The 60,948-nt window shown below is 41.1% G+C and overlaps 1 protein-coding gene and 1 long non-coding RNA gene across 2 annotated transcripts; both read right to left on the bottom strand.

The window, feature by feature from the left end:
* Positions 1 to 45,784: 45,784 nt before the first annotated feature.
* Positions 45,785 to 47,552, bottom strand: cxcl18b (chemokine (C-X-C motif) ligand 18b). Its single transcript, XM_076728960.1, has 4 exons — positions 47,402 to 47,552; positions 47,072 to 47,186; positions 46,876 to 46,968; positions 45,785 to 46,247 (listed from the first exon to the last, which is right to left on the bottom strand). Exons 1-4 carry the CDS (start codon positions 47,472 to 47,474, stop codon positions 46,187 to 46,189), a joined length of 342 nt encoding a protein of 113 aa, XP_076585075.1. The 5' UTR covers positions 47,475 to 47,552; the 3' UTR covers positions 45,785 to 46,186.
* A 6,127-nt stretch (positions 47,553 to 53,679) lies between these two features.
* Positions 53,680 to 57,410, bottom strand: LOC143318966 (uncharacterized). The gene is made up of 2 exons (XR_013077050.1): positions 57,163 to 57,410; positions 53,680 to 55,458 (listed from the first exon to the last, which is right to left on the bottom strand). It is a non-coding gene; the product is annotated as an uncharacterized LOC143318966 (long non-coding RNA).
* Positions 57,411 to 60,948: the final 3,538 nt, after the last annotated feature.

Here is a 60,948-nt window from a genome sequence, read left to right on the forward strand (position 1 = left end):
GTGATTGAGGAGTGCACAAACCGTGGCTGTCATTTGAGGCTGTGTGCCTCGCTGATTTGAAATGTGAAATATTGTACAAATGACCACAGTCATTTGCTGGTGGAGGGTGATAAAACTTTCCCAGCTAAATATACCAAGGGAGAGAGGATGAGATAAAATATATGCAGGGAAAATTGTCTTGGAAGCCAAGTGCTACAGAGTGCGAAAAAAAACCTGATCGTGATGCATGCTTTGTACACATGCACACATTGAGTATTAATTCAAGAGGCATAAATATGCAAATGAAGTCATACAACTCACTAGTGTTGACAAAATATGAGTCAAAGTCAAATAGATTTTGGAGATGAAGGGCCACATCAGTTGAGTATTCCTCAAATATCCAAACTGATATTGAATCCTGGCCTGCATGCATAAAAAGTGTTCTCAATGTCAACACAAATGTCACTGAACCCTTTTGCTTACAATGATAAAGGCACAGTTCATCCATAAGGGTTCGGTCAAACCAGCATTTACAGCATGAAAGTGAAATTTCTGCCGAGATAACTTCAGCTCTGTGGGATCGTGATCTGTGGATTTGTTTGCGGAGTCAAAATTTGCTCAAAGCTTTCACATAGAATTCAACTTTGGTAAACTTTGACACACGTTTGCGCTGCACCTTATACGACAGTGCTGACATTTAAGGTCGCGGAGGGTCGGAGTCTTAAATGAAAGAAGCTGTCAGGGTTGCCCCATCCATTTTTATACAAACCCTTTCTTCAATAAAAGCAATGTGAAAAGAATTTTCCTCTTTGTTTGCAGTTTTCAATGAACACAACTAGCCACTGTGTTCCCAGGCTTTCAGGACCACCTACCGCATGAGGACAAAAACACTGCCACCTTCTGGAGAGACCAGAAGAGGCTTATTAACCTTATTAACCAGTTAACCTTCAGGTCTGATTTGATACAGAGTTTATGAAGTGTACCTGTCAGCTCCTGAAATCGCTGTGGTGCCATCAGCTAGAATGTAGCTGCTACGTTGTGTCTTAGGAAAGACTCACCAGTCTGCTGGTCCTGCTAAACTGCAAGACCACACAATCCAGTCGCAGTAGAGAGATCACACCCGGTGTCACTGTTTGGCCAGCCACTGTTCCATTAGCATCTGTAAATCGATGCAATCAAAGTTTACTAACCATATCATAAGATTAGGGAGTATTTACTACAGAACATGTCATTACAAGATGAAACCCTCATTATAATAATGAAGTTGAACAATTATTGATTTGTTAGCGTGCAAGAAAACTACAGGTGCCATGAAAATGTACTTATACAGCAGCGCAGGTGCCGGATGTCATCAGAACTTGGTTTCATGTTCATCCATGCTATCCATCTACATTCTTCTCTCAAGTTATTGCCTGTGCTGTCGAAAAACAGCTACACCATTGTGGCCCTTCTGGAGTGCTATTGCTACAGCCATGTCTGAACCAGCCACGGTTGCTCGGCTCACCTATGGGCTCGCTTTGTCTGTCGAGCAGGTGACATTTAGCAAGTGATGGTGAAGGTCTTATGGGAAATGGTATTCAATAAAATCCACTAAAAATAGAAATAATGAATATATAAAAACCTGCTGTTGAGTAAGGGCTGGAGATTTCGCCCCTGTGTCATTACAAATATCAATGTGATTTTGAATTAGGTATTTTATGTCTGGAAGTTTCACTTGGCTGACTTTTGACTTCATGGTGGCATCAGAAATTACAGATCCAGATCCATGCAGTTTTTTTTTCTATGTGCAGTTATACAATTCGCAATCATAGTTCTCTTCACCTGGGTACTTTAAAGGTCTATCCTCTTTTAACAAAACAAAATCCCCTCTTTCTTCTACCACATTTGGTTTAGCTTAAATGATATTTTCTTCATAACAGGCCTCCTGGTGCTGCTGAGGATGGTAAAACTCTCCAATCTATATGGCGGCAAAATGTAAGGACAGACAGATCTTGGTACTGCAGGTTTTGTGTGCAGTGTGTATGCTAAACATTTCCTATATTAGGCCATGGACCAGCCACATGACTGTAACTATTTAACTTAATTTAACTATATTAAGTATTTAAACCAGCATCCAGACGAGGTGCTGCTGATAACGTGAATACACGCACTCAGACGCTGCCTTGCATAACTGATCACCTGCCTCCAGCATCCAGGCCACATCATCTGTGACATTACTGCGTCATGTGCATGTTTACAGGCAGCTGATAGGCAGACTGTGCATGCACAGTGATCATTTTGCTATGTGCTCTGGTGAAGGGGAGCACTTGATCAGTTTATCAAACAGCTAAAGTTTTCAGGTTGTGGTAGTCGACTCATGGGACCTACATTGGTTGTTTGATAAATTGATGAAGTGCACCCCGTCGTCTGAGGACAATGGGAATTGATCAAACTACATCCAAGAATCCTTAATTCAGACTAAATTATGTAACATCACATTCTTAGTCATTAAAAATAAGAACCTTGTGGGTTTTCCTTTTGCATCAAGCAGCAAAAAAAAAGCTGTAGCTTGACGTGTTTGTAGCATGACAGTAATTTGCCTAAAGTGACTTTGGGCACCCTGCAATGGGACTGTTGGTCATTCACAGATCACAATGTTGACGCTGAAACAATACAATGTACAACCTGATCAGAAAGTATTTTTCTCCAAGAACCAGTTGTTGGCCAAGTTCAGCAGCTATAAGCACACCAGCTATAGTTAACATGTCAAGAACACATTGGCTTATTTTCAAATATTTAAGGAAAAAATAATGAATTAGCTTCAGCCTATATATTCTGCTGCCAGAATGTATTGTCTGTTTAGTTTGTTTAGTTTATTTCGACCAACTGACAGTGCCTGCTGGAAGCCTGCAAACTGTATGATGCTGCTTGCAAAAAGGACAAATAAGTAGGTGAAAGATTCAATATTTCTTAACCTCTGAGTTTAGCGAATGTGGGTTTTTGCCGAGCTGGTCCCAAGTCCTGTCATTTTAACAAGCTAAAACAATGGTCAGCATCACTTAAGACTGAGAAGCCTGTCATTTCAATATTTTACACATTGGTCTTTGCTAATAAGATCAAGGAAATAAAAGATTTGTTAACCTTAAAATACAGCTAATCCAGTTATTATGCCAACCTGAAACCCAACCTTACACCTGACATTAACACATTAAAAGACCAGAGGAGGCAGTTCTGTGCCATTTTGCCTCTGAAAACCAAACACAGAAACTAAAAATGAAGACAATGAACAGTTTAAGTGGCTCCAGATGTCTCTGCATTGCGGCATAAGAGTACAATCCATTCAACAGCTGTATGCTGAAGTACTTGCCTTACATTCCCCTAACTCAGTGGACTTAGATTTATCCTTTTCCATCGTGGCTCTTATGCTCGTTGGTCAGAGTGTAGCCCTTTGCCGATCCCTTCCACATCACTTGTGGTAATGACATTTAAGCACAATGAAGACAATAACTTGTGACATTACATGGAAACACTTCCAAGGCTAATGCCTGGAAACACTCTCCATCTTTGATTCTCCATTCTGTCTTTCTCTGTCAGAGTGAATAACAAACCAGCTGTTTCTCTTCTGTTACCCATCCCTAAACATCGGCTCCTTGTTCTCCAAGCACAGTGCAAGCTGAGACATACAGTACTCCTTGCTTCACCATCAAAGCTAATACAGTGACAATAGCCCACAATGCACCTATTAACAATTCAAACAACAGCGTAAACAAGCCTCACTGCTGCACTTGACATTGTTTTCAGGATTCGTATCTTGCTGTATTTTGCTGTTTGAGCGTGTCTGACCTAAAAATGAGCTGCCAGGACTTGTTGGATTCCAGTCTCTTCAAAGAAGAAATGTCTTGGGAACCAATTTGCCAGCTCTACAGGACGGCATTGTTTAAACTTTTTTTCTGTAATGAAACAAAATATTTTTAGACAGATTTTTATAGCTCGTCCTACCTTGTATTTTCAGAGTGTTACATATACAGTGCAAGCTGCACCGAACGACCCGAGAACATTAACTCTAGTTGGAGTCAGAGGTGGCACATGTTATCATTTTTTTTCTGGAGAGCATTTCGACACAACAAGAGTGACAACTTTGTGAGCTGAGAATGTGCAACTGAGGGTTGAGTGAGTTTAATACAGAGATAAACTCATGGTGATCAAAGGAAAGTCAGAGGCAGGAAAATAGCTGCCATGGAAAATAACTAAAACTGTTAGAAAAGTGTAGCTGGTGGAAAAAGTTGCAGAGAGTTCAGAGCCTAAAGACATGCCAAGGGCTTGTGCAGATAAATTTAAGACCTGTACCAGGAAAACTCCCATTAATGGCCCTTGTCATTACTTATCTGTCTGGATGGAGAGATATTGATGAGACATATTGACAGACAGAGCCATAACAAGATGCTGTGGGCATGATTGATTTAGAAAACGAGACAAGAGGACAGACAACAGGGAACATTTCATGTGTCACCCTTTAACTTTACAGACACTTCAACATCAGCAATCTCTTCTTCTGTACTTCAACACAAATGCACACCAGCAACAGCTTAGCTACATCACTGGATGGGCACTGAGATGCATTACTTACTGTAGCAGCCAGCTTATAGTTTGTGAAATTTGAAAGAGGTTGCAGCCAGGGCTCTTGGTTCAGTGTTGAACTCTGTCGAGATCCCAGACACAGTTAAGATCACTGTGTAGATTTTTAACTGTAACTTCGCTAAACAGCAGCCCCTGTGGAGACGTGTGGTGACTGTAGGTTTAGATTTGCTAAAGGTTAAATAGTAGAACAAGTAGAGAAGAGTCATAACGCCAGCAAACTAATTATTACACAACAATGTCTATCTGATGTTTCCAAACATTAGCTAATATTAGCCACAGTAAGTAAGCCACTGGTAATGCCTGTAGCTATAGAGATTAAAGACTCACAACAAAAGGCAGACAAGAACCCAGCAAGATACAGAAAGCAATCAGTAGCCTCGTTCACACTGCCTGTTCAAGATGGGAATGTTGGGCTGTTACTGTCATGGTCTGGTCTGTTCAGTTTTGTCACTTCCTCTTCTATTTTGAAGTCTTCCCTCATATGTCAGATGTCAGATTTTACTTTACTTCTTGTGTTTTCCCACCCTTCTGACTGTCTGATTCATTTTACCTGTGTCTAATTAGTTCTCCTCCCCTGTCTGTAAATTATTTGAACTGCTACGCCCTGTCTTTTGTCTGGCCTGCATTTTGGGTTCACTTCTTGTTTTTCCCTCAACCCCATGAAAGCAGTTACTCAGCCTCCTCATCCTGTATAAAATGTATGTTGGGGGCATTGTTGTTCCACCAATAAGCCATGGAGGTAGTAACATAACTGAATCAACATCTGTGTAAAACAGGGGAGCCAGAGCGACTGGACACAGGTGCTGTTGTGTTGTTGTCACGCCAACTTCTGCTTCTGGAACATCGGCACTCTGGAGCATTATGCCAGTGCTGTTTGGTTCTGTATAAAAAAAAGCAAAGCCAGCACATGTCTTCTGTAGAGCAGTACTGCATCTCTGTTAAAAACAAAAAAAAAGGGCTACTGTAACATAAAATTAGTTTACTACAGTCCATAGGCAGGAAAGGGTCAAAAAATGGAGATCAAGCATAACAGGCAGACAAATCTGACGAGGGGCAGGTGGGGGAATCCAAAGTCCAAAAGTCAGGAGAAAGGTCCAAACAGGCAGGCAGTTAATCAGATGATTGGAAAGCTAGTTGGAACTACACTAGATGACCTGGCAGAGAGTGAGTGCAACTGGACAGGTATATGTACCAGGAGGTGGATGTTGGAATGAGAAGCAGGTGAGGGGAGCAGCAGAAAAGGGGTGCTGCAGGGCAGGAGACCAGCAGGATCTGCAATGACAGCAGAGTTAGTAATATGGTATGACAAGCAGAACAGGCAAGTGAGAAAACAACGGTGCTTTCTATTGATTATGAATTTTAACTTTTCATTTGAAAGTGGAAAATTGTATGATTTTTTGCTTAAAGTCTGTCACAGATCAGTTGTGATGTGCACACTGCTTTCTTTTCATTTTCTCTTTCCACTCACTGACCCCAGTTTTTAAACTGATGTAAATGGATTTATTTACCATATTACTGTAGAGAAGAGTAATACATTAATTCATGCATATGTAATAAGTACATGCAAATAAAGTACATATACTATTACCTGGCTCACCATGGCTGAATTAACCTGTTAGAAGGCCTCATGTAAAAGGCCTGTCCCATATTGATCCCCCAACCTTTTTATATACTGTCATACTTTACTTTGTTGTCCAGTGGATGTTTTATGTTCTTAGCCTGTCATTGACCAGTTATCAAGAGCAATGCACACAGCAGACCCTCATGTTATTAAATACAAATCTGTACACTTTGCTTGATGCTGTCATAATTAACCGTGGTAAAGCTCCAAATACCTGAAAAGATCTGAGACACCCTCAACACCTATCACTCCCTCTACTTTGGCTGTTTTCAGAGCTTCATTTTCAAGTTGATTCACACACCAGCTTCTTTTTGTTTCTCTTCTAGTTTGCCATTTATTTCCATCATTTCTTCTGTCTACTACCATTATGTGATTAAGGTTTAGTACACGGACAAACAGTAGGTGGCATCAGTTTTCGAGCCAGAAAACCATTGTACCATTGCAGAAGAGGGTGCAACAAGATGATGTAATTGAAAGGGCCCCAGTTGAACCACAAGCAGTGAAAAAAATAACACAGAAAACATATTGGAAACGAGGAATCTGCAGCTTCTTCTTCCTCCTCCTCCTCTGTCTTGGAAACAACTGATAAATTGTGTGAATTAAATGTTCACTGTCAGAACTTATTCGGACAAGATCTTTCCATCTCCCATCAAACAAGAGTCTTTTGCAAAAAGAGACAAAAACCAGCTCAAGCAAGCTGGCAAAAGTACGGTCCAATTCCATCCAGCTTCCATCAAGAATTTCTATCGTGATACTTCAAAATGTGCTGATGGAAACACGGCTACTGGAAACCTCAGGAAACGAGACAGCAATGACAGAAAATGAAAGGCAACAGTGGCAGATGAGGAAAAATGAGGATTCAGACTGCGCCTGATCAGTGTTGAAAGCTGTAACTATCATCTAACAAGCTCAACAAGGCTACAAATGATTCAGTGATCAGATTGATGAGTAGATGTGAGCACCAAGAAGTAAATAAAAATGAACTGGAGAGCGAAATGAAGCTGCTTTTTCGCAGAGAAACTCAACCAACCACATGATGTTTTAGACCGATAGCAGATGGTTGAGCACTGAAGGGGAAGTGTGTGAAGGACCTGACTTCTGACCAGCTGGGACCAATGCCAGTGCAACACTTTGTGTGGCAGTTTTTTGCAATGCATGGACTTAACAACATTTGGAGTACAAAATGTTACAGAAACCATGAAATACTAGTGATGTGCAGAATTTTGTGCTGCTCTACTTCCTGTCTTTTATCGCTGCTCTCTTTTCTTATCATGATCCTGACCTAATAAAACCCAACAGTGCTAAATCAGATTGCATTCATTTGGCAAAAATCTCTGATTATTATTATTTAATTATTTAAGTGGCCTGAGAGCATTTTGTGCTGCTGTGAATGCTGCTTACTGCACTCTGTCGCCATGAACCTGACCAGATGAGAGGCTAAACAGGATTCAAACATGAAGGAAAAATTAAAAAATTAACAAAATCTGAGCAAGTCAACAAATTCAGGCAGGCAAAACACTCTGCTTCTGAAAGGTGGGGTCTGAAGCGGCGTGACCGGTGGACAAACCTTTGCTGCTTTACTGCAAAAGATACTTGAATGGATAGTTTAATTACTTTCTACTGAATCAATAGTCCCTTTAAAAACTGTTTACTCTGTGTAACCAAGGCAATGTTTGTGGAAAGAATGAAAGAAATTTTAAAGTTGAATTATTTTTTTATTTCCACTTGGGGGTTGCAGAAAAAGCTGCAACACATACTGATATATTATCGCCTTATAAAGTTAATGCAATGAATACAGTGAATGTGTTAGCTTTGTGTCACTCAACACCAACTCGACATAATACAATACAAACAACTTTATTAAACCCAGTAGGGGCCGTTTGTCTGGAGTAGTGTATTGTACACAAAACACAGTAACCTACAAACAAAAAAATAATAAATGATATAAGGGAGCTAAATGTGGAATGGAATCTATGAATATTGTTGGTAAATAAATTAGATAAACACAATAAAAAGATCAGACAAAACGTTCACCAACAATGACAATGGTAAAGACGCATGTAGCCGATCGAATTGCACAGGAGGAATGAGGGATTTAGCATAGCAGCAGGTAAAACACAGCATGCCCTGATGGCAACAAAAAAAAAAAATCCCTTGTAAGTCAAAATACTCGCTTTCTGAAAAGAAAAAAGAAAAGAAGATAGATCCCTTTGTTTCAATCCGGTGATCTAAAAACAGATTTGAAGCATGCTGTTCAGGCTGTTTCTGTCTTTTACGATGAGTCTGTGAAACCAGTGGATCAAAGAAAAACTCAGGGGACTCTCAATAAAAGATTGAATAATGACTGACAAAGAAGAAATTTAGTTTGCAGAAAAGGTGAACTCTCTGTTGGCCCCGCTTCACGATAGCCTCAGTGTTCACATCAAACTGAAGGTGATCATCAAAAATAGCACCCCAGTGTTTGTATGATGTAACCATTCTTCACTTTGATTATGTATGACACACTCCTAGACTGCATCTCTCTAATGTCATTAGATCAATAATCAGTTCCTTGTTTTTAGATACATTTGAATCCAAGACGCTGTTATCACAACAGGAAATAACACCAGTGAGAGCATTCCTGTGGTTTGATTCTGAACCTTGGAGAAGGAACAGCAATGCAGCGTTGGTGAAAAGAAGCACCCTTGTGGCCAACGGAGCCTGAAAATTGACCATTTACAGAAACCCTCTGCTCTCTGTCAGTCAAGAAGTCTAAGATCCATATTACAAGCAAATAAAAATCACTTAGCAACCGTTCTATGAAAAGATGCGGCTGCATCGTATTGAATGCTGATGAAAAGTCCACAAACAAAAGCCTGGGAAGGGCTTGCAGCTTTTCAAAGTGTTTATATAGCTTATTGAGAATTAAAAGCTTTGCATCCTCCACACTTCTCAATACCGGGTCAGCAAATTACAGGATAAAGTTTTCCATCCACAGCTATCAGAGCGAGGTCTAAGGTCTAAAACCATTAAGTTGCCTAGGATTGGTGGTCTTTGCGATATATATCACAATAGAAGATTTCCAGATAGCAGAGATTTGTGACATCTGGCAGATATGGTGGAGGACAACACTTCAGCACAGTATCGCAATGCGTGATCTAAACCAACCACTTTCCTGATATTTACGTGTTTTAAAAGATACCTAATACATTTCTGACACATGACAATATCAGAAAAGAGAGACTCCCTGAGGAGAGAGATATTTTCAGTTTTTCAAAGTGGGATTAAAGTCGTTAAAAACATAATGGAGATCAACATCATTCATTCCCTCACTTGTAAGAAGTTTCCTGTCACTGTTTCTCTGAGGACGTATATTTGATTGCCCTCTCAACTACCTGCAGACTGTTTCACCTTGTCCTTACACATTCCTTTAGCGTTTCTTATCTCATTCCTTACTTCTTTAGTAATGTCTTTCTTTTTCTGGCTCTTCCCTTTATAAAAAAGTACTTTTCTTTTAATTGATGACATTCTATCATTCAACTACTACTTCTACTTTAATGACTCCACCACTTTTAGAGACCCATGGTTTGTTATCAGGGAAGACAGTAATGTTTTTACAGAGAATGCTGGTATCCAGGGAGAAGGATATGTACCAAGAAACAGTTTGGTCAGAACATTTAAGTTGGAGCATGAGCTGTAGAAGACATTCCAATCTGTGCAATCAAAGTACGCTTGTAAGCTGGCAATGCTGTTTTCTGTCCAGCATTTTGCTGGGCTGGCAGAATGGCAGAAGTACATTCTACACAGTCAATAGTGCGATTCTTCTTAGTAGTTGCACAGGTAACAAACTATTCATGTTTTCAACGACTTATGTAACTGGCAGTGATTAAAATTTCATAAAATGTTCTAAAGCATCAGCAGAAAGATCGTCTAGTCTACTGGTCACCTGATCAGCTGAGCAGTTGAAGAGATGGGGGAGCAAGGGTGAAGAAGAGCTGGAAAACTCCCAAGTAGAAGGTGCAAAAGGAGATTTACAGCAATTCAAGGTCAGGGGAACATACAGTATTTTCTTTAATTAGTGTAGAGGCATATTCTGCCTCCAATCAATTTGTTTGTTGAAGCTAGTGAGATACCAGCAAGAATAAGCTAGATTTTTGAAAGTTTACAGCAGAAGAGTCCCTCCAAACATACTCTGCAAAAACACACACTTGACTTCTGCTGGAGTCAACAAAAGTGTTGAGGAGAGGAATTGTGCTCCAAAGACTTTTTTTTTTCTTTTAATAAATACATAAATAAACAATCCTGTTAAATACAACAATCATAAGCACAAGCAAAATGATTAACCATGCCATGATTAACGTTCTTTTCAGCCTCAATCGGTGAAGACTTTACCTGTTTTAGCTTTAAGAGCAGTGACCCTTCCTGGTTGTGATCCATGTCCAACCCATGTCTTGGCAAAAGCCAGTGGGCATGTTTCTCTAAAAGTGTAAGCCTCCCAAGAGTAGTTGGGGATGGTGGGAGCTGGCATCTAACAGTGGTCGAAGGACAAGGAGTAAATGTCGGCTGTAGTTGATCCTGTTGAAAGCCATGCTGCTACTATCATGGTGTCCACAGGCAAATTGGCTTGAAGTGGTCTAAAGCACCGCAAACACCCCCAAGTAGACGGGACTTCATGATTAAAAACACGTCCACATAAACTCCAAGGTGATGACAGTTGCACATCAAGCATTCATCACTAACAGCGACCACTTTCACATTATGCATAGACATTTGATCCATTGCTAAAATGAAAATATTAATTGCATTGTTACAAAAACAGTGTCTTCTTCAGTGGTGCCTGTATTCAGAGACGTTGCTCGTTAAAGTCTGTCAGCAAAGTTTTTGGAGACCTTGGAATAGTTTTTTAAATGTTGCCGGCAATTATCCTGTAATGCATGCATAATTGTAATGCCGAACTAGTCTGTATAGCAGATAAATTGATCTGTTGAATAAATGATTTATCACGTCAGCAGTGTCATAGTCTAACAAGTGGATGGATTTTACTCTATCATTTCCTGTCTGCCCATGAAAACAGTGCAGAGATAAGATATAGTCTCTTTGTGACTAACAGATCTTGCCATGGTGGTCCTTAACTACGTGTGATGTGGATGATATTTCACTTACAGTATAAGCTTATCTTCCCTTTTTCAATTCCATCTTATGATTCTCTATTATCCATGGCTTTTCATGCTTGATTATTAAATAGGATTTCAAGGCTTCGCAAGAGTTTGCCAGCAGCAACAAATGAGGCAGAGAATTGAGAATTGATTTCTTATTGAGCAGAGCAAACACCCTCCCTCCTCAAGCCCACTGAGCTAAACTAGACTCTCGGATGTACATGACAACTTTATCCGAGGCTGTCATATTTCATTGAGGTTGTTTTCCCATAAGAAACAAAGAAATAGCGACTCAGACTTGCACTCTGTGGGTATGTGATGCAGCGGTGAGCGCTGGTCTCTGTGGGGAAAAAAGCTAACCGCAGTGGTGAAAGCAAAGAGCTTCACTGGTGAATTATGAGTCCCTTAGCCTCAGAGCTTTTATTGTAGCCTTTATGACACTCAGTATATGCTGACACCCACACAAACATATGTACATTTCTTAGCATACACACACACACACGCAATCAGACAGACATATACTCGACACTCTGACACAGATGCATATATATTTGTACATACTCATTCATGTACACACACACACTGACCTAAGACACATGCCTTACTGTGTGTATGTAATGTGGTGTAAGGATTCAGCTCACTGACCTGCAGTGTACTGTACACAGCCTTGAGTGTTGAAACATAAGCTCAGCAGAGGAAACAGCAGTTGTTTCTCTGCAGCTTCTGTTTATTAGAGCAGCCCATGCACCTGCTTTTCTCATCCCACACCTGCCTCTATACAACCCAAGCATCATCGATAAGTGAAGGACTTTCACACGTTCACATGCACTTTTTGGATTGTTATCATGTTGAGTTTGGCAGAAACAAGAAGGATTGTGTCAAGATTCAAACCATCCATTCAAACCAGAAAAATATGCTTAATAGCAACTTTTAACTGTACATATATATATATAGTTTGAAGGAGACATAATGCTGCCCTGATTTCCAACATAAGTGTGTTCGTCCATCCATCCATCCATCCATCTTCTCCCGCTTCATCCGGGGCCGGGTCGTGGGGGCAGCAGTCTGGGCAGGGACGCCCAAACTTCCCTCTCCCCAGACACTTCCTCTAGCTCTTCCGGGGGGATCCCGAGGCGTTCCCAGGCCAGCCGAGCGACATCGTCACTCCAGCGTGTCCTGGGTCTTTCTCCGTTCCTCCTCCCGGTGGGGCATGCCCGGAACACCTCCCTAGAGATGCCCAAGCCACCTCAGCTGAGTCCTCTCGATGTGGAGGAGCAGCGACTCTACTCTGAGCTCCTCCCAGGTGACAGAGCTCCTCACCCTATCTCTAAGGGAGCGCCCTGCCACCCTGCGGAGGAAACTCATTTCAGCCGCTTGTATCCGGGACCTCGTTCTTTCGGTCATGACCCACAGTTCATGACCGCAGGTGAGGGTAGGAACGTAGATTGGCCGGTAAATCAAGAGCTTCGCCTTTCGGCTCAGCTACTTCTTCACCACGACAGACCGATACAGCGACCGCATTACTGTTGCCGCTGCACCGATCCGCCTGTCAATCTCACGCTCCATCCTTCCCTCACTCGTGAACAAGATCCCAAGACACTTAAACTCCTCCAGTTGAGGCAGGAACTCTCCCCCAACCTGGAGGGAGCAAGCCACCTTTTTCCGGTCGAGAACCATGGCATCGAACTTGGAGGAGCTGACTCTCATCCCAGCTGCTTCACACTCGGCTGGTCCAGTGTTCCACAGCCAGGACGAAAACTGCATTGTTCCTCCTGAATCCGAGCTTCGACTATCAGCCAGATTCTCCTCTCCAGTACCCTGGAGTAGACTTTCCCAGGGAGGCTGAGGATTGTGATCCCCCTTTTTAAACAGAGGGACCAGCACTCCAGTCTGTCCAGTCCAGAGGCACCGTCCCCGACTGCCACGCGATGTTGCAGAGGCATGTCAACCAGGACAGCCCTACAACATCCAGAGACTTGAAGTACTCAGGGCAGATCTCATCCACCCCCGGTGCCTTGCCACCGAGGAGCTTGCAAACTACCTCAGTCTCTGCTTCCTCTACGGAAGACATGACAGTGGGATTGAGGAGATCCTCAAAGTATTCCTTCCACCGCCCGACAATATCCCTAGTCGAGGTCAACAGCTCTCCACCTCCACTGTAAACAATGTTGACGGAGAGCTGCTTCCCCTTCCTGAGGCGCCGAACAGTTTGCCAGAATTTCTTCGAGACTGACTGGTAGTCCTCCTCCATGGCCTCCCAGAACTCCTCCCTGACCTAAGTTTTTGCTTCTACAACCGCCCGAGCTGCCACACGCTTGGTCTGCCGGTACCCGTCAGCTGCCTCAGGAGTCCCATGAGCCAACTAGGCCCGATAGGACTCCTTCTTCAGCTTGACGGCATCCCTTACTTCTGGTGTCCACCACAGGGTTCAGGGGTTGCCGTCACAACAGGCACCGGCGACTTTACGGCCACAGCTACGGACGGCTGCATAAACAATGGAAGTGGAGAACATGGTCCATTTGCACTTGATGTCTCCAACCTCCCTCGGAATCTGGTCGAAGCTCTTCTGTAGGTGGGAGTTGAAGACCTCCCTGACAGCGGGTTCCGCCAGACGTTCCCAACAGACTCTCACAGTACGTTTGGGTCTGCCAAGTCTGTCCCACTTCCTCCCCTGCCAGCAGATCCAACTCACCACCAAGTGGTGATCAGTTGACAGCTCAGCCCCTCTCTTTACCCGAGTGTCCAAGACATACCGCCGAGGGTCAGATGATACGACTATGAAGTTGATCATTGACCTCCGGCCTAGGGTGTCCTGGTGCCACGTGCACTGATGGACATCCTTATGCTTGAACATGGTGTTCATTATGGACAAACTGTGACTAGCACAGAAATCCATGACAGAACACCGCTCGGGTTCAGATCGGGGAGGCCATTCCTCCCAATCACACCCCTCTAGGTATCACTGTCGCTACCCACGTAAGCATTGAAGTCCCCCAGCAGAACAATGGAGTCCCCAGTTGGAGCACTTTCCAGTACCCCTCCCAGGGACTCCAAGAAGGCCGGGTACTCTACACTGCTGCTCGCCCCGTAGGCCGAAACAACAGTGAGAGACCTAACCCCGAACCGAAGGCGCAGGGAAGGAGCCCTCTCGCTCAGTGGGGAGAACTCCAACACATGGCGGCTGAGCTGGGGGGTTATAAGCAAGCCCACACCAGCTCACCACCTCTCACCGCGGGCAACTCCGGAGTAGAAGAGAGTCCAGCCTTTCTCAAGGAGTTGGGTTCCAGAGCCCAGACGCGTGTGCGTGGAGGTGAGCCCGACTATCTCTAGCCGGTACCGCTCAACCTCCCGCACTAGCTCAGGCTCTGTCCCCCCCAGCGAGGTGACATTCCATGTCCCCATAGCCAGAGTCGTCATCCAGGGTTTGGGTCGTTGGGGCCCCCGCCCACGACTGCCACCCATATCACATAGCACTGGCCCCTTCTGATCCTTCCTGCGGGTGGTGTGCCTACAGGAAGGCGGGCCTACGTCGCTCATTTGGCCACCCGGCCACCAGGCGCTCGCCTGCGAGCCCCAACCCCAGTCCTGGCTCCAGGGTGGGGCCCTGGTGACATCAATCAGGGTGACGTACGCTTCCTCGATTGATTCTTTTTTTATAGGGGCTTTCGAACCGCTCTTAGTCTGACCCGTCACCTAGAACCTGTTTGCCTTGGGAAACCCTACCAGGGGTATTAAGCCCCAGACAACATAGCCTCTAGGATCACTCGGGTACTCAAACTCCTCCACCACGGTAAGGTGTCGGTTCAAGGAGGAGTAAGTGTGTTCATAATAATAATAATGATAATCAACACAACTAAAGCATGACTGGCACTTCTATGGTGATGTTTAGGCAGCATGAACATGAGCATGAGTGCACTTAGTTAAGGTTTGGCAAACATCATGGTTAAACATTCTTGACCAAAACTGCTAAACTTTTAGCAAATAATGATATTTTTACCAAACTTATTGCACATTTATTTTATTCATTTGATAGAAGATACTTTTGTACTTTTGTACTGTTCATACTTTTGTATCTGTCTTTGGGTAGAAACAGAATTCAATCATTTGCAAACAAACTGTGTTTCGTCACAGCAGTTTTACAAAGTGCTCCTGAGCCGATGTAATTATATCCTTTCTACAAGCATGTGTTCATAAAGTGGTGAACCTCTCTCCATCCTTGCTTGTGAACGACTGAGCCTATCCAGGATGCCACTTTCATAGTCAATCATGATACTATCACCTGTTATGAACCTGTTTACCTGTGGAATGTGGAAATAGGTTGTTTTAAAGCATTCCACAGCCTCCTAAGGCTTCTGGTGCATGTAACCTTTCAGTCAGATACTCAGGAGAGAAACATTACATGGTGTTCGGTACTCATCACATACATACATACGTTGTCCCCAGTGTCTCCCTTACTGTCTTCTGCTTCAGCTTCCTGCATGGTAGATGCTGAACCTGGTTCAGCCTCTAATCACAGCTTTAGAGCTGTCTCTATCGACAGGTCAACAGCTGGCTTTGGGTCATCTGTCTCTGTGGTCATCTGTAACAGGTGAATGTGCATCAGAGATGAGAGATGTGACAGATGAGATCTGGACTTGGTTTTTATTTTGCTGCACTGCTCTAATGCAGTGTAAAACACAGTGTAACTAGCTTGATGATGTCAGTAAACAGCTGGATTGCTTGTATTTGGAACAAGTCATACACAGAGAATGCTGCCAAGTGTTTTCCTGCTTGCTTTAAGTGCATCGATTCTTTCACGGTGGCGCCTCTGTCAAGTTACAAGATGGTTTTTGTGATGTCCTCCGATGCATCAAAGAATAGCTGCAAAATTTCAGCTGTAACTTTGCTCTTAACTCGTCACTGATATGTGCAGTGCATTATCTGCGTCCCCCCTTCGTGTGAATGATATGCACCTCCAACATTCACTGCGTGCCATATTGAAGCTCTGTTCAACTATGAGCAGCTGTTTCATTAAAATAAAAGTCAGTTTCCTCAGAATTTACATTCAAACCACGTCTGAGTAAGATGTATAACAACAGAGCTGACAGATAATGCAAGGCACCAGCTACTAAGGATTTGAATTCAATGCACATTCATATTCATAACCCACAGAGAAGGAAAAGTCAACTTGACAACTGGCCTTGAATGTGTAAAATAACTGGTGTAGGAGTCAATGTAATGGGTGGTTAATGTAATGGTAGGTTTAAAAGTCAGAAATGATTGATCCCCGATGGGAAACTGGCTCACATTACAGTTGCTCCATAACAAAATAGAAAATAGACATTAAGTAAAGTAACAGATGTAAAAATGCTATTACTGCCTTTTATGTATTTAAGCTTTATTGATATATTTATAACCTTTATAACCTTTTAACTGGCAGTGGGAAATATTTAAAAACAATATATTTTAGTTCAATTTCATACAATCATTATTTTGTTATACATATAATTTTCTTTCTTACATCTGGTGACCTTGGACTCTTGGGATTGGTGGGATCCATCTGTGACGCACAGTTTCCTGACCTGTCATTCCTGCTCGTCTTTGCCCTTCCTTTTTTAACCTACCTAAACCTCACCACACTCTTATCCCTGTGCCTGAACCTAAACCCACTCTAACCCCTATTTGCCAAACCCCTAGAACCAGCTGCTCTCAAACTAATAAACAAAACTTATTAAAAAGCTAAACAAGGTTTGTCCTGGTCACAGCGCGGAGGCGAGGCCACGTGATAGTATTCTGAGGCTAGGATCATTGTTTTATTTCCCTACCCCTTAGGCTTTACTGGCACCTTTTAAAAATTAGGGCACTGAAGATAAATCCACTTATTACTCGCAAAAGTTTAAAACATAAACTCTGAGTTCTCCCAGTGGTAAACAGCTCCAGATCAGAGCAGAATTCAGTGTGACTCTGGGTGTTTATTCCTGTAGAGCCTCCACCTCCACCTCTTCTCCAGAGCTCCTGCTGCACGAAACACAAAGCCCTGCTGTGCACGTCACTCGCATTCCAGTGTTGATTTAGAATTCAGGTGTCATCTTTATGAATGCCCTTTTAACGATTACATTTTTGTTTCTTTTAATAAGAATAATAAGACAATTTTAGACAACATGTTACGTTACTGTTTTTATGACGTGTTACTGTAACAGCAGCAGTGCAGTTCCTGCTCAAAACACGCCTGTTCCCACTCAACACTGACTTTAACTCATCATACATACTTTATAGACTTCTTTTTCAGTGTTTTCTTTTTCTTGACACTTGGCCATTGTTCTATTAGCTCCTTAGCTGTTTTAACTGCATGATCTTCCAATGCAGGATGAAAGCTCTGTGAGTATAGCTTGTGTTCAAGTCTTCACCATGTCCTTATCCTGTGAGTTTTTATACCTTAAATGATAATCTAAACTTTAAAGATAACAGTTTAACAAATGTTAAGGTATAGGCCAGCTGAGCATTTTTTTTTTTTTTTTAAATTGAAAGTTCGCTTTCAATATGGAAGGTCTCACGACCCCCTGTGAAGCTTTTGCGGTCTGGTTGAGAACCAGTGCTTTATATGATTGTCGATAAGGTTTTTCAGCTGCAGCTTGTTCTCCAGGGCATCCATGAATTGACTGGGCATGGACATAGGCAAAGACATGCTCAACTGCCCCTGCCACGACACAGAACGCTGTTGACTCGTTTATTCAACGTTTAATTTTTAATGTGTCGCAAGTCTAAACTGCACTAAATTTATCTCTGCATGTCATTGGTCCCACCAATAACCTATGAATTGTGAAGTAGATTGGAAGAACAGTCCAAGATATGTGAAGGACATACATAGAGAGATTCCTTGCTTTATAGTTAAATGTTTCAGAATTAGGGGTTTATATTGATTTTTACTTGTGCAAAGCACCATCTCTCTTCTAACATAACCAAACAACGTTGCCCTAAACTGAAGCATCCTGTGTAACCCCTTTCATCCAGCCCAAATACCCACACCAACAGCTTCTGTGCGCTAGCATTTCGACTGGAAAAAAATGTTGCCACTGAACAAAATCCATGCAGCAATTACATTTACTGCAAACTTTGTAATGGCTGAAACAAGCTTTTCAGAGAGTTTTTGCTCCTCTGTTTGGAACTTCCCAACAGAAGCGTAATCAACCAGTCAGCATGCTTGATGCACAGGTCCATATGACATGTTAAGATTTCACTGCAAGTGTGCATCAAATCCTACGTGAGAAACCAGTTACCCATAACACCCTTCTGTGTGTAGGTTTGCAGAGATGTTTACATGCATCTTTACAGAAAGATGATTCCAGCTTTAGGCAAAACCATTTAGTTTTTAAGAACTGAGTGACAAGCTGGAAATCCAAATGCAGGACACAGATTCAGGTGGATATGGTTAGAACAGGATTTATTGTAACAAAAAGTATGTTGTTCACTGGTGAGACAATCTAAGTAGATCCAGGAAGGAGCGGGCCGTCAGACGAGGTGAGCCAAAAGGATTTCAGGCGGAGAACTAGAGCTGAGCAGACTTGGCAGACAGACAGACAAAGGAGATGATCCTGAGACATGAGGAGAGCTCAGTTTAATCACTAAGAAAGGCAAAACTAGAGGAAAGAACAAGGCACTAAGACAACTAAATGGCCAAGACATACTACCAGGCTTGTGAATACAACAACCTGGTGACGAGTGGTGAGGAGAACCATATATTTATCCTGTGGCTGGTGAGTGGAGGAATTGCTGCAGCTGTGATGGCTGATTAGCACCGGGATCAGGTGTAGGTGAATTATGGTTGAGGAGGAACCACACACACACACAACAGAGAGACACAAGGAAGGAGAGGAGGCAGAGGCATCCTAATATGAGTTGCACATAAAAGTCATACATAGAAGAAAGTTTAAAAAATAGAGAGATTTTTCTTTCACACTGGAACACTGGAAAGCTTGTCGGACACCTTGTTGAAGGAGACAAAAAAATGTTCCTGAAAGCACCTCGGAGCGATGAACTGTAACCAAGTGGCTAATTGTTCAAAGAGGAGAGTATGCTTTTAATGAAGCAATGGGTTTATCATGCAGTAATGAGTCTCAATACGACTGAGATCATCAAGAAAGCCAGACTGGGAAAGAAACCTATCCAGAGCTTCCATCTGTCAGAAATGCTGACAGATTGTGTGATTTGCAGCCTACGGAATTTCTGTAATCAATATTCGGGTAAAATATTTAAGTTAGCAAATATTACATCATTTCTCTCCCACAGGCAGCCTCAGGCAGACTGGCATCAGCGCTGGGTAGCAAAAGGTTTGTCTGTAATCTGAACTGAGGTCTCAGAACTATAAATTGTCAATCACAGAAAATTCTTCCTTGTGATTGGCAGAGCTTTCCAAGGTATTCTGTCTATGTTGAGATTCTTTGTTTGCTGTATTGAACGATTTTAAATGGTCAAATCTAAATATTATCTGACAGATGCTTCTGGAGAGGCTGCCAGCACATCTCCTTCCAACATCACTGGCCTTGGTTTGCTACTGACATACTAAAGTGTTCTCCAATAAGAAGAAACTTCTCATTTCTACAATCTGGGAACTATGCAGGTGTGAATGACTGATCGTGGGTAATGTGTTGGCATTTTGTATTACGTATCATTTAATCCTCTATTAAAAATCTTCCATGTGACAGAAAAAGAGAAAGTCTCACTCAAGTTCCACAGAAACGAAATAACTCCAATTTTAACTGCAAGTTTTCACCAGCATTTAAAGTTGAATAACATTTTAGAAAATATGTGAAACTGACACCCATAAAACCCCTTTATTCTGAGACATTACACAGGCATCAAGGATCCCTTCCCAAAATGCCTGAAAGGAAACAATACCTTGTCAGAGGTATAAAACGTATTAGCCATGAAATCCCCTCGCAACAAACAGACATCATCAGCTGAGGCATGCAGCAAAATGATTCATTCTGCAGCTCTTCATGTTGATATCTTGATATCTATGCTGCTTTTTCTTTCCTTGCTCACCTGACAATGGTGCCAAACGTTTCTGCTTGAAGCGACAATGTTTTGTATCATTGTGTCTGGATGTGTGTGTGTGTGTGTGTGTGTGTGTGTGTGTGTGTGTGTGTGTGGGTGTGTGTGTGGGGGGGGGGGGGGTACAGGCAGGACAGCAGTGCAGATAATTGTCACGGAAGTATGTGTGTATATGTGTGCGCTCATGGCTAAACAGGGTCTATCAAGCAGGTGCCCCAGCAATTGTTGTGCAGCACTATTGTTGGTCCATTTCTCATTCCCCTTTCAACAATGGAATCCTCCTTCCGCATTTTGTCACAACGGCTGGAGGAGCCAACTTATCTCACATTCATCCACCTGACTGTTCCCAAATGCAAAAACCCTTTTAGCTTTATTCTGTTTGGCTCCTTCGGGGAAATTAATAACTGAAAGCATAACGTTCTCAGACCAAGCAAGACTGATTTAATGCCTCACCTCAGAACACCTTAGCATGCATATGTCTTCCTTACCCTCCTCCCTGTGCTCCCTCCCTCCTTCCTCATGGGGCCTGGACTTAGTGTTTGTACAACACTGAGGGCTTGAACTCAGAGCCCTGGTAAATGCTCCATGAGAAGAGATCAATTTTTCATGAATGAGTCCCTGGTGTTTTAAGAAGCAGGCAGGAGCAAGCGGGGTGGGCTGCTTTCACCAGCTGATTAACAAAAGAATCACTGATGTCCCACAAGAAAACACAATACAAATCCATGAGGATTTGGTTTCTGGTGGATCTGCAATGTTTTTGCTTTTAAAGCTACAGAAAGTAAGTTTGAGGAAAAACAGCTTGGTAAATAATTCGAGCACTCCATCTCTGCTACCTAACATCGTTTAATGCATCAGATAAAGCCACAATAAGAAATAGGGCTTTTTTTATTTGCGCGCGAGTCTGACACATTTTTTTTTTTTTTCACTGTATGTTCACCAAATATAGGGTTTACTTAATTCAAACAAAGCATGCAGTATGTATGCATGATTTGATGGTGAATTAAACACTGAATCGCATACAACAAATCATAGTTAAATGGTTTTGTTGTATTTGTCAAAGGAACAGAAAAGTATTTCTCTGTAAAAACAAAAAAAAAAAAAAAAGACAAAATGTCACAAACTCTTAGCTATGTGGGCTGCAGAATCACATCAGCAATGCACTATTCCTCTTTAGAGTTTGTTTGCTTGCCTCTGTGTAAGATAAGCCACATGTCATGCAACATAAACTATGATGTTTAAATCCTCATTAGAATAGACAGTTTGCATCATCCAAAAAGAACAGCAAAGATTTTTTGGTCACCCCAACCAAATGTAGGCTAAGTAGACACAGTCACCATGTGTTTTATGGACAGATTTGACTAGCAACATGACAGAAATGACAGCAAATGGCAGTAGATCATGAACTGACAAGTGTTCACCTACAGTGATACCACACAGTGCAACTGGTGGCAAAACAGAAGTTTCATCATCCCAGTTCTTTCAGTGAGTGAACTCTGTGAAGTATGGCTGTGGACACTTTAATAGACTTTTCAAGAGGGTCTTTTTAGTATTAATTTCACAGTTGCGTAGCTACAAGAGGATTTAATTTGTTCAGGCCAAACATGGTCTGTGTGACTCCTTGACTCGCACTGTGAGACTGGAGAAAGTCCAGTTTGGTGGCTACACAGCTAATTATCTGTGAAATACAGCATGCCTATTTCAAGCCAAATGATATTTCTCCCTTTTCATCAGCTGCAATTTCAAAGCAATGAGGTCGCTGAGTGGCACTGAAACCAATGAGGCATTAAAAACCAATATATTTTTGTATTGTTAAGCACATGCTCATATACTCTATGTTCAAAGTGTCCTCTAACAATACATATACTTAGTGTGTAATATGCCAGGCTAGTGGGGAGCACATCCTCAGCAAACATCCTGCATATCAAGACAACGGTAAGACCCCGTTGAGGACCCAGAGCTTGATTTATCCCTGGGTTGACCGCCGCAGTCCTTTTTTAAATATCAGTCACAGGAGCTGAACAGGGAGAAAGAGCAATCACCCAGCTGAGCTGATTAGATTAGCGGACATTGGGCAGATAAAGTGTCGGCCGGCTGATTGAGAGGAAACGGAATGCAGGCCAGGACCTGCTACTGCGGATCACATTAATTGTGCTTTAAGTCTACCGGCCTGCGGCTTAGCTAACAATTCTTCCCAGGAATGCAATTAATATGGAATGTCTACTTGTTGCTCACCAAAGGTGTGCTCGTGATTTCACACACACAAATGCTCTCACACACGTGCACACATGCTGCAGCTCTGGGGGTGATTAGTGACCGTGTTAGCTGCCTCCCAATGAGTTTTACCACAGCCCACATCTACTGCAGCATGTGAGTGCTAAGGGCACAGCATTAATCAAATGCTCATTGCTGATAGCCATCCTGTTAAAGTCTCTTATATCGTAATTGCACTGGACTGTGGTGAGGCTTGTTGTGGTGTTGCAGTTTAGTTCATGAAACTGTTTGTGTTGGAGTGATTTGAAGTTGGTTTGAATTTCACACAGAGTCCAGAACATCTGTCAGATGCAAATAGCTGCTGCTGGAAATAAGGGCTTCAAGAGGGCTGATTTTTTTCCCCCCTTGCAGGACAGTAGGAGGGCCTTACAAAGATAATATGCATCTGTATGTGTGTGTGTGTGTGTGTGTGTGTGTGATTGACTCTGAGTGCTGAAAAGGGGTCAGTATCTCCCCAGCTAGACTGCCACAGTGACGGTGGACAGTACAGAGACCAGGAGTTCGTCAAATTGGGCACCAGGGAGTTCTCAACCAATTAAGGGTGTGGTTGACCTATCAGTCAAGAAGTATACTATGAATAGCTCCTGTTGTCCAAGTAACTTTTAAAAATGATAAGATAATCAAACAGGTTTTGGTTTAGGCCAATAGGTTTTAGTTTAATGAGTTATTAAATGAAATGAAGCCTTTGTCTTGTCTCTCTTGCTCTGAATTTCCACTCATCACTTAACATCACATAACAAATAACTCCTCATAACTCCAGCCAGGGTGCAGAGTGGCCAGGTTAGCTTATGTGAAAGCTACAGTGTCAATGTGAGCTTCAACCTCCAATGTTTCCCTTAGCAACAACTGTGGCCCAGTTCGTTACTATGCATGTCACAATATGATCAACATGAGGAAATGCAAAACCACAAGATGTAAATGTAGAAACAGAAACACAAAACTCATTTTTCCAACACTGCAAACAGCGTTTCTGAATGTTTTCACCCTGGAAGGAGTTTGCCACAACCTCCTTTTTCAGTGACCTAAGACTTGATTGTGTGTCAATGAACGGCCAAAACATGTATGTGTGCACGAGGCATCAGTCTACATGTGTGCAGCAGTCAGAGTCCTGTGGCAACCAGCAGCACCGCTACTGCAGCTGTGTGTCAGCGGCATCCAAAACACCACACACACACAGAAATCTCTCCTTTTTTTAACTACAAATGTCTATGAACTCACACAGTCAGGCTCATCTTAGCTAGTGAGGACGACAGCTAACCAGCAACAACAGTCTGTGTCATGGTAACTGTGTTTGCAGCAATTAAATGAAATTGCCAAAGTGAAACAGCTTCAAATGAGGCTCTGTTTTTCAATTACAGGGTTACAAAACAACACAAGACATCTAACTGAATTAAAAAACAGTAACTTAACAGACAGACAGAAACTTACTGGGTTACAATACTCATCACTGATTAGCTAATATGGATGACTGACACTTGGCTAACCAATATGCAATAGGGACATAGACCAAAATAAATTAAATTAAATATAAATAAATTCCAGTCCAGATGTTAGCCAGGCCATATTTAGATATGTTCATTTGCAACTGAGATAAAAACAGTACAGCATCGCCAGGTGCGGCGTTAGGGGTGGGCCTGACGGGCCTGGGCCCACCCTTGTACAACTAGCCCACCCTAAATGACTTGGAGAACTTTCTTAACATCTTTTTTTAATGATTACAATCAGCATTTGAATAAAACCCTTAAAACAAAAACGTTTCCATTTGAAAAAAAAAACAAAAACAAACAACAACACTTATTCGGCTATTATCACGTGAGGTCCAGTCCAGTCACAGCGGGCCATCATTGGTCACCTCAGACATGTTACGCTCGTGCACACACTTCACAATCTGGCAGTTGTTCAGCAAAAAATGGTGACTGAGAAGGGCAGTGGATTCTATTTTGTAGGCACAGGCTGCTATAGTTAAATGAATGCATCGCTATGGCACAACAATTATCTATGTTTGAGTATGTTAAAAGAGTAAGAACTGAGTTACTTTGCCGTTACTGAGCCCGTTTTTCTCGTGTTGTCTATGGCATACTTTACTGTGAGTATCAAAAGAGAAAACAAGTAGTAAGTGTGTCTGTGAGAATTTTAAATACAAACTTCGCCTGTAGTTAAAGGATGTTTTGTGCGTTTTTAGTCAGGCTTTCGCCCTCTGTTTTATGTTCAATACAGTAACACGTCATTTTCCAACTATGTAGAAGCGGTGTATTTAGGAAATCATATCACTGCTTTTTTTATACACCTGCAAATGCATTTCCCATCGAAACGAGAGCTTGTAGAAAATGTAGACAATACGGGACGTAGAGCTAAATACTCCTGCCTGACTTGACTGTCTTCAGATTACCTTCACAGACAGTTAAGGTCATGAGTGAACAGCGCAGCGCACCGCGCTCTCTCTCCTGTTAAAAGTCGTTGTAGCTCACCCAGTACTCTGTTTCTCCCTCTCCTTGCAATCAATTTAAAGAGTAATCCAGTCAGATCAAACAAAAATGAATTACCAGGCATTCCAAAGGCCTGTTTTCGTAATGAATTGATGTATTGATCCACTTGATCCATAGGGAGAATATAGATAGTGAGATAAGCCGCGTGTGCCACTTGTAATAAATACAAACTGTGGCGGTGAAATAATAAGCTACGGCACTGAAAATGTTTTTTAGACAGATTTTGAACATGTCATAATCAGCTAGACGTACTGGTCGCCCTCCACAGCATGATACCAGTCATTTTTGTTTGTTTAAGAGAGACTAGCAGTTGGAAACAGTGTTAACTTTTGTAATTAAGATTGTAATTAATATCCTGGCACCGTGCCTGAGCATTGCTCTGCAGACTCTGGTCTCACGTAAAGGTGCTACAGTGAAATGAGCTAGCTGCCATTTGCAACACAGGATATATTTGTTGATTACAACCATCCTAGACATTTAAAACAACTTCATTCACGTCTTCCTGTGTTGGCTTGTGAGGACTTTCAGACATATTTTAAATATTTTGTGACTGTAAGTCTGGTTTACTCATGAAGTAGCTGGTTCCTAAGGCCCCGCCTCTGACCATGCAGGTAGCCAATCGAAGTTTAGGATAGTGGGCTGGCACCTGGGGTAGCCAATCAGATTGCAGGGGTGGACCAGGCCTCACCTGGTTTGTGACCTCACTACTAATACCACCAAATCATACATACTGGACCTTTAACCAAAATCTGACATGTTATATTGACTGACGCAAGTGGGCGTGGCCTATGACATAACTCAAGATGCCTTTGAGCAATCCCTCGCTATCTGCTGAACAGACACTTTTATGTTATTTTTTCAAATCTGATGATGGGGGGACGAATGGCGGAGCTTTGAGAGCAGAATTATTGAAATGCAGCAGTCTTTATGAGAATGAGAATTATATCGATCTTCTTTTCTTATTGTAGACAATAAATTGAATCAGCATCTTACCCAAAACTGTAACTGTTTCATTACAGAAAACTTGGAGGTAGCTCTGGTGATGAATCAAGGCTCTGTCTCTGTGATTCGTTGCTTTTCAGGTAGCTGCAAAAAACTATTAATCTAGCTAGCTGTTTTTTATATCCAAACAGGTCGCAGGAGTTACTTCCTCAAACACTATTCCTGGACTTTAAATATCTATATCATGCATAGACGCTGACCAGTTGCCCTTTCCATGCTCGACTTCACTGTCATCCCTCCGTCTTCTCCATCTTGCTCATTAAAACCTTCCCTATTGCACCAGTTCCTCCCCATTAGTTCTTGCACTGGCCTCTGGAACTTTCTCGACTCAAACTCTGAGCTCTTCCACCCCCTCCCCCTTTGTCATTTTTTTTTTTTTTTTTTTTTTTTTGATTCCCGTTTCTCCCTTACTGTCTGCTGTGTTACCCTCTTTTCATTGGAGACTTACACATCCTCCTGTACCAGTTTTAATTCTTCTTGATCTCGGGGCTGTCTCCCTCTAATTCTCTGGCAGACTTCAGCGCCTGCAGGACAGATTCACATGGACTTTTGTCAGCTTTTTGGACCTTTTAATGTAATATTTGTGCTGCAGTGCATCTTTCCTTTTCTTGAAAACTTCTGTTCTCTTCATCGGCCTTTGGGCATCTAATGACATAGTCTGCAACAAAATAAAAATAGGAATTCCAAAAGTAGTGTTTGTGATTTTGTTGTTGTAATGTGTTATTTACATGAAAGAACATTTTAAAAAATAAATGAAATATGCATATTATTACATTTTAAATCCATATTTGCTGAAATTTAGGATTTTTAAACTTTTTGAGTCATGCAAATTTAATTTGTGCTACTTCATGAAATCAGACTTCATGATGTCTCTTAGAAATTAAAGGCTCAAAGCAAAGGTTTCTAAAGGAAGAATAGACAATGAATAGATAGGACAGTTGTGCGTGGTGGTTTTCCACCATCTAAACCACACTGCATGCTTAAAGACTGAGTGTAGTGATACTGAGAGAAATGTTACATATTTATTTTCAGAGCTGTGTTCAATAGAAAAGTGAGGTCTGCAATATTTAACGTTCACATATACTCCAGTGCATATAGATAGATGTTAGAGTGCAGCGTGAGAAAATTATTCAGTGAGACAAATCAGAGATGAGGTTTTTCTTCTAGCAAACAGCTGTGTTTGACTTCAGCAGGAGGATAGTGAATGTGAGCCTCTCCGTCATTCTCCCTGTGGTTCAATCTTGCCTCTGATACTGTGCTACACTGGTCACACTGACACAAACAAATATTGAAAAGCTCCCTCACAAGCACAGAAAGCCCATCAGACGGTCTCAAGTCAGACAATTACAAGTCCTATCCCAAATTTACCGCCTGTCCGATAGCATACCGTGTCAACCTTCGGGTGGCCTATGATCGTGCATCACACCCATAAACACGCCTTGCGTCTCTGAATAACTAACCATCTGATGTGAGATGACATTTTTTTAGATAAGTACAAATGGGGTTCTGCCCCCTTTTCTTCTGTCCATTGCCCACTCACCAAACAGTTTAAAGTGCTAAGGGGTTATTTCCAATCGCCACCATGCGCTTTCAGTGGGAGTGGCGAAAAGGTTAATGAATTCAACACTGTAAGCTATGACTCCCTTTACAGTGAGCACAGCGAGAGGTGGCGGGTGCTGTGGGCTTCACCAGCATGCTGATGAGGGCGCAGCAGTAGAGGAGAATGTTGCTGCCCCCTGAAGGTGGAGCATGTGCAAGGCTTGTGTGAGGGGCAAGTCCAAGACAGACTGTGTCAGATTTAATTGAACTGAATTTCTGTATTTAGAGTATCTCTCTGGAATTCCTGATTCGTCATTGCATTGTTTGAATGAAAAATGAGCTCAAATGTTTGATTTTAGCTAGATTAGAATACACCAGATATCACACAATTAACTTTTTACAATTACAGAAATTGCTTCCAGCTTTTCAAACATGAGGATTTACTGCATTTCTTCATTTGTGTTCAGAGTAATTCGGTTCTTTAGTCTGTTAGCCAGAGAAAAGAAACCATTTGAAGACATTCATTTGGCTTCCAGAAACATGTAAAATGGCATTGGTCATTATTATTTGCATTATTTTGTCATAAAAAATAAACTAATTAGAAATGATTAGTCATTAATCATTAATTGCAGCTGTATTTGTTATATTGCAGTGTGGTAGCATTCGGGAAGGATCAGAAAAGAGGCAGAGTGAACACTACTGCATTGTAAGATCACACTCCACCCTCCGCCTAGTAATCTTGTCAGTAAGCAGCAGCACATGCAAATTCACCAACAAGCATGGAAAGATAAAGAGAAAATGAAAGGCTGGGGGAGGGGGGGGGGGGGGGGGGTAGATTTGCCACTGTCTTTCTGTATTCACAAATGTGTGTGTGCATGTATGTGTGTGTTTGCATGTGCCTGTGCGTGCGTGTGAAAGAGAGACACAGAGACAGAGGCAGGGAAGATTTGTGCGTGTCTGTGTATTCCTGTGTCTCCGTATCTGAGCTGCATCTCACACTGCATCTCAACAACTTGACAGAGGGCGTCAGCAGCAAGGGACCTGAACCAGTGACCAGAAACAATCCCCCAGCAGGCTGCGTATTTCTGCTTTCCCTCCACACATCCCTCAATCCATCCCACACCCTCCCTCCCTTGTAAATCAAAGCCACATGTAGCACAGTGCGCAGCTCCAGAGTCAGCCAGTGGTACATCAGGTGGAAGAAAATCCAATCTATTTGATTGAGATATTATTTGCATCGTGTACGCTATGGCTATTATGACAATGATTAAAACAATCATTCCAAGTCCGCTCTTACGGAAAGCCGGGAGAGCAGAAACCACATTATTGCTGTGATTGGCTGCAGATAACTTTAGCCAAGCGTGACACTGGGGGGGGGGGGGGGGGGGGGGGGGCCTTTGGAGATGTATCTTTGCTCTGCATCCCATGAGGCCGTATCATTCATTTTGTGATGTGGTGTACGGTTCAGCATTCAGAGTCACGGGCCAGCAGCTTTTTGTTTACTCAGTAGTTATGAAGTCTATGGAATCGACGCTCTGTGTTTTTCTACTCCCTGTGCAGTTACCCCCTTCTGCACTTAAAATGACAAGCACCGCGTATGCAGCCCTGCGACTCAGAGTGGGAAAGCGTCCAGTCAACAGTGGAGGGGGGGCAGTGGGGCAGTTGGGGTGGATGCGCCATCCCTTATTTATGGAACAGGAAGCAGCCATGACTGACAACCTGGGATAGCAGAGAGGTCCATCTCCCTCAACCCCCTCTAAGGCCTCAGGCAGTCTCACACTCAGGACGCTGTCACAAACACACACCCACACAAACATCAGCACCAGCTCCGATCTTCAAAATGTCACCTTGTCAGGGTTCCTCTTTGCTTGACAGATGGGCAGAATTTTGTCAACCTGTAGATGGCCAGGTATACTTTAAACATCACTAAAGCTGATATTCATCATGTTTGGCGATACAAGGTTTTGATATGGCAACTGTCACATGTTGACCTGAGTGTGGAGCAGCATCAGCGTGTTGACTGACGTACACACACCCTGAAACAGAGAGGACTGGATGTGGAAGTGAGAGACATATGAACAGACTTGCACATTGCTTGAGTCACATCCTGACACGCTTTCATCCTGTAAGAAGTCTTATTCTACATTGCTGTTTTCCACATATTTCTCTGTTTTTTTTTTTTCTTTTTCTTTTTCTACTGAACCAGTGTCCGCGCTCGCTGTCCGCCCCCACTGAAGCAATGAAAGAGCACATGAAAGCCTTTGCTCCAACAGCGCTCCATAAATATTGCACCACACAAACATGTTTGGCCAATTTACACTTTTTGCTTTGTCTGACAGCTCCATAAACAAGCAACTGGGTGGTTTCCATTCACATAAATAAAATATCAGGAGGAACAATGCGTGTGTGTTTTTTAAAAAAGTTTCACTCCATCTGATGCATGGCATGGATGCGTTGGACTACAGAGAAGACAGTGACAGCTCTCACATATCTTTGATTTTATCTCTTCTAGCATATAAGAGTGCATTTTATTCCACGGGACATAGCAGCACTGGTCTTTTTTCCCTCACAAAGCTATATATAAACTTCAAAGCGATAGAGAACGACACATAATATCATGGAAATAAAATGCAGAGTCTCCTCTCAGGACTCACTTTTGCCGCAGAATGTTTAAAATTTAAACATGATTGTTGCAGCCTTTACAAAGCGCCTGACAAATTATTAGCAGCAACCGTTAGAACATAAAATGCCTCCCCAGATCGAATGCTTTTAATAGCATGGAGGTGGAACATTGGTGAAGTGTTTGCTTTGTTGGTGAGAGATCACTTCACAGAGCTTCCATTGGTCTGACAGCCAGGGCGAGCCGTGTAATAAGTGCCTTAACAGCTGAAAAACCCAGCAACAGGACGACAGCGCTTTTATACATCATGTTTTGTGATCGATAAAGGAAGAAAGCTGGCATCGTCTTAAGAGCACCACTTGTCCTGAGACTTTGAAAGGAGTGTGAGAAACACTGAGGGTTACAGCGAGTGGCACAGAGGTCCAAAAATAGGATTAAAAGCCCTGTTCATTGCGGTCAAAGACCTGTTCTTTGAGGTCAAAGTCAAACTTGATCAGCAGTTCACTCCAGCCTGAAACATGCTAAAGATCAGTGTCTTTAGGAGCAATTTGATTCACAGATGCACGAGCCTCTTTTTTTTTTTCCTCCTTTCTTTTTTTGTTTAGCACACAGTAACCCTCCTTTCATCTGCTGGTTTGTGGCTTGTAGTGCAATTTGTGTTTTACTGTGGAGACACTGAGCACATGCTCTGAGCTGCAGAGAGACAGAGAGTGGGCCCAAGCTTCTATGGCAATTACAGTGATACATGCAGGAGGTGTGTTCCAACATGGCTCAGTAGTCAAGTTGATGGGTTGAAGTGTTAATGCTGGTATATGAGAGCTTGATATTCATGATATTGTGATCAAATCCATACGTGTGTGTTTCCCTGAGGGAGATAGCTACAGCACAGCAAGTCACTGTTGTACTTTGTATGCTGCTTTCTTTCTCAGGTCAAGGCAGTTTTAATTGACCAGCCCTAAATCACAAATCATTGTTCATAGTTGTTTATACGACAGACACTATCCTGTATCTCTACAACCTTGATTTAGATAAGGAAAAACCTTTCTAGAGGGCGGACAGACATGTAATATACTGTATTGCAGAGTTTCAGGCCAAGTTAACCAGTGTGTGTGGTATTATTAACAGCTGAAGGGTTTCCACATGGACCACTGTTAAGACTGTTTCTTCTGTCTGATCCCACACAGCATGCATGCAAAATTCTGAGGAGAAGGACTTTTGACAGTTAAAGTTGTACACAAAACCACTAATTGTTATATATTTCTAATCAAATTATGCTTTAAAGTAAAAAGATGTAATGTAATATGCAACATTAATTTTATTTGAACATTCTCAGTTGTGCACTTGTGTTACTATGACTCCTGTTTATATGCAAGAAATCAACGACCAGACTGGAGCTGAAACAATCAATCAACAAAATGTTAATCTGCAACAGTTTGAATGATAGATTGATTGTTTTCAAAAGTTATTTTGTTTGCACAAATGGCTAAAATTCACTGGTTCCTGCTTCCTGAAGGTTAAAGTTTGCTGGTTTTCTTTGTCATCCTTGATAGTAAGCTGAACACGTTGCACAACAAACAATCTGAGTCGAGTTACACTCTGTGGAACTGAATGAGCATTTGTTCACTATTAAGATGTACGTACACAAAACCAAAAGTTATTGATCAATGGAGAAAATAATCTGCTCATTAATCATTAACAAAAATAGTACTTATTTGCAGTCCTAGACCTAGAAATACAACAATGCCGATACACTAAAGGCCGATTCAAAACACTGATTGTACTTACAAAAAGATATGGGCTGTTTTCACTGAGCATTTCTACAGCAGCACAGTGGTGTAGGACATTCACATAATGAAAAAACCTTAGTATTTGACTACAGTGATAACAAATTATTTTCCCATTAACCATGCGTCGTAGCAGTGTAGGCTTAAAGCATTTATGATAACCCGGGCACTGCCGTTGTACCAAGACACTTTAAAACGCTGAACTCTTGCAATGATCTGCATGGCTTCTTGCAATAATCTGAGCATCAGTGTGTGTGTGTGTGTGTGTGTGTGTGTGTGTGTGTGTGTGTGTGTGTGTGTGCGTGTGTTCTTCTGAGGAGGGACCTAAATGCAACATTTTCAACTCAACACTTTGGCGCCCCCAAATGGCACCAAATGGCAACTGCTTAACTGCAAAACCCAGAAATCCTGTGCTGTAAAACCCCCACACTCCTCAGCTCTACCTTTTCTCTCCCTAGACTTAAATGAAAGCAGTCTCAGTTCGTACGGATGTTACTATGAATCCCTCATGATTCATGATTTCATGATGAGAATAACTCCGTTATCATGTAACCTTTGAATGGAACGTTAGTCAGGTGAAAACAGTTGGTCATGTATGGGGGAGGGATGGAAACCTCTGGCAGTCTTCAACAATGGCCTTTAGCCTCTTTGATCTTTGCCGACCATCCTCTGACTCCTGGTCAGTGAATGTGAGGGATATCCCAATCGATGCTGTGGCTTGTTTCATTCTCTCTCAATGCAGATTCTGAAACCTCAGCTCACTAGCAATTGAGTTGAGGTCACCTATGTATGGGCTATGATAGCACAAGACCATAGTCTGGTCTCCTGAGGACGTCTATCTATATCCATGTCAAATGAGCAAACTCCATCCCCTGATGAAGACCACTGGATGACACTGACAGTCACTGTCAAGCCTAATTTTCCCATCCATATTTTTGTGAGGTTTCAACCCCATCTCACAGTTTTTATTCTGCAAATGGAGCTGGCTCAGGTGTCATCATCTGAAATCATCACCAGAGTGGCTTGTTAGTGGACCTTTGAAATTAGAGTACATTTATTAGCACAGTATTTAATAATAGTAATGGAGGTAGATATGATATTACATAGTTAAATGCAGAATTGAATTAGGTGTAGAATTTATGTAAAGCTCTTTGAGACCTGTGTGATGGGAGCTATATAAATATACTAACACAGCTAAGAAAAGGATCTTCTCATTAGGCTGAAGAAGTGTCAGCAGCTGGTTGAGGTTTATGCGTTTGCTAGCCTTGGTCTGGTGCTGAAGGGCTTCCTTGTTGTTTTGAGGCAGAGCAGTCAGCAAGTGCTGCTTAATGTCTGTGAACAGGCAAGCAGTGGCTCAGTGTGGAGGAGGCCCTGCTGTTTCCACCTAAGGGACTTTGGTATGTAGCTTATATTTTAGAATGTTTGTTGTGTTTATATCTGTGTGCATGTGTGCCTGCCTGTGTGCATGTGTGTGAATGGCCAGACCGGGCGAGCACAGCCTCAGGGCCTAGAGAGGGAGTGGGCTTATCGAGGATCTATTCTTTCCCACACTCTCGTGCTCTGACCCAGACCAGGCCTGCTCTGATTTCCCTGGAGTGAAGCCGCAGCAGCTCTGATATTCTCCAGTAAACTTTATCTCTCCAGCAAAGTTAATGGTCAAAAATCAAGACTTGTTGGCTCAGCTGATCACTCAAAGGAAGCTGGCGTAGCTGAGAGGCAGAGCAGGCCCCGGCCAATCGATAACCCACTCAGCATCACCACGCTCGCGTTCATCGACGGACAGGCGAGGGATAAATGTGCTGCCTTTATTAGGGATAAGCAAAAAATGTTGTAGTCATTTTGTATATTATCCTCTCAGTCCATGCTTTACCTTTTATCAACCTGGGGAATGATTTATGTCATCTCTGATATTGCTGGTGTATAAATAATGAATAAAATAAGTGGTGTGGTTAAAAATAAAAAATAAAGAAACTGTCTCTGACTGACTTTTTCAAGCTGACTCACGTAAAAAGAGAATCACAGGCTATAAACCTGATAGATACATATAATATATGATGCTAAGAGACTGAAGCTAAAGCTGCATGTCCCAGACAAGAAGTCAGCATCATCACCAGCTGATGATCCAGGTAGAAGACATAGAGCAGCATTGTTGTTTGTATTGCTGTGTAGAACTATAGTCCTAGTGTGCACTCGTGGTATGTCAGTTGCCATCACTTGGTCCCATCTGTGCTTGAGCACCTTCTGTGTTACTCTGTGACTCTGACACTCAGCATGAAAAACAAGCAATGGGGATTAGTGTTAATGCTAGTTATAAATGCTAGTACTGTACAGAACAGGATATAAGAGTACACACAGCCAAGATAAACACAACAAAAAATACAAATAAAAACATCGGACATAAGACCTGATAAATTAATGTATGATGAAAACAATATAATATAATATAATATAATAGAATAGAATAGAATAGAATAGAATAGAATAGAATAGAATATAGCCACAAGCAGAGATTCCAGGTTTAAGCCATTTTTCGTTCAACAGAAGGAAGCAGCTCAATGGGCCAAAAATTAAAGCAGCAAACAGCAACAAGTGGCTTTCAGGCTTCACAACTAGTTACATTCTGTTTAAGCAAAGCCTGAGACCAATTACACCCTTGTTTCATCATCACAAAGCCTGCAGCATTTCAGTAACTAAGCACTGAAAGTTCACCATTTGTCCCCCCCTTCCTCTGAAGGGGCATCTTGAGTTTGATAGGCCAGACCCACTTGCACCACTCAACATGGCAGTTTCAGACTTTGGGTAATACTTGCCCCAGTGCACACACTCCTAAATTGGTGAAATTCTGTCCACTAGGTTTTGAGGTACATGTTTTTGGTATTTGTGACACCCTCTATGGGTCAAGCTTAGAATACCTGAAGACTGCAGACAGAGACTGATAGGGACAAATAAGTCTGTGATGTATGTAAGAGCAAGGCCATGCAGGCCTTTAAAATGATTAATAAAAGTTTAGAATCAATTGTATACTTAACAGGGAGCCAGTGTCGTGTTGCAATGATGGCAGTGATATGGTTTTGTCTCTTGGAATTTGTTAAATGTCTGGCAGCCAAGTTTTGAACAAGCAGGGGACGGACAGCCTTTTTGGTGATCCCCAAATACAGAGAATTACAATAATCCAGACCTGACAACATGAAAGCATGGATGATTTTTTCAAGGTCCGCCTGAGATTAAAAAAATGAATGAATGAAGAACTTTTGCAATGTTTTTAAGTTGAAGAAACCATAATTGTAATACCTCTGTGATTTGAAAGTCAAAATAAGCCTCAGAGTCAAAGATTACATTGAGATTGGAGGAGGAATACTTGATGTTGAGTACAGGTTCTCAAAATTCTTTGTAAGTCACAGGTCAGGTTTGAGGGGCAAATAAAAGGACTTCAGATTTGGTCTCATTGAACCAGACGAAGTTGTGTGACATCCAGCATTTGATGTCAGAGAGACAAGCCAATACATGGGAAAATGTGTCTATGTCAGTACCAGTCTTGCACATACTTTTTCAGTTATATAGTTTATAGCTCTTGCTCGCTCGCTCTTCCTCTTAAGAACTGCTGTTAATACTTTTTTATACACTTACTTATATTGTATTTCATTATATTATCATAATATTATATATGTAAGATAAGATAAGATAGACTTTATTTATCCCACAATGGGGGGGAATTCACATGTTACAGCAGCAACAAGACAGAGTGCAAGAAGTCAGAGGACAAGAAGACAAGAAAATATTGCACAAGTGTTATATACCCTATGGAATTTACAATATATACTATACGTACACACTTATTTACTTATACGTACTACTCATTTGAAAATGACGATTGCACATGAAAGCAGGAAAAACGTGAGATGTGATCAGTACAACTTGCATTTGAGTTGATGTTATTGTGCACTGTTATACAGTCTGATGGCTGTGGGCAGGAATGACCTGCGGTAGCACTCCTTCCTGCACTGGGGATGTAAAAGTCTTGTGCTGAAGGCGCTGCTCAAGGTCCTCACAGTGTGGTGCAGGGGGTGGGAGGAGTTGTCCATTATATTATAATACATATTATATAACTATATATTTAGTTATACTTAGTTATATCTTTAACAACTGCTATTATTCTATGTTTATACGCTTAGTTATATTTTTTGAGAACATTCTTTTTCTCTTAGTTTTCATTACTCATCCTTATTCTTCATTATTGTATATATTTTATGTTTATGTGTATGTTTAAACTGCTGCTGCAACAAAATAATTTCCTAAATTGGGATTAATAAAGTGAAAGTCTAAGTCTAAAATGGTGTGTCGTCAGCACAACAGGGAAGATTACTATTATACGTAATATGTATATCACAACATTCATACCTACAGACTATCTGACCCAAAAGGAAGCATATAGATAGAAAACACTATTGCTTTGTCATGCAACAACAAGTGTGGGCCTCAGTTTGTATTTTCATGGCGCTGGCTTCCACTGAAAACGACCCATAGCCTGTTGTTTTGTCACTGTGAGTCTGAATACACCATTAGAATTGACCCCTGGGGAACACCACATGAGAGGAGGGGATGAAGAGAATTCCCCCAATACAACAGATAAGGATCTGTTGGAGAGGTAGGAAGGAAACCAGGCAAGCACAGGGTCTTTAATACCAACACAGTTTTCAAGGGAATTTAAAATTATATGCTTATAGTGGCCATGAAGGTCGAACATTTCACAAAAAAAAAAACATTTCACAAAGCACAACATTTCATCAGCATAACAACATTGCAGAATACGTCTAAGGTGGGACAACGCATTTTGCTTGTGACTGGGCAGAGCCCAGTCCAATTCAGAGTTTATTCAGTGGATGTGTTAAGGTAGCTTGGAGCTCGATCGGATCACCCGCAGGGACGCTCGAAAGTCTACACTACTGTGATTGGTTGTTTCACTGTCAGACAACTGGTGAGGCTCTGGGCATGTGTGCAAAGGTGCTGCTGACAGTAGATAGATACAGGAAATTACATTGAACTGTCTGCAGGGACTTGAATTCTGTCCAGTCACAAACAAGAAGTATTGTCCTACCTTTTCTGTAATCTGAAATATCATGGTGTGTTTTCTCAAATCTTGTGTTTTGTGTTTTTTTTTTAATGTTGTGTTTTCAAAACTTCATTTTCTTTAAAAAAAAAAAAAAAAGAAGACATTTTCTACACAGCCAAGCAAAAGAATCAGACAGTACAGATATTGCCAGATTGCAAGACAGGAAAAAGAACAAATAAACATAATAACATCAATTATCATACATGGGTCGCATTAACATACATATAAATTATATACACTACACAATTTCCTATACATCACCAAGGAAAGCAAAAACAATTTGTGGTAAAAACAAAGCTTGGGCGCCTGTTCTGCAGGAGGTCAACAAGGTCATCAGGGAGATAATCAAGGAAAGGCTGCCAAATACTATGAAAAAAAAAAAAAGTTGCACTCAGGTGTTCCATAGCAAAGACCTTGACCGTTTGTCTGTACCTCTGTGTAACAGTAGGAGATTTCTCCCTAATCCGCTGGAATAAAGTACATCGCCTGGCTAGAAGCAGAAGTTTGCCCATTACAGTCAGCTGTCCTGAAAATAAAGATATCTGCCCTGTGGGTATGTCGAGGAGAAATAATCCAGGATCCAGCTAAGCTCCTTGGCAATATTTTTCCAGTACCTGGATATCAAGGGACATCGGCAGATACAATGTTAATAATTTCTTGCTTCTTTTTTGCATTAAACATAAGAGGAGCAAAATCTGAGGATTCATTTTGTTTAGAAAATGAGGAGTGTGCTGTAGTCTGTGTAATATTCTGTGCTTGCTCTCTCAGAATTTATTGCATATAAATATTTTCCTTGCTAATTCAAATGCATCTGACCACACCTTTACATCAACAGCAAAACAAAGGTTTTTTTCCCACAATTCCCTCGTTTTGTGGACATTAACACAGTTAACAGAGTTTTATTTTTTGTAAAATAGACATTATTATTATTGTTGTTGTTGTTGTTTTGTTTTGTTTTGTTTGTTTGTTTGTTTGTTTGTTTGTTTGTTTGTTTGTTTGTTGTTAACAGTAGTTGAAAATTGAGAAAAGAGCTTTCAATTTAGCTTCTCATTGGTTGGTCCATTTGGAATTTAAGGTTTTACAAAATGCCTCACCTGAAGACAACCAAAACATTGGCTGTGTGGTATTGTGTATTTGGTCTGAAGTTGTGTGAATGACATGAAATTATCGTCCTTAAAAAAAAAAAAAAAAAATCTTTGTTCCTTCGAGTATCAGTCATTAAAGATACTTTCCCCTACACCAGAAGGGAAGGCTTTACTTTGAATTTTAGGTTGTAGCACTGATGAGAAAGAACCTCCTTGGCCAAAATGCTTAGTAATATCATACCAAATCTTAAGTGTGCTGGACATGATAAGATTATTTTTAACCTTCATCAAAGCCATATGAAATAAGGCTGAAAAGAGAGAAGGTGGCACAGCACGATGCATCCAAGGAGGGGCTCCTTAATGCAGAAAATATCTGAGTCAGTCTGATATTATCTGGACATAGCAAGCCCAATTATAGTACTGAATGTTCGGACGGGCTTGACCCCCCGACTGTTGGCAATACTAAAGTCTCCATCTTGAGTCTAGATTTCGTTTCATTCCATTTAGATTTTGAAAGAAGCTTTTCAATGTGTAAAATGACTGTTCTATTGATCTTAAATGGTTGACAAATCCATGACAGAGGGAGATCAAACCATCAGTTAAGGTCACTTGTAACTGATGTCAGAAATTGTTATGAAATTGAGTTTATACAACTGTTTGATGTTTGGCAATACTCTGATGTCCAGATAAGTAAAGCCTGAAACTTCACCACCTGAAAGGGAAACTGACAAGCACTGCCCAGTCCCCAAACCTACCCAATGGTAGGACCTCTGCATAATTAATTATGGACACTGAGATCTGGCCAAACTGACTGATGATGGATACTGATAAAGGTATGGAGTTCTCTGGGTTGGTAATAAACAGCAACACATCATCAGCATTCAGCGAAATTCTGTATTCAGTATCTCATAATGTGGCACTTCACAATCCTTACTGTTTCCTAATAGTCTCAGGGAGCAGCTCAAGCACAAGTGTGAATAGCAGCAGTGAAAGGTGACAGCCCTGATATGTACCTCTACTGAAGGGGCAAGTTTCACACATTAAGCCATTTACCAGCACCCTCGCAGCTGGAGATCTGTATTTAAGTTTTACCCACTCAATAAAACTAGAGTCCAAACTAAACTCAACAAGAACATCAACTAGATACTCCCACTCCAAGGGATCAAATGCATTTTCAGCATCCAAACAGACCACAAGGACCTTTTCCTCTGTACTTTGTACTCACTAAATTTTGTGTTTTCTGAAATTTTGTGCTGTCTGCGCCATGGTATATCGCGGTCTACTGTGTCAAATGTGGAATTCAAATCAAGCAAAATGAAAACTGAACAAGCTCTTGGATCAGCAGTGAGCGGAAAATCATTTGTGACCTGAAGAGGAGCTGTTTCTGTGCTGTGCTTAACACAGAATCCTGATTGATATTGCTCAAAAGTATTATTAAAAAAAGTTTTTATGTGTGAAGCTAATTGAGAGGCAACAGACTTTTCTGTGGGTGTCTTCAGGCGATTTTAAAACTGGATGTGACAGAGCCAGTAGACAATGAGCAGTTGATAATGGTGAGAATATCTGGGTCTGAAATATCTTTTTCATGAATATAGTGGAGATATTACATAAATGACAGGTGGAGGAATTAAGTAGTCCATTAACTCCTCCTTTTCTGGCATTGCTTGAAATGAAACATGCTGGCAGAGGGTTTAGTACGGATGAGATTTCTGGTCATGGGTGTGAAATAGATGTAAATAACCTTAATGAAATAAATTCAGCTAATTTTAAAAAGAGCTCTACACTATTTTTTATTTCTGTTTTCACTTGTTAATCGATCACCACAAATAGGCGAAACAACACAATACAATTTTTATCTGGTGTAGAGATGGTAGGTTCAATTCCTTTTACTGACTCAAGTTTGTATGAGTTACTCACTGAAGACAGTAGGATTTTCAAATAATTTGTTTCACCAAGTCAGTCACCCAGAGCTTGTTGAATCTGCCACTGGCCTCAGCACCCACAGACCTCGTGCACCACAGATTTCCACTGGCCAAGCTGGCTAACTTTTGGTTTAACCCTCAGCTAACTTGAATGGGATATAATATTTTAATCATGCCATTCTTCTAGACTTCCTAAATGTTATAGAATGGACTATGTAATTTCATGGGGGTTGTGTAAGAGCAAAATGCTTTTGTAAGGTGTGATTACGCGGCTTGACCACTTTGTCAAATTGACTTCAAAAACTGGCCCTGTTCCTGGGGGGTTCCTATGAAAGACCCTACCCATTTCAGAGCCGCTCAACTCATTTAACCGCCTGAGTAACGAGTGATCCATTTAGTCACTTGGACCCACTGAACTAATGAGCTCCATCCACTTCCAGTTCCCACTGATTCACGTGATTAGACCAAGAGTTCTTAAAGGTAACACCTTTATTTTTAAATCTCTCTCTCCCTGAGTGCATGCTGAGAGTGAGGGTGGTGTATAGTTCTGTGAGGGTGTTGGATTGTGTGAGTTTTCTCACTCTTTCCTGCTTGTTTTTTTTACCTTTGGTTTGCATTTTCTGTTTGGGGAAACTTTTGTGGTGGACTTCTCAAAGAGAGGACTAATCTAGTTGTTTGTGAGGCTGCTGGGGATGAAAGTGTTAAATCAGCATCCAAATTGGACAGTGGTGTTGTGATTTTACCAGACAGTACAGAGAAAGTGAATCAGCTGCTTGAGAGTGGAGTAGTAATTAAAGATAATTTCAGTCGTCACAGCTAAGTACTGCTAAAAAAAAAAAAAAAAAAAAAAGGCATTACTTCTAATGTGCCCTCATTCCTCAAAAATGAGCTTGTGAGACATGCACAGTTTGTGTCTCCAATAAAGATGAGTTAGCAGAAAACACAAACTGAGTCAAAAACAATACTGGCCTACGATTAGAGCAGCCAAGTCAGTGTTGTCTGATGAGGAAGACATGATTGATGATGAAGTTTCCAAAGTGTCAATCAAAAGGAAAAATCCAGAAAACAAATATGTTTAATAAGGGGGTTAAAATATCTTGGTGCTTATCTTGGTGAAGATTCTTCTGCGTGCAAAAAAATGGACAATATTTTAGAGAAGTTTGAAGGATGACTCAGAAAATGGAAATGGATTTTGCCACATGCTATGGCATTGATTAGCATGCATGGAACCCCCAGCAAATCTGCTAGCCAGGATACAGGCAGTGTTGGTGGATTTCTTCTGGGACCTTCTGCACAAGGTCCTGCAGAGTGTGCTGTTCCTGCCAAAGGAGGAAGGAGGACAGACCTGGCCAGAAGAGGTGCTGCTGTCCAACTCCACTTCATCCAGAGGCTCCTTCCGGGACCCACGGACCTAGTCTGGAGATCCATTGTCCAAGTCATTGTGAGTCAGAGCTGGGGCTTGGGTCTCTGTTCCTGATGAACCTGAGCACTCACAAAAAGTGCAATCTCTCAAAGTGTTATCATGGACTACTTAATGTGTGGTGGATGTTCTGCACACAAAGCATGACAAACTGAGCCTCTCAGTTTCAGTTTTTGAAGGAGCCAGTAGTGCACTGTTTGAGCACAGAGGGCACAGTGGGACACTGCAACTGCTGCGTTCGGCAGGGATCATAACGCTGGGATATGCATTAGAATTATGTGGACCTCATCTGACACACATCAATTGCCTGCTCAACACCTGGAAGTATGACTTGATATTAAAGACTCCTCTGGTCAACTGCAGGAGTCGAGCGAGACTCCAGCAAACACACTGGGGTGGGAGACACTGGTCATGGGAGGCTAAACTATGTACAAACTGTAAAAGTCTTAAACAAGGACAAACTAAACGGTTGGGCTGATGCCCCTTGAAGAGTTCACCCAGGGCTTTAAAAAAAAACAGCTCGAAGTTTTGTAGAGAGGACTGTATAAACCACTGTTAATCAAAAAGGTTGGAGGTTTGCGGTGGAGATGTCTGCACAGCATTGTGGCTGTCAGTACTGTTTGTTTCTGTTATTAAGTCAAATGTAAGTGATAGCTGTCCTTCCTGCTTGCAATGACTAACAGTTTATCACATTTTTTTTGATTGTAGCAGATTGTGTTTCCTGTTTCAGCTGCTGTAAAATGTTCAGGATGTTTGGGAAAATGTTTTCTAAACACATGTTCATCCCCGGCTACAGACACAGCCAGAAGTGGAGAGTGAAATGTCAGTTGTTTTGTTTTGACTGGGGTCTACCTCACCAGAAGAGATGGAGGGTTCTTGGGATTTTCATGTGAATACTTTATTTCTCAGGATGATGAAGGCCAGATTATGATTATGAAGGTCAATCACAGTCTTTACAAAATAATAAATAATGTGAAGGTGTTATCATCTGCCCTGAGAGCATAATGGAATCTGCAGTAACCTCCTGTCTGCCTCAGAGCCTCTCTCTCTCCCTGTCTGGTATATGATTGTCTCAGTGGACTCAGGTGTCTCAGAGCCCATGCAGAGTCTCTCCACCTGCATCCTATGCTGTAATCAAGACTCCTACAAAGACTCAGCTCTACTACATCCACCCTGCCAGATTGTAGGTCCTGCTCAGTCAGTTTATGGTTCAAGCTTTTCCTACTTTACATTTGCTTGTTCCCATTTTCCTTCAACAAACCCTATTTCTCATCTCCCTTAACTTAAAGTAATGCCAGAATAGCAATTAGGAATGAGCGAGTACACCAGTATCTGTATCTGTATCTTTATCTGTTCAACCATCTAAATCGGGCATGTCCAAACTATTCCACAAAGGGGCATGTGGCTGCAGGTTTTTCCTCCAACCAATCAAGAGCACGAAGTCTGACCAATCAGCTCTCTGAAGACAGATCAGCTGATGAAATGAGTCAAGTCTGGTGTGCTGCTGCTTGGTTGGAAAGAAAACCTTCAGCCACTCGGCCCTTTGTGGAATAGTTTGGACATGCCTGATCTAAATTGTCTGTATCCGTATCTGTACTCGGAGTGGGCGGGGGCTAAACCGGAAGTAGTCGGAAATGGGTGGGGCTTAAATCAGTACATTATTTTAAGTCTGAAATTGATATACAATAAAAAATATTAATATAGGCTACTTTGTGTGTTCAGCTATATGTGTGTATGTGTGTAAGTGGTCTGTAAGACTGTTTATTTTTTAATGATCTGTGTGAACTTGGTGATTCATGCAAACATCCAGTGATGGCAAACAGGGAAATAATATGTCAGCCTTGTTCACTGTATTCTTCTCGAAAGCACCGAGTTCAGTACGAGCAAAGTTTTCCAACTGACTTTATATCACCAGCCAAACTAAGAGCAAGCAGACGGTAAAAAAAAACAAAAAAAAACGACCTGAGTGGAGGCAGTGACCAACGCGACACGAGCCGTTTTCAGCTCTTGTCAAATGCACCGCGTACGTTACGAAACAAGTTGTGAGAGCAGAGCGTGAAGACAGTCAGTTACCCAATGAGGATTGTCCTTCAGGATGAGCACGGATAGTGACGAGTTTTACTCGCATCATGCTCGTACTCGTCAAAAATGCTTTATCCGTACCAGATACTTGTCTGAAACGAGTATCCGGCTCAACCCTAATAGCAATGGTACAATATTAAAAAGTACAGTCTGCTGTTTTGGCTGTCGTGGTCTGTGTGACTGTGGGGTAAGTTGGGTCTGTGAATGTGACTAGCTGGCTGGCTAGTTACCCCTTTAGACAATTATGGAGCTTCTTCCAAAACACTGGAGCTTTTTGTTGCTCATCAATTTTCATGAAACTGACAATATTCAAAAGTCAGAGTCAAGAGTCAGACCTTCAGCGCAGGACAGGGAGCACGCTTTAGGATGGGAGAAGGAGTACAGAGTAGAAACAAGCACCAAGGGTTGCTTTTCTGACAGGGGTAGGTTAACACACTGCTTAACTTGATACAAGCTAGCAATTTGGTAACCATCTTGAATTAATGTGTGAATGTTTCCATGCCAAAATAGCAGACATGTTTTCCTGTTCTTACTGTACTGCGGACATTTGCGAATGTAGCAGAAGCTACAGTTAACCTAGCTTGCTAGCTTTGCCTTTTCCAAGTGGAACACAAACTCAACAGCTTGATGGGTACTCCTAAATGATGAATGTTATAAAAGGACAGATGGCTTATATTGCTAACAGTTAGAATATGTGCCCAGTTTGCAGAATAAGCAGGGATGTGGCGTGTTCCAATTAGTAGCTCACCACAGAAGCACGTCTTCTGGCAATGGTGGCCCTATGTCCACCTAAAAGCCTGAGGATATGGTCACACATTCGCAATATTAGAGAAGCATGTCAGCAAATGCGCATCTTCACTTTGTGTGGAGTTCTGTTTTGGTCAATTACTGAAAACGTCTTCTTGATACAGATATCAATCATTGTAATCACTGTAAGTGCTACTGGCATTGCAAAAACATGCTGAAGTTGATTTATTTAGATAAACATCTATATTGAAGAAATCAATATTTATGCAATCTGTATTCATATTTTGGATCTCTATGCTCATATGTAGGCTTCATATCTTTATATTTTGAAGCAGCATATCCTTGTTTCTGGAATTTCATTGGCTAGATGAAGCACCTCTCATTTCCACAATTGGTTGCAGTTAGCTAGATATTTACACAAAGAAGAGAATGAGGTCCTTTCTTTCAACATGGACTTCCATTTCCATTTAACTGGTCAAGTGAGGTGTCAAATGAAAGGTCAGAGTACAGCAGCCATCTTGAGAACATGTTGCTCATGTGTACATGCTTACTGGACTTATAATGGAGACAACATTACAAAGAATAGCATGTCTGCTGGCTTTATGTTGATTATAATAGTGTTTTGGGCTAAATATTTTACTGGACAGGATTATCTGAACCATTGTTAATGTGAATAGACTGTTTTTGTTAGAGTGTTAACAATTACTGTGAGACTCCAGCGGTGAGTTGCTTCAATTTTTTGTTCTGTTGTGATTGGATTTTGAAAGACAGATTGAGCCTCTGATGGCCCATGGATGGGCATTAAGGGTTCCTCACAAGTAAAAGTGAGCAGAATTCAGATTTCTGTTTGAGTTTAAGGTTGTTTCATTGTTGCTCTATCAACTTAAGTATTGAAAAGTTTAGCAGTCTTAACTAATCACTTTTCACCTCGGTAGAGTCATGAGATGCTTCAGGAATCCATCTCGCTGTCAACTGGGCTGCAGCTGCTGCAAACAGCTGTGGTCAGATTTTCTCATGGGCATCATTTAATTGTTATCATGCAAAGCCCCCTTCTCCCTGAGGAGAGAGCGTCTTCGTGTGACAACAATTAATTTGTTGCTCCCTGCAACAAAGTCACTTCAGTGTCGTCAAGTGCCAGCTGCGTCTTTGCTGCAGAACAATTGTTTTTATTTGGATTTTCTGCAACCACTCAGCTGCAGAAATACTGGTGGTGAGCCATTGGTTTCATTAGGAGGGTGAAGAAACAGCAGTTGGAAGTAATTTTCTTTTCTTTTTTTTTCTTTAATTTTGGCCGGAGAACAACTGAATTATAAAGAAGCAGAATGCAGGAAGTTGTATCAAAATCAGCTTTATTTTCACACATCTATAAAAAAAATTACAATAAATAGTCAGCATAAATAATATTGTCAAGCAAAAAAAATAAAGATATGTTCATTTCAAAAGTGGCCTTTTTACACAGACTTGCTGCTATTCTACTGTGTATTTTTATGCTCCCCCTAACTTCCACAACTTCTCTTCTTTACTCCATCCTCTCCCCTTCCTGCCTCCTAGCAGTTAATCATTTCCCCTCCCACTGTTCTTCCCCTCTGTGTCATTTCCCAATCCTCTCCAGTGCAGGAGTTCAGTGAAAGCTCTGCTCTCAACATTCTTAGGCTTGTGTGCTCAGTCCTCATGTCACCTCCGGTACTGCGGTCCAGTTAATGTTTCTCCCCAGGCAGACCTCCCCCCTTGTACTTTCACTCAGCCTTCCTTTTTCTGTCGATGCATTCCATCTTACGGCTCTCATCTTTGTTTATTCTGAAAAGAGTGAGGAAGAAAAACTGGGATTAGGCCAGCGGACTAATACAAAACATCTGGTGGTTTGTGCAACAAGTCACATGTTCATGTGTGATGAGATTTGTTGAGCCAACCTTTTGTAATAAAACCCCTCTTATTTGCAGAAGATTGCTGTGTCAATGACTTTGTGTTTTTTGCAGAGTAAACTGGGAAGTTTTGCCAGGCAGAGTTTTGGCTCTATAAAATAAATTCTGATGTTACATCTTGGGACCAAATCAAACATTTTTAAGTGCTGTTATTTTCTGCCCCAACTCTCCTGAAAGCAGTGCAAAATCCAATTGTTGCTGGAGGATTCAGTCAGTGTAGCTCAGATGCCTTTTTGAAAAGACGAATCTGTGTGCAAATTCAAACTCAGATGGCCTGAAGTAAGAGTGGATGCTTAGCTTTTAAAAATGGTCTTTCAGTTTGGCAATTTAGCAGCATAAAAGAAGTGGAAAAGAGCAGTCGATCCCAGCTGCATCATCCAGGAAGATCAGATTTCTTCAAAAGAATCTCATTCCAAAGTTTTATTTGAGTTGAAGCTGATGTTATTGTGTGACAGCTAAGCAGTGATGTTGTTTAGGGGGATCATTTGCAGGGTGTAACTTACCTTTCCCAGCATCTCAGAAAAGCCTTGGCCATTTTTCCCTCAGTGTTCATACAGATTTTCTCAGTGGAATTATCTGGGTTGTTCATGGTCACACTAAAAAATATAAAAAAAGAAAAAAAAAAAAAATCGGTCAGAATCAAATCAAAGATCAGAATGTTATTAGTTAGCAGATCTTCAAAGTTGCATTTAAACTTACATTAATTCAATTTTATCGCATCCAGGTCGTCTTTCAAGGACTTGGAAATCCGACATGTTGCCTTTGATGAACTTGATTGTGTCGTGACATGAGCACCGTCCAGGAAAGTCGTGAGCTGCAGCAAAAAGTTTTTCAAAAATCAGTTAAGTTTATACACTCAGCAACAGGACTGAGCCACACATGGCTTTAACACAGAAACAACGTCTAACTAAATGTAGGTCTATTAATAGAACGAGAGTCTTACAGTATATTTGAACAATGCATCATTAGTTTCAGTCTTTTCAATGTTTTTCCTTATTGTTTAACATTTTAAACTGCATTTTAACTCACCTTGGTAAAGCTGTATGCAAACTGCAGCCACAACAACCAGCAATAGAGCACCGCTTTTTTGTGTTAATGCCATTTTTCTGTGTTGAGACAGATAAGTCCACAGATCTCTTGGAGAAGAAAGGGAGAGTTCAGCCAGGTTGGGTAGAGAGGAGTGAAGAGCAGCTGCAAGGCTCTTCCCCTTTTATAGGCAGCACACAGTGGGTTTCCATGCTTTTTCCCGTCAAGCCAAACCTGAAACAGGCTCTGGAATTTCCACACTCACTCTGGAGACACACACTGGAATGTGCTCAGAACTCCTTTCACAGACAAGGCAACGGAAAAACGATGCGTTCATTAAGTGGATTCCTGTGTAAATCATAAACAAAGATGATTAATACATTACGGCACACTTTGCCCAGGCATGTCCAGACAAACCAAACTCTGAATAAACTATGTTGCCTGTCAAGACCGAGTACAGTTGCACCATGCTGACTTTGACAAAAGTCCTTCTGACTAGAAATGAAACTTTTGGTGTTATCGAGCAAGACAAGGTGGGAGGTCTACTTTAAACAGTGTATTGTGGAGTGCTGATTAAAGGCTAAAAACTCTTACTGTATAAACTGAGCCTGAAGCATTTATTTATGTATGTTATTATGATTAGGCTTTAATAGTTTCTTCTTGTTCCGAATAATGAATACTGCACATGAATCTATGTACTGGGAACTGTACTAGGAAGTGTTTTTCATAATGTCTAAACTTTTACAGAACAACTTTCTAATTTTGTCATATGTGTTCTTTGACATTCCTTGTGTGTTAACCATGTCACCATAAAAACATGGTGACACGCAGAACCACGGGGGGGGGTTGGAAGTCAGCCACTGACCAGAAGAAGGCCAACAGACAGAGGACAACCACCTGTTCCATGGAACACTATCACTCTGGATGATGGTTTACCACATGTGATGAATCAGCTCCTGTTTCCAGTATTTACACGAGCATTTGAGTGGCATATACATGCCGTGGCAAGCATCATTGCAGTCATGACTGAACAACACACAGCGTGTGAAGAGTTCACTTTCCCATACCCCACGAGGGAGATATGTTTCACAATAGATAAACCGTCACTCAGTGATGGCTCTGCCAGAAACTTGTATTTCAGCCTTTTGCAGCCTGAACATATTTCAAGCTAACGTGCTACATGCAATATCTACTGAAAATAAATCAAAGCATCCACATGCTCTTTCAATACTGCTGTATGTAATGTTCACTTTTCAGATTTTCTTTCTTTTTTTTTTTTCTTTTTTGCAGGCAATGAAATGTGACAGGCATTGCCACGAGGTGAAAACTTATCAGTGCACAAGTATAATGGCAAATATGAAGGAAAAAATAAGCAAAAATGCATAAATGTCATGGGACTCAACAGAAGGATCTAAATAACAAGCTTGTCCATTGTGAAGCCAGCGCAGCACTTTTGTTGACCCTTCTCTTTTTGTGAGAGTTAGTTGAGGACAGCAAATGACACTGTTTCATAACAATATTTTCAATCACATAAGTGTAAGGAGACATGTACAGCCTCTACTATGACCACAGAAACTCTCAAACCTAACCAAGGCATGACAAATGCTCTGCTGTACCAACAGAAAAAAAGTCAAAAACATTCAGAAGAAGTCAAGAGGCTCACTCAGTCTTCACAGCTGCATCCTGCAGTCCAACAGAGTGCGTGATAGCGGCAGAAAAACAAATGACAAAAGCTATTATTTTGCACTGTCACATGACATGTTGCAGTTTCTTAGTTGCTGATAGAATACAATAAAAGTCATATTGAACTTTACTTGAGGCCTCCTTTTTATTAACAACTATATTTCAAATCCAATATGATTGTATAGCACATTACAGCCCAGCAGTTACTCAGATCATCGCATTTCAGTTTTATGTGTTTATTGACTGCATCACAAACTCCCCATGGCAAGAAGTGAGTGTGAAGAGCTGTTCTCTAAAGTCATCAGACTCTGAGCTTGTGAACCTGTAAACAAAGATGAGATAGTAGTAACTCTGGGGTTTATGACTACATTCAAGCCAGTTATTTTTGATAAGGTATTTTATGTCTTTCATGAGTAAAATTAAATTAAAACTTTGACATGTGTCCTCCAGTGTTATTAGCCATAAGAGAGGGAGATGTAATTTTCATCAGATTACTTAGCGCTGACTATTTATTTATTCAGTAAACATACAAACAAGCCTGAATGCTTTCTGTTAGACCTGGACCAAAAATGAGCATTTATTTAAAAAAGACACAATGTCCAAAACTAGGCCCAACGCCACTTTCACTGAAAAAAAAAAAAGAAAAAAAAAAAAAAGCATGCTGAACACAGCCAAGTGAAGGCAATGATCCACACAGTAATCTGCCACCCAACTCAGTCCAGCAGATCTCACTCTAATTATGATACACTAAGAATTAACAACACAATCTATATTTTATCAGTTTTGCAGCAGCTGTTACATCTCAGATACCTTTTATTTATTCTGTGGAATTACATAAAATTGCAATGTTAAACATAATTTTTCAATTTAATATAATTAAAATAAATGAAGCTAAGTTCCCAAGCCAGCAAAACAGAAGTGAGGAAGGCAATGGAGCCCCTTCAATTGGTTAACAGAAACTGTCCGACAAGGCCAGAAATTACATCATTTTCAGGTTTGCTAAACTTTTGCTTGTATAGTCTACTTAATATAAAACTTTCTAGTCCTTTCAAACTCTTTAAAGGAATAGTTAACACTTATAAAGCTGACACCATGATTGTTTTTAATCAAGCTGCAGCCAGGAGGCAATTAGTGTAACGAATAAGACTGGAAGCAGGAGAAGAGTGAGGTTGGCAGGGAACCAGAGACTCACAAGTCACTGCACTAAGCCAAGAAATAATCCAACACATAATGCCAACTAAAACATCAACTTGCCGTTTTCACACTTGTACAGATGCACACATGATATAACGCGTTAACCAGTGAGCTTCAGAGGTGCTAGTAGGCAGATTTTATCTTTGGATGGAGCCAGGCTAGCCATTTACCCAATGCTTCAAGCCTGTTGGCTTGCGAGCTGAAAGTCACACTATGTTTTCCACCACAGCAGACAGTTGCTTTCAGCAAAAAGCTCTGATAAACCCGCTATACCAGCCGAGCACCCAGAAAACAGACTAAATTAGCAATTACTTACTGGATATAGTGAACAATTTGACACCAATAAACCAGATGCTCCCTTCAGGAGTTGGAGATCGAAACAGAACTACAACCCCAAATCCAAAAAACTTGAGACAATCAGATACAATACAAGACAAGATATTTAATGTTTAAAGTGATAGTTTAATTTTTGTAAATATGGGCCTATTCTAAAATTTTGATGCCATGTTTGAAACAAGTTGGGACAAGGATAACAAAATGCAGGGAAAGTCGTGAAATGCTCCATAAACACCTGTTTGGAACGCTCCACAGGGAAGCAGGTTCGTTGGTAACTGGTGATAGCACCATGATTGGGTAATGAAAGGGGCATCCTTGAAAAGAGCAGTCGTTTACAAGCAAGGACGAGGTGAGGTTCACACTTTGTGAAAACTGCAGGGGCATATAGTCCAGCAGTTTAAGAACAATGATTCTCAACACAGAATTGCAAGGAATTTAGGAATTTCACCATCTACAGTCAACAATATCATCCAGAGATTCAGAGAATCCAGAGAAATCTGTGCATGAAGGGGCAAGACCAAAAACCACCATTAAATGACCTCCTCATGGCAAGACACACCACTTGAATAAACTGCTGCACCTTAGCCTCAATAGGAGGTTGCTGCGGCTCAACATGGATTAGGAGATGGCTGCAGTACTGGCAGTGAAGACTGGTGCAGCTCAGAAACCAGACACCGCTGCAACAGAGGGGCAGGTGTTGGCCTGTCAGCTGGGGCACAAGGCAGTGGAACGTCCACAGCACTGGGCTGCAATGATAATAAGTTGGAACTGGCGGGGGGGTAGCAGACCAGTGGCTAAGTAAACCCAGGAGCTGAAGTTGGCAGGTTTCTAGCAGACCTGTTGCTAGCCAACAGGAACTGGAGCTGGAGGGACGCTAGAATTGGGAGCAATCCAAAATGTCCAGCATTGTTTTTCCAAGATTGGATGGAATTGTTCAAAGAAAAGGAAAACTAATCCATTGCTGATCTCACCACCTCCAGATCCATCGGGCGGTAAAGCAATGTGCACTGGGTCCAATTCTGGCCAGGTCATACTGTTTTGATAGTTCAGAAAGACCCTAATGCAGGACACTCAGGCAGGTAGGTTGAAGAACATGAGGCAAGCTTTTATAACCAAAGCCGAATGCAGACAAACAAAACAGACAGGCAAGAACTGCAGGAGCTGGCAGGGGCAAAATCCAAAAACAAAGAAGAAATCCTGATTACTAAAGTAATAACAAATAGGTATGTTACGGGCAGAAAACAAATGCAGGACAAGGGAAGAACGCAGACAACCTGACAACTGAAAGGGAAAACACAGTGGGTAAACACACAAGGAGGGGAAGACTAACGGGAACAGGTGAAACTAATCTACAATCACAAGGAAGGGAAAGAAACAAAGACAGGAAGTAACACAAAGCACAATATATGAGGAGAAATTCTTCCGGCATAAAACAGGAAATAACTAAACTAAAACCGAAAACCATGACAATCCTCAGTTCCCAAGCACTTTGTTTAGGGTGATGCAACATAGTGGTAAACATACCGCTTTCACAATTTTTTCAGAACTTGATAGGCATGAAATTCAAAATGAGTGTATATATTTACAAAAAACAATACATTATACCAGTTTGAAGATTAAATATCGTGTCTTTGTACTGTATATTGGATAGAGATCAAAACAGGTTCGCAAATAATGGAATTCTGCTCTTATTTATGTGTTAAGCAGCATTCAAATTTCTTTGGCATCAGAGTTGTAAATGGATATTGAATTTTGGATTTACTAGTCACCAGAAACACAACTCCATGAATGATAATGTTGCTTTGTGTACAAATAGGTAAATGTTTGTTCACACATTTGCTGCATCATCACATATGTATGTGTTGTGTTCACAGATTGTTCCAGTGGCCAAAAAAAAAAAAAAAAAAAACTTCTGATGACTCTTTCATACACTGCATCCAAGAGATAATGTAGTTGGCAAGCTCATATCAAGATGAACAGAGCAACACTGTAGTGTGAAATGATAAAATTGTGCAAAGTAAACGTACTGTGACTGTTTTGGTTTGATTGTCAGGACACACAAGAACTCATCCACACTAAAACTTAAACATTTCCTGTTTTCCCTCTATGACAACAGTACATGTCTAAACTGCGTCCTGGCATCCTGCAGCCATGATCCCAAAGTTTGTCTTTATGTTCAGTTATTGTATTTCAGGCAGATGATTTGCAGTTCTTGAGATGAATTCTTTTGATATTACCTCAATACTGAGATTTCGCAGTATCTTCTGACACATAGCTCTTATTATTTCACCGCTGTCTTCAGCTGTATTTCATATTTAAAGCCACTCTTCAGACTGTTTACACATCACATGGGTCTTTGGGATATTATGACTAAACTTTGAATTGACTACAGCAAATCTGTTTTCTATCACTCCTCTGACGTGCTGCAATATATCTTATTGCAGAGCCACTCACAATAACTCGCTCCTTTCTAATTTAATGAGTTCTGGAGAATGATATGATATCTACACCTCCACATCACAGTGGATTCAATTAAAAGGAAATCCAATGATGTCAACAGACACAGCGCTGAAACAGCACTAAAAGTTATAGCTCATAGGTCTTTCGTTATTTGCAATCCATTAACTTACTAATGACACAGGAGTCAGACTATTCCTTTGGAATATCATTATGAGTCTTGAGGTTTGTGCGTGACAATCGTCTTTCTCAGGGATACATTCATTTTCACATTCTGTGTGCTTGACGTATGCAGTGTTGCACAATGTGTGAGAGCAATTTAGGGTCAGTTAGAATAAGACTCGCAGGCTTGTTCTGCAGAGACATCTCCATGGGGGCCACTCTGCTCCCTCTCTCCCTTACCACATGCTTGTTGGACATAACTCAGGCGATTCCTGCCAAGACCCAGCTGGAGACACTTTCCACATGGTCACAAAGCTTCAGGGAAAAGGAAACTAAAAGTAGAAGGTGGAGCATGAAGCATAGCCTCAAAAGATAATGAAGGACAGCAGTGTTTAGAGACGGAGAGGATGTTTACATGACAAGGAACAAAGTCATTGCTGAAGCCTGAGTCATGTTTTTTCACAATTGTTTTATTTAATATTGAACAAAATGTCTTTAAAGATACAGAATATAACTGAATCTTGTAAGCTCATGAAAACAGAATACTGTATTGTACAGTGCAGAGATAATGAAGGTGCTTTATTCACCTCATCTGCAAGTCTGTTCTGTACTGATGATTTAAAATCCCTACATTAAAACAAATCAAAGAAATAAAGTCGCATGTAAGACACATTGTTACATGTGTTATGGCATGAAAAAAGTATGCCACAATGAAAAATTAAATAACTCTCCTTTTAACATACATTTCTCATTGAACTATGTGTTATGATCTGTGTTTTTATTTGGTGTTCTCTGGAGGAGGTGGAGGTGTGGCCTGGCGGTGCTGTCACTCATTGTCGCACCTGAGCCGTATCTCCACTGATTGCCTGACTCCCTTAAGCAGCCTGAGCTTTCATGCCATGACTTTCCAGCCTTTTCTTGCTCTTGTTCCTGTGCCATAGTCTTTGTGATCTGCCTAGTCTTGTTTCCTTGTTTTGTAGTCTTCTCGCATTGTTAGTTTGTTTAGTCCTTTGCTGGTAAAGGCTTAGTCTCTCCTACCCGCTCACCACGGAGTAGTGATTTTTTATTTCGTTGGGCTGATTTTGTGTTGCTGTATTTTTCTTTGTGTCTTCGGTAATAAACAGTTATTGTTTAACGGCTCCTTGCCTCCTGCTGATTGTCCGCACCTCTGGTCCAGTTATTGTTCTGATTCCTCGGAATCCTAACACTATGACAGTAAATGAATACATGAAAAGGGAATTTAACAGTGTGTATTCTATTTCACTTTACTTGTTTGATTTGTTTTAGTTTAAGCACTTGAAATCTTCCATAGTTGCACCCCTTAACAGAATTTGAAGGCAAAAGGGAAATGTTTTATCTGTCTATCTATCTAGATTCATTTGGAGGCCCCTACATGGCTGAGGGGCACTACACATCCACTTGTCAATACTTGGGGTCCTCAGAAGACTTAATAACTTTAAAAGATTAATATTTAAATCAGGACCTAAAAACCAAAGAGAGTTCACATTTTCAGTTTGTTTGGGGGCCCCTGGTGGCTGAGGGGCCCTACTTAGCCACTAAGTTTGCTAACACCTCAGGCTGGCTATGCTCATTTGTTTGTTCTGCCCTTGATATTTTTTCCTTTTCATCTTTTGTTTCATGTGTTGCACTCATTTAGCACTTCAAAGGGTATGCATATCACTTTGGGAAAATGGCTGTACTCAATTACTTCTTACACATAAATGAATCATGTAACATGGAGCTAATGTCAAAGCACGCTGCAGGGATAACTGAGTAAATCCAGTCGTGAAGTTATGAATCCATTCAGCCTGTTAATCCCACCTCTCGCTCACACCAGGCCTGCAAACAGGGACTGTTCAACCAACCTGTCCAGCAGGCTCTGGTTAAAACGCAGAAGTGAGTCACAGTTTGATTGGTCAGTTAAAGTAATTGATACATCTGATAGGTCAACGGGAATCCAGGGGGTATAGGTGCTTGAGGATTTGAAAAATATAGATGCAGCCACAGGTGTAACTCTTCTGCATGTGCGCTCCATCCAGCGGCGGTGACCTCTGAGGGGCCCGTGGAGAGGGTAGGGAGCCGGCTGTGAGAGCTCTTTGATGGAGTCCACATACTCCTCCATGGTGTGTGAGGAACAATTCAGGTCTCCATCCTCTGTGTCGCTTTCCTGCATCTCATTGATGGTAGGAAGTCTGTCCACTGTGGAGAGAAGGCATTTGGGCTTCATCCTGCAAAGAAAGGCATGCCCTTTAATGTTGCTATGGTGATATTGTGATGTAAACATCAATCAAGATGATTCCCACTGTTTATCAGAAAAATGCCCCTGTGAGTCATTTCCTCATTGAGGCTACAGCAGGCCGAGTCCATTGTGTTTAATCACTTGGAAGAGCCTGAATGGGCAGTAGTCAAAATAATAAATACATTTTTAAAATGTAATTTGAATTCAGAATTTAACTAAAAATTCAAACAAATTTTGATTTGTGAATTTAGAGAAAAGAAAAAAACGTTTTACACTTTTTATCACATGTTAAAGTGGTAAAAGTAGGATTGTCAAAAACCAAGACAGCACGGCTGAACCATTTCATCATATGAAAAAGCTTCAGATGTCTTGTGCATCATTTTCAAGCTCAAGTTCAAGCTGCATGCAATTTTGTATTATGTTCATTTCATTGATTGAGAAAAATGGCGTACTTTCGCTTTAATACCACCTCTTACTTATTAATACCACCAAATAATACACTAAAGATTTCTCTCTGTTACATTTAGTGTTGCTTGAAATATGAAGCTGTAGTTAAACCTGAAAAACAAGCGCAGCTCCTGGGATTCCCAGGATAGAACGGGATAGAAAATATGAATGAACTTGAACTTTCCTTTAAAATGCATAAATAAACATTAACACAGTGCAGCTGGCTGCTAGCACTGTCATGCTAATAAAGTACCTAGCTGTCTAGCTGGTATAGCAACATTAACACTTATCCTTTACACACTGAGTACATTAACCATTTGATTCATTCATGACGTAACATGGCCTTTGTTATGTGTGTATTGGATACATCTACTTTGACGTCTCATTTTAACCAACTGTCTGACTTTCCAGCTGAGCGCCATGAGGACAGTCATCAGAGAATGAGGAGCATTTCATTGAAGCTGCCAGAGGCCACAGATAATTAATGACTCATCCTTTCCTACGACAGATTTCATGCGTGGTGTCCACCATATGCATATATTACAATTTAGTAAGTGCATCATATGGAAACATTTTTCACCAGTTCTGTGTGTATTGACTCTGTTAATGCATGGTGTCTACTGTCGTGGTACATAGCTCCTTCAAAATTAGTTCCGGGAAATAATGCTGTTCTCCATATTTTCGCATTTGATTAGTCGTAATAAAAACATGATGAAAAACACCTTGCTCCATTTGTGACAATTTATATATCAAGTAATTCAACAATTACTACATCTCACCATCATTTGTGTTGTGTTTCTGTTTGTAGTGGTTGTTTGTCTATGTTTGTTTGTACATATGTATGGTTAGTCTCTTTGCCTGTATTGTCCCTCTTAAATAAACAAAATAAATAAAACAATAAGTTATCAGTGGTTATCAGATATCTCAGTTCAGCACAAACAATACCAGTTAACTCTCCTGCCCACGTAGCCCCGAGTGATGTGTATCCAATTCTGACCATTGTCACCATACAGCGAGTCAGCAGTGGAGAAGATCAGACAGGACAAATACTGGATCCAAAAATACTAGAATTGGCCTAGAAATGTGTAAATGTTTAATTGTGCAACATGAACTCCGCTCAGGTTGCAAAAAAACCTCAAGACATGACCTCAGCATCCTCAGTCATAGCTGAGGCCCTGTTTTGGAATACCAAAATGGGGAAACTCAAATAGAGAAAGTCTATTTGAATTTCCAAATACAGACTCACCTAGAAATGTCTCTGTGATTCTTCCTGCTGATAGTTTGTCTTATGGCAGATATTTCTTCCTTGTGTCTTCCTGCCTTTCTGTCAGCCAGTGCTCCCTTGTTCGTCTCTCTATTTTCACCCAGGATGCCAGCAGTCTGTGGGTGTGAACCATGCTTTTGCTAAGGCTCTCAGCACGTACAGAACATGTTGCGGCGACATGGAGGTGTGAATCTGTAAGCGCTGTCAGAGGATAAGCCAGGCCAGGGGAGCTTTTATAATGCATTAGCCAGACAAGGCTAACAGAGCCAATTATAGCCCTCAGAACACAGAGAGAAAGCCAGGTTATAATGGTGGATGTGGGTTAGGCCGTACAACAGGAGGGAGACATCAGAGGGTGATGAGGTGATCAGTGAGAGGGTTATCAATGTCATCCAGACAACTAGTGGCTTCATAAGATACAGCTGGACCTCTACTTTTATTGATTGGCTGAGGCTCTGGTTAAATATATCAATCTATGAATTTCCTATGTTGAGAAAAATCAGGAAAAATGCATTTATCTCATCAATGCTGTTGAATGGCAATAAAAATTGTAAATATGAATCAGATCTCTGACGTCATACTGTATGGAACCTAATGAACTACACATTCAAGGAAGAGGAGAGTATTTTTGTTTCAGGACACGAGATTAAATAAATGAGTGTTAAATAACTGAGCTGCTGGATTAAACTAATTCTGTTTGTTTTGATGTTCACTCTGCTTATCTGCTTATCTGCTTATGCTGTAATATTGTTCCAGATCAGTGTGGAGCAAAGTGTGTGTGGGAATCTCTTTTTCTTTTCTGTGGCTGACTTTTAGACAGAGTCGCCTGTGAAGGGTGCTAAAACAGACTGATTAAAGACAATATAGCAGAAATAAACACTGAAAATTGAAAGATGAAATAATACATTCAAATCACACCACTCAGCATGATGCAGACCCTTTTTCACACAAGACATTTGAACTTGTCAAAGCAGGAAAAGCACAGACATAAATAATAATAGCTCCATTCCATTAAGTGTACCAGTAAGCATGCACAATACCAAATTAGACAAACAAATCAAATTCTGCCCTTAAAAGGCTCTACAGGTAAATTCAGAGGGTTGTTTCTAAAAAGATTTTATAATGTATATCTTCATTTAGAGCCAGGCCTTGTTCTTCAAATGTGGTTTAGCTAATCCAAACAGGCTGTTATCAGGATTAATGGAGTTAGCTTAAATAACCAGATCGTCCTACCTAAAAACACATATTCTGACCCATTATGTTTATTATCAGGCAGTCAAAGGAGCAGGTCAGGTGGTAATTGAGCCCACTCTCCGTTCCCAGGGCGTCAAAGAACTCATAAAAGCAGAAGATAAAATAGTATCAATAAGCATTTTGGGAAATTGGCTTTTTCACTTTGTCACCAAGAATTAGAAGCACTGATTTCACTCTCCTGGTATGTTGTAGGAGCCGGGTGACTTTGGCATAAATAATTGGAAACAGAGGGAAACAGCTAGCCCAGCTACCTAGGCTTTTGCACTAATTAACCAAACCAGACATAACATCTTCATTAGTGAGGTGTAGAGGTTCTAGCAGGTAGATCTTGTTACCTTTGGACAGAGCCAGGCAAGCTGTCTCCCCATTTTTCCAGCTGTTATGCAAAGCTAAGCTTGTTGTTGTCTGTGAAGCTGGTTCCAGCTTCACATTTAACATTTCCCCAAATGGTGAACTATTCTTTAAAGCTGTGATTCAAAAACCAACAGTATACCAGCAGTCCTTACATATTTTAATGAAGACCGTTGCAGAGCCACCATTAGATGTAAATGAATTTGTGATGAGGCCAAAGGGTCAAGTCAAACTGACCTCACAGGTAACATAAAGAGGCAGTAGTAATTAAAATTTCATCTAAAGTAACAAGCAAAAAATCCAAATAGTTTAGACTTATGATGATGTCTAAAAAATGCTCTTATTCAGTTACGTCATAGTAGAGTTCTACAAAAGAGCTCATTACAGATTGAAGGCCATTGCCCATTGCCGGGATTTTTTGAAACACTGAGGTCATGAATATAGAGGCTTTTATCAGTGTGTTTTTGCAAGGTTTGATTGGAAAAATAACTCCCTGACCCTGTCCCTGACTTCCAGCGCCCTCGCTTGGAACACACCCATCTTCAAACTCTGCCTTCATTTTGATCTCAACTACACATCTGGGAAGTTTTGTGGCTGTATCTTCCACAGTTGTGGTGCTTACACACATATAAACACCTGAACTGTGGGAGTTCATGCTGAAACAGGGGCCTCCAGGACCACATTTTGCCATGAAGAAACACACACAGACCCACAAGGTGAAAACAGTACCAGTCATGTTGTCATGGCTGGTAATCAAATATGTGAAACATGTTTCTTCAAACCACATCCCCAAAACATGCATGAATAAATAAGAACGCAGATACCACAGGACCTGACAAACTGGAGCAGAATGCCTAAATTTGAAAATATGAGTGGCAGACTATCTCCACCCCTGATTTCCACCAAAAATGGAAATGTACACAAACACCAATGGACATAACCTCAGTATCCTTAACTGTAGCTACGGCCCTGTAGCGATGTAAAAATGGTATTAAAACTATGTTTTCAGTTGGTAAGTTGGTAAGCAAATGAAATACTATATCTACTGTTTATTTACTTGTTTTTCAAGTCAAATCTATATTCAAAGTTTACACCAGAATTTGTGGTAATCAAGAGATCAGGGTTGGCTGCTCTCTTCAGATATGTCCTTTGGCAAAATTGTAATATGACCTTTAATACAAATTAAAGAGTCTACTCGGCACGTTAGGGCTTTTCACTTTACTCAGAAAACAAGATGCAAATGAAAATGTTTGCACTCATGTAGATGTTGATTTTAAATCACCAGACAACTGGCTTCGCAAATGTTTTATGGAGAAGGAAATGCATATACATGTAGACAAAATGTGTTTCAGTGAGCAAGTGCGGTTTCAGACCAAAATCAGCCCTGTGTTCATGTAACAGGAGCTGTGTTGGTGGGGAAATGCTACTTCAGGCGCTTGTGAGACATGAAATCTAATCCAGGAAGTTTGAGTAACAGCTCATTAATTTTGAAGGCTGCTCAGACGCTGAAACACTGCACAACAGTTGATATTACTCTGAGACAGGATTTTACAACTCCAAAATCATAAGTGGTTTAAAGACGTATTAAAGACATAATAGAATTAACATTGTATACTATCTGTCTGCCAACAGACCTGCTTTCTCCACATTAATGCTTGCATGTTCTACAATACAAATTAAGACATTTAGTCACTTTCCTGGAGACACCTAATGCAGCAGGAAGCACACAGACGCATTTTTCAGTACTTTGCCTATGACCAGTTATGTACTTGGACCATGTGTTTGAAGATAAGTGTGATCAAATATTAGAGGAAATTTAGTCATTCTTCCAACCAAGTCTGGCAACAACACATTTTGCTTCTTCTCTAGAAAAGCCTTGTCTGGGATTCATGACTTCGGTGCTACTAAATCCTAGTATACTCACATTTCTAGTAATCCACCAGGAATGTCTGACTGCATTTATGTGATTAGCCACTGCAGCAGTTTGTTGGGTGACACTGTGTTGCAGCAGAAGTTGAGTCTGGTTTAACTTTTTTTTGCCAAACAACTCTGTGCCCTCTGAATTGGCAGACTGACCTTATTCAAATGAATGAGAGGACTGCGTTTGTTCACACAGAGCTAAAGTCTGTGTGAACATGACCACAGAATGTTATACAACATAAC

The sequence above is a fragment of the Chaetodon auriga genome, chromosome 4 (genome assembly GCF_051107435.1).
Source record: "Chaetodon auriga isolate fChaAug3 chromosome 4, fChaAug3.hap1, whole genome shotgun sequence".
Lineage (NCBI taxonomy): Eukaryota > Metazoa > Chordata > Actinopteri > Chaetodontiformes > Chaetodontidae > Chaetodon > Chaetodon auriga.

Coding starts and splice junctions, on each gene's coding strand:
- cxcl18b (XM_076728960.1), bottom strand. CDS start 47,474: ATGGCATTAACACAAAAAAGCGGTGCTCTATTGCTGGTTGTTGTGGCT. Junction 47,187..47,401: donor TTGCATACAGCTTTACCAAG/GTGAGTTAAAAT, acceptor TTTTTGCTGCAG/CTCACGACTTTCCTGGACGG. Junction 46,248..46,875: donor TTTCTGAGATGCTGGGAAAG/GTAAGTTACACC, acceptor CACTCTTTTCAG/AATAAACAAAGATGAGAGCC.